General features: G+C 38.4%; 6 protein-coding genes across 11 annotated transcripts in view; 3 read left to right on the top strand and 3 right to left on the bottom strand.

Annotated features, from left to right (window-relative positions):
- LOC116265520 (ABC transporter B family member 1) overlaps nucleotides 1–1,175 on the top strand; it is a 6,871-nt gene extending 5,696 nt beyond the window's left edge. Inside the window, exon 10 of the mRNA XM_031646183.2 lies at nucleotides 1–1,175. This exon is cut by the window's left edge and continues 576 nt beyond it. Within this exon, the coding sequence (XP_031502043.1) occupies nucleotides 1–702 (702 nt within the window). The 3' untranslated portion in view covers nucleotides 703–1,175.
- A 4,471-nt stretch (nucleotides 1,176–5,646) lies between these two features.
- Nucleotides 5,647–14,636, bottom strand: LOC116266240 (putative ribosomal large subunit pseudouridine synthase SVR1, chloroplastic). 3 transcript variants are annotated; one of them, XM_031647373.2, is made up of 11 exons: nucleotides 13,963–14,635; nucleotides 13,764–13,843; nucleotides 13,234–13,334; nucleotides 13,043–13,115; nucleotides 12,737–12,830; nucleotides 12,561–12,609; nucleotides 11,903–12,053; nucleotides 8,429–8,485; nucleotides 6,618–6,673; nucleotides 6,080–6,268; nucleotides 5,647–5,979 (listed from the first exon to the last, which is right to left on the bottom strand). In XM_031647373.2, the coding sequence occupies exons 1-10, from the start codon at nucleotides 14,495–14,497 to the stop codon at nucleotides 6,196–6,198; spliced, it is 1,269 nt and encodes a 422-aa protein (XP_031503233.1). In that variant the 5' UTR covers nucleotides 14,498–14,635; the 3' UTR covers nucleotides 5,647–5,979; nucleotides 6,080–6,195. The 3 variants fall into 3 exon arrangements, with proteins under 3 accessions (XP_031503233.1, XP_031503234.1, XP_031503236.1); XM_031647374.2 differs by having other exon boundaries at nucleotides 5,647–5,923; XM_031647376.2 differs by lacking the exons at nucleotides 5,647–5,979; nucleotides 6,080–6,268 and having other exon boundaries at nucleotides 6,614–6,673; nucleotides 13,963–14,636.
- A 1,102-nt stretch (nucleotides 14,637–15,738) lies between these two features.
- On the top strand, nucleotides 15,739–18,486 carry LOC116265185 (dual specificity phosphatase Cdc25). Its single transcript, XM_031645732.2, has 3 exons — nucleotides 15,739–15,882; nucleotides 16,067–16,205; nucleotides 17,970–18,486. Exons 1-3 carry the CDS (start codon nucleotides 15,800–15,802, stop codon nucleotides 18,138–18,140), a joined length of 393 nt encoding a protein of 130 aa, XP_031501592.1. The 5' UTR covers nucleotides 15,739–15,799; the 3' UTR covers nucleotides 18,141–18,486.
- Nucleotides 18,487–20,360: 1,874 nt separating this feature from the next.
- LOC116265750 (phosphoglucan phosphatase DSP4, amyloplastic) lies at nucleotides 20,361–33,932 on the top strand. 2 transcript variants are annotated; one of them, XM_031646609.2, is made up of 15 exons: nucleotides 20,361–20,640; nucleotides 20,761–20,824; nucleotides 20,929–20,970; nucleotides 22,899–22,949; nucleotides 24,356–24,449; nucleotides 24,523–24,599; nucleotides 24,682–24,758; nucleotides 24,864–24,944; nucleotides 26,135–26,267; nucleotides 29,298–29,357; nucleotides 29,985–30,041; nucleotides 30,869–30,964; nucleotides 31,987–32,046; nucleotides 33,387–33,494; nucleotides 33,585–33,932. In XM_031646609.2, the coding sequence occupies exons 1-15, from the start codon at nucleotides 20,612–20,614 to the stop codon at nucleotides 33,801–33,803; spliced, it is 1,248 nt and encodes a 415-aa protein (XP_031502469.1). In that variant the 5' UTR covers nucleotides 20,361–20,611; the 3' UTR covers nucleotides 33,804–33,932. The 2 variants fall into 2 exon arrangements, with proteins under 2 accessions (XP_031502469.1, XP_049936789.1); XM_050080832.1 differs by having other exon boundaries at nucleotides 20,758–20,824.
- An 8,475-nt stretch (nucleotides 33,933–42,407) lies between these two features.
- On the bottom strand, nucleotides 42,408–49,140 carry LOC116265502 (uncharacterized). 3 transcript variants are annotated; one of them, XM_031646151.2, is made up of 4 exons: nucleotides 48,936–49,137; nucleotides 48,208–48,461; nucleotides 43,299–43,391; nucleotides 42,408–43,181 (listed from the first exon to the last, which is right to left on the bottom strand). In XM_031646151.2, the coding sequence occupies exons 2-4, from the start codon at nucleotides 48,351–48,353 to the stop codon at nucleotides 42,617–42,619; spliced, it is 804 nt and encodes a 267-aa protein (XP_031502011.1). In that variant the 5' UTR covers nucleotides 48,354–48,461; nucleotides 48,936–49,137; the 3' UTR covers nucleotides 42,408–42,616. The 3 variants fall into 3 exon arrangements, with proteins under 3 accessions (XP_031502011.1, XP_031502012.1, XP_031502013.1); XM_031646152.1 differs by having other exon boundaries at nucleotides 48,208–48,458; XM_031646153.2 differs by lacking the exon at nucleotides 48,208–48,461 and having other exon boundaries at nucleotides 48,936–49,140.
- A 2,219-nt stretch (nucleotides 49,141–51,359) lies between these two features.
- On the bottom strand, nucleotides 51,360–63,430 carry LOC116265503 (uncharacterized). The gene is made up of 8 exons (XM_031646154.2): nucleotides 63,054–63,430; nucleotides 61,660–61,733; nucleotides 60,976–61,017; nucleotides 59,797–59,838; nucleotides 56,867–56,950; nucleotides 54,112–54,199; nucleotides 51,840–51,937; nucleotides 51,360–51,759 (listed from the first exon to the last, which is right to left on the bottom strand). The coding sequence occupies exons 1-8, from the start codon at nucleotides 63,277–63,279 to the stop codon at nucleotides 51,733–51,735; spliced, it is 681 nt and encodes a 226-aa protein (XP_031502014.1). The 5' UTR covers nucleotides 63,280–63,430; the 3' UTR covers nucleotides 51,360–51,732.
- Between the last annotated feature and the right edge of the window lie 1,028 nt (nucleotides 63,431–64,458).

The following is a 64,458-nucleotide window of genomic DNA, read 5'->3' as shown; positions in this document are numbered from 1 at the left end:
CTCGTCGGGCCCAGCGGCTGCGGCAAGAGCTCCGTCCTCGCCCTCGTGGTGCGCTTCTACGACCCTAGCTCCGGTCGCGTTCTCATCGACGGCAAGGACCTGCGCAAGTACAACCTCAATGCCCTCCGCCAGCACATAGCGGTGGTGCAGCAGGAGCCCAGCCTCTTCGCCACCACCATCTACGACAACATCGCCTACGGCCGCGACGGCGCCACGGAGGCGGAGATTGTGGCGGCCGCCGCGGCGGCCAACGCCGACAAGTTCATCTCCGGGCTGCCGGACGGCTACAAGACGCAGGTTGGGGAGCGAGGGGTGCAGCTGTCGGGCGGGCAGAGGCAGCGGATCGCGATCGCGAGGGCGTTAGTGAGGAACCCGGCGCTGCTGCTGCTGGACGAGGCGACCAGCGCGCTGGACGCCGAATCCGAGAGGTGCGTGCAGGAGGCCATTGAGCGGACGTCAGCGGCGCGGACCACCATCGTGGTGGCCCACCGGCTGTCGACGGTGCGGAACGCCCAGACCATCGCGGTGATCGAGGAAGGAAAAGTAACGGAGCAGGGGTCCCACTCCCACCTGCTGCACCACCACCCGGACGGCTGCTACGCGAGGATGATACAGCTGCAGCGATTCAACCACCAGGGTCAGCTGCACCTCCCTGCCTCCACCGCGGGCGCCGCCTCCTCCGCCTCCGGTCCCTCCGCATAATGCAGCGGCAAATGGGCGTGGTCCAACGATTCGTCCGAGACAAGGGGGAGAGTGGAAAAGAGGTTTACTTTCTTGGTGTTGGTGGAGAGATCGAGCTCACACGTGAAACGAAAGTAGACGCAGGGCTCTGGGATTCATCAACATGATGTCAACCCATGTGAAGAGAAAGGGCCGGCAAGAAAGGGTTTTAGTTCAACATGAACAGGTCGACTGCTACTGATACTCTGCCTACTACTGCTAGTCTGCTACTGCCGCCATGATTCCTCAAGCCTGAAACCTGGTTCCTTCTTTTTTTCTTTTTTGGGTTTTGTCCCCATTTGCCTTCTTGTTCAGGAATTTGTGTCTATAGAGATTTGTGTTGTTCCAGTTATCTGTACAAGTGGTAAACAGGCAAGGCTGTAAGTATGTAGTGTTTCACTGTTTGAGGTTCATATCCTATAAATGAGAAGAATTCCTTGATTTGGGGCTTCAAATTTGGTGAGAATCTTACTCTTTCTTCGTTTCATTAATGACAAAGTAACCCATTTTCTCTGCATTGTCCAGTCAAATTTCACCGGCTAAAAATTTCAAGCCAGAATGGCACTCTGCTTTCTCTTTTAACTGGTCACCTATCGACTCCTTTCTCGACCATTGCGCCAATCTTCTCATGATGAAAAACATCATACTGTTTCATACAATATAATGTGATTTTGTTAAGTCATAAGTGCTTAAATGTAGGTTTATAAATAGCATCCGTAATAACACAAGATTCTTCTTATCAAAAGCTCTCTTAGGGTTAACTCTACCCGGGATCGAACTCGGCGCAGCCTTTTGCATATAACACCGAGCTGGACTGATACGAGCCTCACCCAGCTCGAACCTGGTGAGATTGATGTGAAATTCATGGTGTGATACTGTTTGTCCTTAGAACACCGTCACTCTCAGTGCTCTCATGCTTATGTCAGCTGATCATGTTTGTATTAATACATTGCCAACAGAGTTGCTTTCATTATCAGAACCTTTCTTCTTCCCCTCTCTTTGGCGGTCTCGAAGCAAGGATTGTGTAGAAAATGATAGCAGAGCTTTCATGGAATTGAGCACCACCAGTCTGGTGGATCACCTTATCTCCAAGGCCTGAGGTTATTTAAGATCTTAGGATCTCAAAGATCTACAATCGCAAATTTTAGGTTCATGATTTCTAACAACGATATGAAATCATATGTTTGACAGAAGTAAGGATTAATGCATCAAAGACTTGTGAAATACATGGATCTCAGCTCAAGTCAGACTCCCTTCCCTCTGACTTGATATCCTTTGAATATAATGCATACTATTGACCTCAAATATATAGTCCCAGATCCACAGTTTGTGAGAACCATGGATTTAAGATAGGCTTGCTTTCTTATTAGATTACTGTATGTAAGATCCGGGATTATTAAATACCTCTTAAGATATTTGGTTGATGTGACATACATGTGCATGTGGTCAAATATTCATAGTAAAATTCATAATTCATCATACTGAGGATCTTAGGTCAGACTTAAAATCCACAACTGGAATCCTTGTTTTACCATTTTCCATTGAGCAAAAATGCTTGGAAGGGGATGGTCTGATCTTAAATCCACAATTCTTATATTGAGAATTTTAAATCGGAGCAATCAAATGCCGCAAAAAGTGAGAGTGGAGGAGAGTGACCCTGCAGACGGATCCTGGCCCAGCCCTTGGGTCAACCCATGCACTTAAATGGAGCTGTCAATTTTCCAAATTAACCACATATATGCAAACACGCACGAACACAGTGCATGCAATAAATTTGGGAAAAAGAAGTCAACTTTTGCTGCTGAGACACAATCTTGAGGATATATTGCGCTGTCCCCACTAACATCAAACATGCATTGGACCGGATATATTTGATTGCCAATTGGATTCTAACTTTTTATATACACACAAGTGAATTAATGATGACTAGTCATCCAACCATCTAACCAATGTTGTCATCTAAAGCAGATATCTCGTTGAGAGAAAAACAAAAAGAAAATACCAAAATTAATATTAGATGATAAAAATACCAATCATTTTTTTTACTTTATTTTTCTCTTAATTGTCCATCATATTAGATCAAATGGTGCAGATTAGATAGTTGGGTAATCTAAAAAACTAAAGTCACCATTCAATTTTATACATACATAATACACATATATATTGAATGTTTACGTAGAGTGACCCAACCATCTAATCAAGTTAATTGATATTTGATACAGATGGATGGTTGAAAGAAAAATAAAAAGAAAAAGGTGCAAACAAATATTATATGATGAAAATGTCCATCACATTTTTTTTTCTTGTTTTAATGGCTATGTATCTCTAAACGCAAGAGTCACCATTCAATTTTTCTATACCCATCCCAATCTTCTAAAACGTAGAAAAAAGAAAGTGATTTTCCTTTCAACCAAGCAAATCTCTAACCCGTAGTGGATGACGACACCTATGGTTTATAAAATCATCTCTTATCATGTCCAAGTATATCTCGAAATAAATGAAGAACCTTACATCCTCCTACATTTTATTGTCTTAGGGATAAGACTTGTTGATGATGGCAAAAATGACCGCAGGAGCGGCCATGACGACGGCGACAGTGGCGGAGACCACGGCGGCAGCGGTGGGTAACAAAGGCGAATAAGCTCATGTCAGCATGTTCTCTACATCTAGAGATGGCTTTGGGCCATGGCGCACATGGTTGGGAACGTGAACGGATGGTGAAAGAAAGTGATCAGCAGTGGACTCCATGTTGGGATTCAGCCGCCATTGTCAAAGGCCAGTGGCAGCCAACATGCTCCCCCACCGTGGCATTGATCGGCATAATGATAATTGGATAGTGGGGGCTCTCCAACACGAGGGAGTTAATACCATTATCAGATTTGAGTCGGATCCAGCATTTTTTGCAGGAGCACGGAGACCCACCGCTCGCCGCCGAAGCCCTCTCGCAACTCCCTTGTTATCCTTAGAGTATAAGGTATGCTTTCAATGCTTCGATCTGCTGCCTCCTCCATGTTTCAGAATCTAACCCTTTACCAAACTCAACTTAGTTATCACATTTTATATGAAGGATTTCGGATTGGATTACAAAACTGCATATGAAATTTGAATCCAATTGGTAACCAAATCCAGATTTTGTTAATAAATTGGATCTGAAAGGAATTAAAATCGGTGGTACCATTCATTGAAGTAAACGATATTCCGTGTCTATGTACTATGGAAAAGGTGGGTAGTGAGCCATTCATTCATAAGTACCAACGTTGAACAACTCCACCGCGCCTTCTCGTTGGATCAACATCAAAGCGTTGCTTCGTGCTCCTCCTGTCGGATATGCATGTGCACCGAGGGGCCCTTCCCTCGTGCACACTTCATTTCCCTTTCCATGATTCATCATGAGTGCAATGAATATATATATATATTGAAATTAGTTGGATACATTTGTGGTCTTACCTGCTCATGATTTGTAGTGATGGAATGTAGCTTTTAACATGGTTTTTAGGGCACATAATAAAAAACAAATATTGGATGATTGTTTTTTATTATGTGCCCTAAAAACCATGTTAAAAGCTACATTCCATCACTACAAATCATGAGCAGGTAAGACCACAAATGTATCCAACTAATTTCAATATATATATATATATATATATATATAAAAGCATCATAAACCCTTGTTAGACCTTAAACCTTTTTTAGTGCACAGTGCATCTATTATATGGTGATTTTAGTAATGTTAATCAATGTTTTGTCATCTGATAACATCCAACAACCCGTTGATTTTAATTTTATATATATATATATATATATATATATATATATATATATATATATATATATATATATATATATATATATATATATATATATATTATGAACATTGTGGCAGCCACTCATCACTTAGGACACCCGTGCTATCGCACATAAAATGCACAAGAAAGTGGTCCAAAACTGAATGCGCATTTTAGTAAATCTATCCACCGACAAACAAGTCAACTTTCGCTTTTTCTAAGCAAATAAATCAACTTTCATGTTATACTGTATGGTGGAAGAACTGGACGTACATTAAAAACCCGTACGCAAAGAAGTCACACTCAAGTTCGAACCTTGAAATCTCTCTCTTTTTATCCAATAGGATACGTTGTAAATTCTAACGGCTGCCCAATGACCAAAAAGACGCTACCACGATTTTTTTTTTCTGCAATATTTTTCTGTAAAAGCACTTCACCGGCTTTCGCTTGTTCTCGTTTTCTTTTTTTCCTTGAAACATTAGCAAACTTCAAGATGGCTGCGAGAAGGGAGCTGAAAGATGAGGATACGCCGACTCCTTGAGGATACGACCAATGCCAATTATTTACATGGTTCCCTTTGATGATTGATTGTTATTCTATATAAAAAGTTACAACTTAGTCATTCTATTGCCTGAGTTTTAAGAAGGTTTGGTGGTAAAAGATTCTTCCTTCAATAAAATAATAATAATAATAATAATGAAAACAATTACATGTATACACACACTCTCTCTTCGACAAGGGCGTTTTCTACACCTCATTGGGACATGACTTTGGCTTGTCCAAAGAAAACCTATGCAGACAACAATGAAAGCAGAAAAACAGGTAGGCAGAAAAGGAAGAAGCGAGAGAGACCGGGTGAGCAGGAGAATTAATCACACTGCCCGGGGGAGATCCGAAGCCTCAACACTAGGTGACGAAATGGCCACGTGCTTCAACTTGCACATAAACCGTTTAGGACCATGTTAATCCAACTGGTCGTATAAAAATCAACATATATTTTGCATATTATGATAGCCTACATATAATGCAAAGCAACCATGTAATAATTTCATACCTAGAGGCAACATTTCATGAGAACTGTCATGTCCATAAGAAGAAAAGAAAAATCAAAATTTTGAATATGTTAGTGTTTCACAACCAATGAAAATAAGAATTGTTTTTCCCTTCCTTTTCATTGCAAGATTCTAGTTAATCGATGGGTATCTTCTAAACGAGATCCATAAACATTGACAACAATACAAGATATAGAGCATATACAATTTTCTTGATTTCTCTTCAAAAATTTAGCAATTTATGCACAAACCTTGTATATCTTGATCAAGGAAGAAACGGTATATGGCAATAAGCTCCAACTCAACAGGCCATGGACAAAGCACCCCCAGCAGATGAAAGTTCTTTTTCAAGGAGGTTGGAAATTCCTTCAGATCAAGTCAGCAACACAGATCTTGAGTAAGTATCGTGACCTTCCAGTAGCCTGAGGAAATTGGAGAAATTTCACACAGAAACCCTCCCATCTCAGGGAAAAAGGAAAAAAGAATGCCGGACTAATTGAATATGAAAAAATGATGTATTACCTTGCAAAAAAAGCCAATCATTTACATGCCAAATTGCTAGATGAGCTAAAACAGAAAAGGTGCAATTTTGCTGCATTCAAGAACACCGTCAACCACCAAACCTCATGTGGTCATGCCTAAGCGTTTTTTGATGGTTTCCCAGCCAACAACTTCAGATCAGCTTCTTTTAGCTCCACATGCTTCCCAAGACTGATAGAAGCAGCAAGCCCAGTTATTAGTATTGGAAAATAATCAAGAGAATGAACAAATGTAAGATTAAACAGCTAAATTCATAGAGGATATTCTCAGTGGCACATATGGAGCTATTCAACCAAATGAACCGTCAGCCACCAAGTATTTTTGTCATTAGAGCTACATATCGATGTCATGACCTTGAAGTGCCAAAGTGAATTTCAATACAGATACAATATAAATTTCAAATTAAGTGGAGTTTTGATCAGCACAATCCATTAACAACAGGGCAGGTCAAAGACATAGTACTAAGAGATCGGGCAGTGAATAAGAATGCAGAACCAAATGAACAAGAATGGTGCATTACCCAAGATCTGGAGGGAGTCGAAATCCACCAATACGGACACGCTTCAGAGAGTAAAGCTGCCGTAAAAAGAGGTAAACAACACTGAAAGTTGGATAATGTAATAGCAGAAAAAAGTTGTACCCTCACAAAAAAAGAGAAACAGTAAGACCTGAAAGTAAGCATTAATAGTAAGCACTGCCCAGCTCAATGGGCAGACAGTTAAAGTTCTGAAATTTCTTTTACAACTAAGAAGCCACCAAGATATGCTAACAAATCATCAACCACATTTTTTCACTCTACAGTCTACACTAAACAGAAAATTGAATGACAGGTTTTCAGTATTGTTCCAACAGAAATATAAGGAAACAATTCAAAGATTGCATATATACATATATATAACACACACATAGGCATTTTTCAAAATATTCGACCTCATAGATAAGGCCTAAATGCCCAAATTTACATGCTTGAAAAAAAAATCGTCATGTGTAATAGCCCCTAGTTCCACAAGTAAAAAAGCATTCATTTTGATTCCTTATACAATTCCATGTCATTCCTTTTCAAGTTTTTTTTTTATGCAAATAGATGCATCCATTTGTATGGTTGAATTCCCAAAACAAGACTGATACATGGCCGACCCAGCAGATTGTGTAAGTTGGTGGATAAATATATGTAATATTGTAATTATATATACAATTTTCTCCCATAAATTAGAAAAGAAGCAGAATGACATCATGACAACATAAATAGTTTCAATTTTCAAATGACAATGGAATTAGATATTTAAAAAAAATATATTGAGATTACGCCTAAAACTGATATGTGCCCCTTTGGAGAGCTAAAAATCATGAGTTTCTACATCTTTACCCTTACTGATGTTGAACAGGTCTGGAAAAGTTGGGGCAGAATAAATTATTCATCTGCCGTAGATAAGTTGGGAATGCATAGAACGAGCCCCTATTTGAGGCAGTTGGACCATTCCCTAAAAATCACATTTCCAAGAACTTTTTGCAAAAATTGAACATATAGCTGTGTTCTTCACATTTAAAAGACCTTTGAATCGCATCTAACATATCATTAGAATTTCAAGGCAACGATTTGAGCTTTTCTGGCTTATATGTCCTATCCAAAAATAAGAAGAGCAAGACTTTTGTGTTGATTTATAGGCTTACAAATATAAAGATTGTGTCTGTATGATTACTTCTGTTGAAAAAGCACAGATATGTAAAAATCGATCCTAGAAACCCAGAATTGGTGATGGCCTATGTGTGTATATTTGTATTTCAAACACTCCCATACAGATGCATAAAGAATACTAACAATAGAAATGTACAAGACTGAAAATGAATCAAAATTATGGTGAGAAGAAAATGGACCCTGAAGTAATATGACAGAACCATTACATTCAAGATCCCTTATTTATTGCAATACTATGAACACGTGTATTTCTGCATGCATGAACAATTCCAGCAATCTAAGGTGCAAGACCAAACAGCAACCAAAACTATACTCAGCTGAAAATTGTGCCCATAAATTATGGTGAGAAGAAAATAGTGCAGAAAAATTATGTGTCATGTTGAAACTTTACATTCAAGAACCATTATTTATCCATAATGTCATCAACTAGAGCCATCAATACTGCAAAAACTTATACCAAGAAAACCCAACAACGGAGAAACGATGTCAACTTGGGACAACACCATCTACCTGAAGTCAAATCCGTTTTAGTTCAGGACTGGTCCCAGCAGTACAAGAGACAAGTGATTATATTAGCACAAACACATCCACAAACATAATACAGAGAAAACCACATTTTCAATTTTAAGACTTACTTTCAATCCAGCACTTTTCACAAGTTCACGAACTTCATGATTCCGACCCTCATGCACCTGGACCAAATATATTTAGCCATTAGCCCTAAAAAAATTATAATGTTTGTTGGGATCGTAAAATCAATATAAAGGACGCATAACAGATAAAATGTAATGTAAGAGCAATTATTCAGGTCTCCGTTTAGAATAAGTTTCAGCATTTGAGGAAGGAAAGTTCAACAATCCTTTCAAACCATTGTATAGAGATTTAGCACACCATTGGTTGAAAGCAGAAAAATTTACTAATTGTTTTATTAGGAAACACATAATGGAGGCAAATGGGATGCTGGAGAAAGTATTGTTATAGAAACCCTCTCATCTAGCAACCTAGTGAGTGGTGACTTACCAAGATGAATGGAACCTAGCCGTGTAAATTTGGAGGCAACAGATACATGAAATGCAGCACCTATAACTAAATTAACAAATATTAAATGCAAAGAAATCCCAAAAAGCCTGAATTACAGAAAACTTTGAGTAGGCCTTCGGACCAGCTTGATAATCCTCTTCCTGGACCTCAAGACCCTTATAATTGTGCATTGACATAAAAACTTGTTTTTCATGTATCTCCCCTACGCACCAAGAACAATGGCTTAACATCTGCAAGCCTTATTGAAGTGGAGAGGCATTAGTTCTTATAGCGACAGGCAGTTTATTGAATATGTGGCTTTGCTGGGAAAAACTCCCAGAAACTAAGACCAAATTTCCTGCCCAGCCTGCTTGACATTGAGTTAGATGAAGGTAGGCCCAGCAAAAAGGGCTTGTCATGGCCCATTCTTTAAAAGGTCTGAACTCCATGAGCTCAAACATCTCGCAACGGTTATTTATACACATGGAACTTGTGACTGACATGCCCCAAAAGTTTTCATTACATGCAGTTTCAACATAGCTTGCCCCTTCTTCCTCTTTTTCTTCTTTTCTTCTCTTTCACATCTCTTTTCGGTTGAATAGAACTGGGTAGACAGCACCTAGGCCCCTGCCAGGCCCCTCTGACCAGGCTTCTTATGCGATCCACTACCAAGGTCTGCCTATTGCTTTTAACTACATAAGCACAACATCAACCACCCAATAGTGAAATGTTCATGATGGAGAGAGTAGTCATATGGGCGCCAAAAGATCAGACTTAGGTGACATGGGTATGTGAAAATGGTCACCATATCCTTACGGGTAAACCCATTTTCACACTGAGTACACTGGACTGGACCACCTGGATACAGCTTGGATCAGATTTGGTTAAGTGAATTTTGTTCCTCTTGTCCTTAACCCTAAGCCCTAAGGTGTCTGTCTTCCCCCTCCTTCCACCTTTCCCACTGCTTGCAACTCCACCTCCAATGACCAGCAGCAGACCCAGTGACAGACAGCAGCCGATGATAGACGACAACCAGTGGCAACCATCCTACGACCTACAGCATGGCAGGTGATGTTCCTTTTTCTGTTTTTTTCCTATTTTATCCAATTTGTAGTTTTTCATTGAGTTTTTGTTGTCCAAGAAACAAAAGGCCTTCTTCTCAATGGAGGAAAAACCCTTTTTTTCCCTCTTGTGATGAATTTTTTTGTTAACCTTTAGAAATAGAGGTAGTATTGATTTTTCTCCTAAATGTGTTGTTTGTTTATGTTAAGAACGGTTTCAAAACTATTTGAAATTTCTCCACTTCCAAGCATGCTGCTCGTTCCAAACATGATTTTAATAGCAGGCATCTTTTGAATACCTTTATATTGCAAATTTGCAACTTATACCCAAATAGGTCATCCAAATCCTTTACTTTTTATGTTCGTTTTGTTTTTTGTGGGTATCACATGATAGTTAAAAGTTGTGAAAGTGAAACAACCAGTCAGTTGTAACACATATAAAAGGAACAACTGTTCATAGTTCATTTGCAACTGCTCAGGTTAAGTACAGTTAACCCTTATGTGCTCAGTCGATATATTATTAATTCTCAACTGCTCAGTTTGTCTTATATTCTGCTCATTTTGTTTCTCAACTGATTTTGTTCGGTTACATCTGGATATCATATTTGCTTGAAACACAAATTCGAAATTTTAATTCTTTTGAATATTTTTTTGTTTATGTCCTGGCATTTTTATATTCTTATGATTCTTATATAGTACTTTCTGTTTGAAATTAGAGAAGCATGTTATATTTGTGTGTGTATGTGTGTTTGTGTTCTGTGTGTGTCTCACGGTACCCCCATATCCATGGGTTTTTTTTTTTCCCAAAAATTGCTGTGTCACTCATCCCATTCATACCAACACCTATGTGACTTAGGATCAAATGTCCTCAAATTATTGAACCAACACCACCAGAGCTAGCATCCCTGGCTCTGATGTTATTAGCTACCAGATCTTTCTTGTGCATAATCAGCTCATACCCTCATGGATTCAAATTTATTTTGGTGTAGAGGATGCAGTTGTATACGAAACCCGACTCCATTACTAAATGGACTCTACCTGCTTCACGACACATGCCTAGTTGAACTCAGGTCCCATCAAAAAGCCAACTTAAACCTGACACTCGACATCCCAATAAAATGAAAATGGCCTGAACTATGAAAAAGAAGAAAACGAATTAAATTACTAAACCCACAATATTTGGCATGAACCAAATAGATTCTCATTCATAAAATTGCAATAAATCTGATGATTTTTAGAAGAGGTATAAAGAACTTATCTATGATTGCACTTTATTGTGTTGTTACATGTGCACATATTTTCTCCTTTATGCACATTTTCTTTTCCTCACTCCTCTTGATGTTAAATGTAAGTTTTGCATTAAAAGCATACATACAAATATATACGTATATACATCAACGTACATACATAGTTACATACACACATGCATACACACGAAGGAGCTGAAATCACTGTCCGGATGCTCCAACCTCACACACATGCAGTGTGATACATACACACATGTATATACACAAAGGAGCTGAAATCATTGTCTAGATGCTCCAGCCTCTTACACATGCAGCCTGATGCAAATCGTCAGGACCGCCAGAGAAATCCACGTGCCCGATGTTTCTACCATTCTTTGTACTATGTAATTTTTTGTGTGATGTAAATACATATTTAACATTTGTATATTTGACGGATATAGTTCATAGAATCTTTAAACTTTATGTCTTCAACTTTATTAAGTTGACATTTTAAACTTCTAATCGTTTGTGTCATCATGTCATGACATGTTTAATGTGTAAGGTGTGTTTTAGTTCTTTCATTGTTATAGCTCTAACATGTTCTTTCTATTGAAGATTATAAATTTAATATTTAACCATGCACCCTTTTGGATTCCCTTTTTCTTTGGACCACCTAATGCCAGCTAGTCCCCTCTATGCTGTAGGTGTCACTCACTGCCTTGGCAGAACCTAACACTTTATAGTTTATAGTTTATACACACACACACACATATATAATGAGATCACAGGCTGAATAGAGTACCACTATCCGAACACGAGGTCTTGAATTGTGTGGTTGTGCTGGAAGAAGCTCTACAGAATCAGGTCTGCAATGAATTCCATCAATAACTGTTCCCTCACTGATTGCCTGCAAGTGGCGTTTATTGACATTGCCTTCAATAGCTGCAATATATCTACAAGGACAAACCATTTTTAGTAAAGGAACAAAAAGGCTGCACTAAGACTAATAGCATCATTCAGACTTCCTGTTTCAAAGTGTATTGCATGGAGAGATGCAGAAAAATGAGATTCAAATTTAAAATATACAATTATTGCAAGAATGTAATTGGACAAAGCAAACAAAATCAGGTACAAGTAGAAAGGAGGAAAAAAACAACCTGCAGGTTGTTGCACATACCGCTGCATGTGTTAAACAGTCTGCTTCTATCATAAATTAAATGTTAAATAAAAAACGTGTACATGCATTTATTAATTTATGTTCATAGAGGAAAACAAAAATCTACAAGCAATTACCTTACAAATTTGAAAGCATAAACTGAAAACATATTACAAATGCAAAGCCACCTTGTTAAGGTGCAACCATATAAACTCTGCAAGCAAAATAAGATAACAACCAAGATTCTATGATGACAAACTTTACACTCCAAAAGAAGTCAGCCAAGAAAGTAATCAGATCTTACTCCTTTGTTAATTGTGATGAAGGATGGGTAAGTGTTTGAGCAAAATCACCTAAAAAGCAGGCATTCACAGCATCAGCAATTGCCCAAGGAGAAATTGACTTTTTCCTTGAAATATTTTTATTAAACAGTTTCAAGAATGTGCTTGCATTCCCTCCATGAAAAGAAAGTCTGCCTACCATCATTTGTCACAATCAGTAATCCTGTTGTAGCTACATCAAGACGACCAACAGTAAATAAACGTGGCTTTGGTGTTCCAGGATTTGTTTTAGCCTGAAAAATAACATATTGATTAGTATATCATCATAAAACTATTTGAGGCAATATGGAGACAATGGGAACTGAAAACAATAATAGTGATGATGATGATGATAACTGCATAGATGAAGCTTAATGGAGAACATAGTAAGTGAAGTGAAGTTCAGAAAGATAGACTTCTTAAGGAGAACGGCTACGTTGTATAAAAATTAAATTGCTTCTCATACCCAGCTCTTCCAATACTCATCAAAAAGTGAAAGAACCAACTTTGACTCTTTCTCCCCACTTGAACATATGTACCTGTTTCATTATGATAGCGTTAGCACAAGTAGTTAGAAAATTTCTGCAGCTTAGAGGGAAGAAAAAAGGGCAAAGCAAAAGCATTAGAAGCACGTTGACAAACGAAAGAAAGACTAACCCCTTAGGCTTGTTCACAGCAAAATAAAGCTTTGGCGGCAACTTCTTTGCAAGGCGATTTCCGTTAACATAAATCACGTCTCTGAAATGGTCAACGCGAGTCTACAAGTGAAGGTGCATCAATTTTACGTGATATAGTGAACTAATTTGCACTTGCTAATCACAAGGAAAGCTAATTTCAGTTGTTTAAACACCAAAAAATGAATTCCACTTAGCAAAAAACATTATAAAGGTAAAAGATAATTTGGATGCTGGAAATTAACAACTTAACAAAAGCTTGCGTTATTTACATGATAATTCAGTAGTTAAGCAATCAAAGATAAAGAAAAGCTTTCCAACTATATAACCTTTTGGAGAACAATTGAAGCGAACATTACATCCAGTAACTACGGCATTACACCTTAATCAAAGACAATTAATTCCAACGAAATCCAGACTCCCCATTAACAAAGAAATCAAGTAATTTAGAACCCAGGACGCTTATGGTATCAAGATATGCTATGAAGGAATCGAAGGAAGGCTTAAGAATACCTGAGGCGATTTGCAAACTGACCCATTTACAGTAACTCGACCATCGAAGATCAACTCTTCGCTGCCGCGCCTAGATGCGACTGATCCAACGCAACAAATTAGAAATTCGAACTCAAACGCCTCAAAAGGGACTGAGGAGGAACTAACAGAGAAAATTTTCTAACAAGTGAAAAGCTTTAACCTATAAAGAAGAAGCTACCTCCAGCAGCAGCAAGCACCTTGCTGAGGCGCTGCGGCTCTCTGAAATTTTCATTGTAAAACCTCCGAGCAGCCTTCGAATGCTTCGGTTCCGAAGAAGAAGCAGCAGCTTTCGAAGCCGGCTTCTCCTTTCGGGGAGTCTTCTTTTTCGTGGTAGTCTCAGCGGCCGCCATGGCGTTGAGGATATGAGCTGGTGGAGTCGTCTGGAGCTTAAGGTTGCCATTCTCGTCTCTGATGATCCACGGAATGAGGAAAGGGTTGGCTTGCATTGGGGCGGTGGGTGCATCATTTTGAGGGGCTTTAGAGGACCCATGTCCGAATGTGATGTTGAATTGAGTCGACGAGGATGAAGAAGAAGAAGCCGAGGAGGAAGAAGCCCTGATGATAAGTGGGGAGATGGGTTTAGTCAGACCAACGCAGACAGAGTGAGAGATGGGAAGGAAGGAGGAGAGAAGCCTGGAAGATTCGCCTGCGGCAATTGACAGGGAAGATGATAAACAGGAAGGTGAAAGGAGCACCGCTGCTACTGCCGCCATTAGTTCCCGGATAGACAAAGAGAACGGTGAATCACATAGGCGCTGGGAGAAGAGGAGACAATCAGCAGCTTGGCGCCATCTTGACCGAGAGTCCTCCCTTCTCCGGCACGGTGAAGCTGGTTCGGCTGCCGAGAGAAGAGATAAGGGTCGGTAATTGCAAAATAGTAATAATAATAATAATAATAATAGTAATTCATCTGCTAAATTTAAAAAAGATGGTCTGCCAAAAAATTTTTTCAATATCTTAATCCTACAAAGAAGAGTAAGCTTATAAATAAAAACTCCAAAATCTTCGACATGACTCTATAAACCTTCGAATTTTAAAAAATAATAATAATAAACCATTTTATATTTCAATCTTTTTTACAGCTTTTTTTCACAAATACAGCTTAAAAGAAAACATCATCCCAAAATTCATGCAACTGAATAACAAAGTCAAGTGGGTATTTGATTCTTCATCTTCGACTTGTTAACTCTCTCATACTTTTCTCTTACCTACTACTTTCTCAACACTTGAAATGGTATTCACATAAACTTATTTGATTTTTAAAATGTTAATAAGACATGTTTTTTATATATAGCTTCATTGCATGAGATCCGTTTTTAAAGTTAAGGGAACAAAATGTCACTTGATCATGTATTTTCTTTGAGCGTCTTCGTGAATGACTTTAGAGTGCATTTGATAGTACTTATTTGAATAAACACTTTAAAAATACTTGCTCTAAAAGGACACATTCTTGTTTTAAGAATACAGTATGATTATGGATGTTTTACTTACATCCAGCAATTAAATGCTAGCTATAATCATATATATATTTTTTAAAAAAAGCATAGCATTTCTGAAACATACATTTTAGAAGCATGTACTCCAAAAATTGAATCAAGTCCATCAAGTTGTCGATGAATCAGCTGATCCAACGATTTAGTTGAACTGATAATGAATCAACTGAAAACAGTTACTATGTATTCATAAAAATTAAAAGTAAACATGTAAAAATAATAATTAAAATCAGAAACATTAGCAAGTATTTAAAAATAATAAAAATGAATAGTACAGGAGACACAGCACTATTGTATGAGTATCGGCCCATAAATTGAATTTGATTGACTCCGATTTGATTTGATGATCAGACAATTTTTACAAGACAGCTTTTTATGTAACCTCGCGTTTTTTTTTGTAATTTTCCATTAAAACGAAACTTCTACGAAAATGTGTTGCTGTAATTCGGTCAAGAGTTGACCGCAATTTTCGCCTATATAACTTGGGCGAGGGGGGAGAGAGAGAGGTGGTGGAGATTGAAGATGGCGAGGGCTCTCTCCTACATTAGCCCCGCCCAACTGTTGGCGATCCAACACCTCCCCAAGGTTGCAGTAATCGACGTCAGGTGCCCCTCCTCCCCCTTCTCCTCTTCCGCTCTTTTCTTGGCTCGATGTCTCCGTTTTTAGAGAGATCTCTGAAAAAGGAAAAGACAGAGAATCTGATATTTTTCTTTCGGTCACTTTGTATCATCTTCTTCACTGGCGTTCTTTTCTGAGCCATTCCTTCTTCTTTTTTCTATTTGGTTGCAGGGATGAGGAGCGCAAGTACGATGGGCACATAGCGGGTTCTCTTCACGTCGCCAGCGGCAGCTTCTCAGAGAACCTACCCAACCTTCTTGCCCAAGTCAAGGCCAAGGACACCGTCGTCTTCCATTGTGCCCTCAGCCAGGTCTCTGTCTCTCTCTACAACGAAAATGCGTTTCTCTCTGCTCTTATGCCATCTTGTTAGTTGGTTGTTGTTCTGAGTGGAAGAATTGCGTTGTTTCTTTTTTGCTGTTGTCTAGTTAATGTCTTGTTGTATTGAGCGATAGAAATGCATTTTTTTTTCTGTTGTGCTTGTCTGGTTAATTGGTTGTTGTTAACTTGTTATGGCTGTGACATGTATATAATCCATTCCTTTTTTTTTAACCCCTTCTCCTTTTGAGGTGTTGGTTTCAATTCAAAAGAAATCCTGCATGTGGTTAGGTGGGTCAATGGACCAAGCAACTGATCCTTTATCCTTGGGCCTCTAGGGCGTAGATATATTCCCCTGATGCGCAACTTACGTTCCAAACCCATTGTAGTGCAACGATTTTACAGTTATTGAAGTTCTAATTTACCCAAATAGGACGGGAAACATCTTGATCTGAGAAAATACAATGGCTCTTAGGCTCTGTTTGGAAGCCTTTCCTAGTTTCATTCATATTAAACTATGATTTCCAATTGTAGGCAAAGCATAATTTCAAATTTATGGTGCTGCATTCATATGGAAGTATGATTTACATCTTATTGTTTATTTTTTAGATCTATATTTTACTTGTATCGATATATTAGTATCCTACGTGACCCTGCGTATCAATTTTTAAATAGTTCTCCATTTGTTTCCCACTTGTTTCTTCCGGAGTCATTCAAGAATTTGAAATGACTATTTCCTGAACCAGATTTCTCTATATCTCCCGTTACCAATAACTGCTCTGGCAACCATTCTTAGGACTGGAACCCTAAATTTCTGTCTATATCTGACATGTTTTGTTCATTTACAATTAGTTGAAACTTTACCTTTTTCTTATTTTAGTTCACCACTCCTTGTTAGATGACTGTCTGCTTCTCTATATTGGTGTTTTTTTGGCTTCTGGCTGATTAGTTGTTCTCAGTTAACTCACATCTGGATATCTCCCCTTAGGCTCGTGTTTGCCTATGTCTCTCTGGGTGATTCATCGCCTATTCTGTATAACCATCCAAGGATGCAAAATTGGAACCGGATGGAAAATTTTAATTTGCCCCCGCTAGTACTTGCCGCATGCTGCTTCATAGTTGCGGCATCGAAGGCTAAGCATGTGGCCGGAACTGCAAAATGGGGAAGAGAATCAAAGAATGCTGGGGTCTTGGTCATGGTAGTTGACAGTCAATGGTAGCTCGTGGTGCCTCATGGCTCTTTATGCTTGCCAGCCACGCAAGGAGAGAAGGGTGGACGGAGTTATTTTATTGATGTTGCTCTTATGATTCTTAGAGGTAGTCTAAAATAAAGTATTGCAACCATGACCCTTGGAGCTAAAGCATTCTGCAGAAGATGCTAAAAGGCTTCGCTTTGAGAAGACCTTGTCCACCATATGTTACCTTTCATCTGCACGAGATAAGTCAACTGTAGGAATTTGGCCAAAGACCTTGTCCACCATATGTTACCTTTCATCTGCACGAGATAAGTCAACTCTAGGAATTTGGCATTCTTTCACGGTCATTTTCCACATCCTTTTACTGGCTCTGCAAATATTTTGTTGGGTAGTCTTCTGGGCACTTATGCCAACATGAATCATGTGAAAAATTCTTGAAAAAAGTGTCATTAATCCCCCATTGACTTAGATCCATTTGCAAGAGAGTGACACGTCCTTCGGTGTATTGCATTTGAAGAGCTTTGAACTGTCAATTCTAATGATAAAAGGTCTGTGATCTGCAGGTTCGAGGTCCATCATGTGCAAGGAAGTTTGCTCGTTATCTGGAGAATGTCAATGATGACATAAATATAAAAGAAATCATGATTTTGGAAGGTGGGTTCAACCGGTGGTCCGATCGACGCAGACCAGTTTGTCGATGCAGGGAGGTCCTATGCAAGGGCGGGAGCTCATAGTTACTTGGCTCCTCTTTTAATGTCTGTCCAAGTCCTTGAGACTTATTGTTGTTAACATGCTGTCTGGACGTGCAGCAAAATTTGATAAACAATTCACCTGCTATTTGCTAGTCTGCGCACTGTCGGAAGGAGGTAAAAGAAAAAAGGTTAGGCCTGCAGTCTTTAATAAGCCATTTAGGAGCGTAGATGATTTCAACGTTCGTTGGTCATCACCTGGCAAATCTCGTGACAGTAGGCTCTTGTAGAATGAGTGTGACAACCACATTTATGTTGATCATATTGGATGAATTACCTTATTGTTAAGAACATTGTTTACAATACAAGCACTGAACTGTATTTACTGGTAGCACTGAAGGATATGGATATTCATGTACTGTCTGTTCTTATGTGTGTAGCTCATTGTAGGAAGGATAACCCGGTGGGTGCCAATAAACCATGTTGGTAAGCACGTGCATTTAGGCGCTGACTCAGTTTACAATGAAAAAAATATAATCTGAAATCAACCAAGAGTTCTGAGTATTGTTAAAATTATTAAATCAATCTGAAACGGCCGAGTCGAATCAAATCAGCGAAAATTTCAATTTGGTACAGTGGCCGGTTCAGGATGTTGCCAAAATTGACCAATCTTTATCGGGGAATCGTCTGAATCAGACTGGAATCAGTTATCAAACTGCATGACGATAAAAAGGAGTTCTAAACTTAAATTTTCATCAGAGAAAACTTTCTCTGAAATTCAAACCCTCGACGGTTTCAAAGAAACTCATCTTCTCTTCTGGGTTTCATAGAAACCCTCGACGAAGATCTCTCTGAAGAGAGAAACCCTCATCAATGACGAGGGTCTCTCTGAAGCTCATGAATGAGGGTTCTGGACAAACAGAGAGAGAGAGAGAGAGAGAGAGAGACTATGATATCAAACGAGGTCTCAAAAAGCCTGGATTTTTAAGATTCGAGGATCTGAGATCCTCGGATCCTACATCAGCCCTGGATCTTAGATCCAGGGCTATCAAACGTCAGATCCATGTAAATCCATAGATCTCAAATCTGGAGTAATCAACCACTTCATTACTATCCTATGTATCTGCCTCATTCATATAATAATGTAAAATCTGCCCTAATTTTTGGGATAAATTTATAGGACAATAACAATAACATGTCAAACGGCCCTATAATTCCACTCTCCACCTACAAATTGCAAACAAAGTTATCCGAACGTAGTCAATGATGGATTCACTTATCAAAATCTAATCTCTCCTGAAAACCATATTTCAACCTTATCTTGTCCGTATTTACCTACCTTCAACTCAAGGCCATATGTTAAAGGTGTTTGATTACGTTCAAACGCTAATGCCCTCTTCCTCAATGACATATGTTGGCCCTTAGAAACTAGTTAGGTCCAGTATAGTGAAATTCATAAGAAGTCAGGTCGAAACAAAATTCGGCACGCTTAACATCGATGAGATGAGAGTTGCAACCAAACTTCTCCTTCTCAACGACCCTCAATCAGCAACATTTTGAGGAAATTTCTGGCGTTTGAAAGTCGCACTACTGAACCATTTAGCAGTCGATTCCTATTACATTGTCCACTCAAGGGCAGGCGAGTGACCCCGAATTGTCAAGCAATTTTTCATTTTATATTAGGCGGTCAGTCTAAGATCATCAACCTCCTATATTATAAAAAGGGAATTACATATATGCAAGTTGGTAACAGGACATCGGTCCTGAAGTATCAAAAGCAAATCTATCCTGAAAGCAAATCTATCTTAACAAAACAAAAGGTTGAATAGAAACTTAGGCTCTATGCCAGGTAATGGGTCTCCCACACTCACACTCAGGTTAGTTACTAGAGCAATAAGCCGTTAACTCCCAAATGACCAACTTAGGATACAATACATTAATTCTCACTTGATGCTCAAGCAGCCAACTTTTTAAGAAACTAGTGGTTGAGAGAATCCTTCGCCAACGTTTCTTCTCAGCCCGCCCATCAATTACTCCCTGACCAGCACTTTGACATCCATCCGCAGTAGTTTTTGAGAGAAATCTCTTACGAACGGTTTGTCGGTTTTTCTTCATCCCACCTCAGACCACCCCAGGATATTTTCTATAGATGCTAAAAACTTTCCCTGATTCTTTTATTGGAAAAAAAACATAACTCTTTTCCATAATATCTCATGGGTTTTTCCTGACAACATTTTGTCGACAGCGACCGACCAAGGTGGCTGGAGATGCCTCAGATACTTGCACGCGAAAACAATATCAGGAACATGAAAAGTAACGGAGACCCACCAAAGAAGATGCCTCCTACTTCTAAGATATTCTCACCTCCCTTCTCTCCCTCCCCATACTAGATTGCTTTTTGTGAATGATTCGTTTATGTTCCCAATGAAAAAAGTACACTGCTTTCTGCCGTGAAAACGGTTCTCTACTTTTCGGGTTGCTCCTCCTTCGTCATCATCATAATCTGATCTACGAAAATGAATTGCCTGCAATCCGTTGGCCACAGGTTCTCTCTCCTTTTACTTGTTTCTGCCGATTGCCTGGGAACTTTAGGGAGTGTTAGTGGTGTTATTGTTAGTTTCAGTTGCTTTTTCCCACTAATTATTCTGAATGGTTTCCATAGCAGATTCTCTGCGTTGCCTTGGCCGAAAAGAGTGGACGCCCACCACAGAAGGACCGCGGTCTTTAATGTATTTATTATTATTGCCAACCACCTCCTGTTTCCTGTTTTTCTTCCTTCTTCCTTCGAAATTGAGGCCTTCTGTCTAAATTTACTCTGTCTTTTTTACATTAGGGGTTCGTGGGAACTGGTTCCCTCAGGGTGGCAGCCATGAAAGTAAAAAAACAAACCTACCTTCCTCTTCTTTCCTTTTCCTTCTCTTTTCTGGTTTCTTTTTCTCGCTTGCTTTTCTTCTGCTTTTTCCAATTTTGGTTGTATAAATGCATGCAAAGATGAACTTCGTCTCCTCTTCTGTTTCCCTTTCCTTGGAAGCGCCAGAAGTTAGCTCCTTGGAAGGCTAAGAAGTAAGAAACCGGAACATATGAATTCTTTTGCTGTGTTTCGATAAGAAAGAACAGAAACTCATAAAAAGGCAAACGTCAAAAACAATCGTTAAGATGATTATTTCCGTCTCTCGTTGCAAGGGTATCCTGCTCCAGTGGACCATGACTGATCTATGAACGTGTGGACTTTGACAAGGCTCTTAGGTGCGACTTGTCATATTGGTAGCAAATTAAATCTTCTTGTGGTGGTGGGAAAGTTTGGCTTATTGCAGTTTCTACCTTTTTCGTCTGTCCTGCGAGGGTGTGACATGAAATAATTGCTTTATTTCTTCTCTAATTGCTGAGTGCTTGAACGAGAAAACTGTATACATTTGAACTAGTAAGGATCATATTCTAGCCTTCTAGGTTGCATATTAAATATTTTTTTGGCGGAAGAAAAATTAAATCCATGCTCACCAAAATATGGAACACAGACACACACGCTCTCTCTCAGAAAAAGGAAAACCTATTCAATGGCTGCAAGTGAAATGTTGAAGATGGGAAAGGCATATGGAGAACAATCCAGAAGGAAATATAGAAAAGATAGAAGGAAGAAGTAAAAAGGAGGGAATTAAGATGAAACTAAAGATATAAACTGACAGAAAATAAGGACAGGTTTGAAGAATAAGGTGTCAATTATCCTGTTTTGACCAGGTGAAAGTTTAGCCAATTAGCCTTCCCTGGAAATGTGCCATCCGATGGATAATATAATAAGATAAACCTAAATGCAGATCATTAAGAAATTGTCATGCTTACTGAATCTGATCCTGTCGATGTGTTCAACATAATCATGGTAGCCATTGTCTACTAAATTGAGTGTGTGTGTGTGCGCTTGTATTTTTTTTTTCAGTTTTGTTTTTTTAATTTTGTTGTAAAGAATGGGTTTTTTGGGGTTGAGATTTTGCATATTGTAGGCAATGGGCATTGACCTTTGACCCCCCAAAAACCTAAGTACATGCTGGGAAAACCTATTCAAGGACTGTCCCCTACTAAATTAATTAAACCAAGCACGCTGATCACATTTGAATGTCGAGTCTCTCCCAGCATTGAAAGAAAAGAAAAGAAAAGAAAAGAAGAGGGTGTGTGTCACCCATAAATCTGCATGGAAGACACAAACACACAGATACACAGACGCACATAAAAAACTCCTAACTTGGCACTAGTATTTTTCATGTGCAGTTACGTAAATTTTCATGCCAATAACTGAGGCCGTTAAATGCATATTGTGGGAGCACTTGATAGTTGATAGTAAGAATTACTCTTTTCTGACCCATTGGTGCTTTATACTTGGCATACAAACTTAATCTAACTTGTGGAGACCTGCTAAGCAAATTTTCCAGTATGGTTAACTTGTGGCAGGTTGCCTATATGTTTCACTATGGCCAAAATGTCCAAACTGCAATATTAGGTCGTAAAGAAACAAAGGGAAGGATAAAGAAGAAGTACTAAAAGACCATCATAAATGTGTGCTGCTTAATGCAATGAGTTTTTATCATATCTTACCTCATTTGTTTTGCAAAGTAACTATTCACATTTTATCTCCCTTGATTTGTAGTCTTAGTGATATGCAGAATTGGGGTTTTCTTTTCTCAATTTGTTGATGACAATCTTTCATGTTTTGACTGTTTTATCTTTGTTGTTGATAGATGTGTGTCTATTTCCTCTGTTTCTCCTGTGTGCAACCTAAGCTGAAAATTGTCAATTGCCTCTCTACTTCTACAGACATCTTCCAACTCAAGGAGCTCTTTGTATGAGGATGAGACAGAGGAACAGGTACATGGATATATATGTATCATGAGTCATGACTGAAAGCTGCTAGACATTTACCGATAACATTATCAGTTTCCATACTTGTATGTTGTAGGACTCCATCGACCTCCTAGGACCCTTTGATAGTGCCGATTTTTCTTGTTCTCCACAAAGAACTGAAAGTATCTCTGTGGAAAATAGTGAAGCACATTTGTGGCATGTATTCTTCATTTTCATCCTTATTGCTATTTCTTGCAGGTTCTTCATTTTATGTTCCCTTCTCTTTTTTTTTTTACTTTTTAACTCTTTATTACTCACCGTAGGTCTTGGATGTTGTGTCATATCAGAAGTATGTGGTTCATGTATCCCAAGTTCATTTCCATGTTATAATTCAATCCTGGAGTAAAAAAGCCTTGGATATAATTCCTTGTTGCAAAGGGTCAAAAACCACCAGTTTGTTGCTGCTTCCATTGCAGATCCTGATTAACCACATCCTTCATTGACAACATCCTTGTTGCAATCTCCTTCAGGCATCATAATGCTTACTTTAGATGCAGTTGCCCTATTCGCATTAGCCAAAATCTTCATTTTAGCAGATAACTAGTGCCCCATTTAGGTACTTGTTTTTTGTAGTCAACCATTATCTTGGGTTCTCTTGCCAGTTGAAAAGGCGTATCATGTATCTCCATTCTTGTTGAGGGACAAACTTATATCAGTATTACAGCTTAAATCGCAATATCCAATTTTATCTTTGGAATCATTAGATGAGATCAGCATCATTTAACAACCCAGAAGATACTCTGCAATCCAGCTGCAGATAAATCAGTGTGGAAAATCATAGCTTCAAACACATGCTTCAAATTACATGGTTTTGTTCTGTTAAATAATCTAAAATCAGATTCTCATGGAAGCATTAGGACCAAACATGACTATGAACAAACATAAGGTATATCATCCAGCCAGCTGCCTATATCTTCCTTCCTGTGTCTGAAAGACGACTTTGATGTTGTTTTCAAACATGATATATATATATATATATATATATATATATATATATATATATATATTTCAGAAGACGTATAGGAAGAAAACTTTAGGATTAGCTCCTAGGGTTAGTTTAAGAGAAAGAAGATGAAGAAAAAGAGAACGTAAAAATGACAGAATAAATGGGGGACTAACCTCTTTGTGCATCAAAAAATTCAGTTCTCTAAAGGTACATGTAGCATGAATGGGACAAGGGTCCTGAAGAAACCAAAAAAGAGAATGACAACTGTCCACTGTTGTGTAACAAGAAAGAAAGAGAAATATGTGGCTGTTTACACTTTACAGTGCATGCTCTACGACTGTTGCTTTGCTCTAGGTGGCAGACAAGCCCTTCTATGCTGATCATTTTTTTTTATGTTGCCGAATCAATGATCTGATTGTTCAAGGCAAGTTCCCTAGACGCAAAGATGACTGATCTAAGTGATCGAGAAGAGAAATCTGAGATATACAGTAGCAACATGACACAAGCTATGGGAGCAGGTATGCCCATCTTAAAATATAACTATGATGCCCCATATAGACAGTTCTCTAACCATTTTTTCTATGAAAAAAGTATTAACTTATAGGCACGAGCTTGGAATGAACTACAACTTTATTCGTCCAGACTTGATTGTGGGATCATGTTTGCAGGTGAGATTTTTCCCCTATTGGTGGCATAACAGGATACGATAATTCCACCTGATTTCTCATATTTATACTTTTTTATATGTAGACTCCTGCAGATGTTGACAAACTACGAAGTGTTGGAGTGAAGACAATCTTTTGTCTCCAACAAAATCCTGACCTTGAGTATCCACTTGGCTCTAAATAACAATATGTCTTTGTTGAAGTTGTTGATTATATTTAGATGATGTTCTTCTGTCATACCGTAGGTTCCTTTACAAGTGACATTAGATATTTTCGAGTTGATATCAATGCCATACAGCAATACTCAAAGGAACTCAATGGTATTCACCATTATCGTGCAGAAATACGGTGAGTTTTGGCATGCTAAACTTGCAGTCTTTGTCTCTTGCTCCATAGCATGAACAAGAAGATAGTTTCATGTAGAACTATCGCATAGGTCTATGGAATATATATACAAAACATTTTGAGTTACCATTAGGTTTTTTTTTTATCTTTGAAATTTGGGACTGGATCTACTAGCAATGTTGGATTTTACAGTTTATAAGTTGTTCTTGTTAGATACAAGAGTTTACAACCCAAAGTTGAAATGCGACTATTAAAGTACTAGCTGAGCCAAGCTGCCCAGCTGAAGTTTAACTTTATCTCTTTTATAGGTAAGTGTTTAAACAGTTCAACCTCAAACCTTTCAAACAACATCAGCCAAGATCGATACCAAGTATGACCTGAGCTGAGAATGAGCAACTTGTTGAAGCTCAAGTAAAGCTTGAGCCTATTGGACTCAAGCTTGAGCTGGACTTGTCTATTCATGCATTCCCCTCCTTGTATCCTCTATTTACATTCAATATGTAAAAGGAACATTATTAAAGTCCTGTTTACTTTGTTTGCGAAATTTCTCCCAATATGCTATGATAAACATGTACACAGCCAAATATAAAGAGGATTTTTTTGTGGAATGATGGTTTGTCATTTTTTTTGCTTGTTCTGTTTGGTAAAGGTAAACAATGAAAAACAGGCCCACTTAATGTTTCTACGAATGGGATGTGGACATCTTAAGGAATTTCAGACCTTGCAATTTTTGGGACACCTGTTAGCACCAAATGTATAATAATTGTATCAAATGTTAAAAATCCTATTTTTGTTTGCATTGGAGAAATTAATTTATCTATGCCGCTATTTCAAAGTTTAAACCTTTCTACTTATTGTCCAAATATTTGTACTAAAGCTTGCGAGATTTGTTTTGGCTGAATATTCTAGCTTGCTGCATCTAATGCACCTTAATATTTGCTTGCCAATATCATTTTAATATTTTTTGTTTCTTTCTCTTTATTTTCACATCTAGAGATCAACCTATGTTTGCATACTTGTATATGTGAAGTTGGTAGTTGTTGAGAAGGCTTTATAGTTATTTTTCAAAGCAGTGTAAATTTAATAGTACATAGTACGTTTGTTTCATCATAAACTAATGATGAGGATTTTATCTGCACAGTATTTCCATGTACATCTAAATGCAAGTGTCATTTTAATGTTTTATGCAATAGTGATTTCGATGCATTTGATCTACGCATGCGGCTTCCAGCTGTGGTCAGTAAATTGTCCAAAATCGTAGATATTAATGGTGGAGTGACTTATATTCATTGCACAGCTGGTCTTGGAAGAGCCCCTGCAGTTGCGGTACGTACATGACTTCATATGATTGTGTAGCTTAAACAAAGAAACGTTCTTCATGATTTCCTGAAATTTTACTTTTCACTAGAAAAATATAAACTTCTCTTACATTTAGAGCTGCTGATCAATATTCATGAACAGATGTTCTTTTATTTCCTGGCCCTAATTTTGATACAATTGTTTATACAATTTCACCCCTTTTCCTTTCTAGCCTCAAAAGCATTGTTCGGGATTGGAAAAATATATACTTATGTGCTCTAACTTAATTGAATGTGCTCTAATTTAATTAATAGACTGACTAGAAATGTTTGTCACATTATGTGATTTTCAATACCTTTAACTAGGACATTTAACTTTTTGCTTTTTCTTTATGAATGTCCCTCTTGCATGTGAGATGCCTTTGTTGAAGGTTTTCTTAAGACTAAGGCATAAAATTTATTGAAACTAGTTGTCTGGTCTGTAGGGGAAAATGCCTTCCTTCCTATGTAACACGGCCGTCCGGTACCGGTAGGACACCAGTACCGGTACGGGCCTGGGTAGGACCGTATCCGTCCAAAATTGGACACGGTCAACATTGACCGGGTCCAATTTTGTCCATTTCTTTTAAACGTTTAACTGATTTTAACATTAAAAAATATTTTGACCTTAAAAGAAAAAGGTAAAACGAAACCGAAACCTTTGACTCCTTACCTCTCGTCTCTCTCCGGCAACATTTACCTCTCCGGCAACGAAGCAGCGGCGATGGTAGCGGCGAAGACAGGAGGTGACTGAAGTTTTTTACATTTTTTGTTTTCATTTAAATCGGCCCCTGCCTTCGCCGCCGGCAACGACCGGCGATGGGTTTTGTGTGCTGTTCGCCTGAAAGTGAAAACCCATCACCCCTCCCTCTGGCTCGCCCTTTCTCTACAGTTTCAAATCTCTCTCTCTGTGTTTCAAATCTGTGAATACGAACTAAGATGTTGAATCGTAGGCCTCGACGTCCCTAAATCTTTGATGACCAACCACCAATCCGAGAGGGTTTCAAATCCCTTTCAAATATAATAGATGCCTCCTTTTCATTCTTCGATCTTGACTGTCTTAGAATATGAGGCCTTTTCATTCTTCACTGTCGTACAATATTGTTGAATGTGGATTGCATTTGCCAGCAGGGTATTGTTGAATGTCGATTCTGGATTGCATTTGCTGGCAGGGCATCGAATGAGTGCTGCACTCATGCCGATGTTTGTTTTCGACCATGATTTATGTGTTTTGGACCATGATTTATGTGTTTTCGACCATGATTTATGTGTTTTGGACCATGATTTATGTTTGTGTGTTATTCTGTTTGCATTTTTTTTGATATATATGTGTGAAATGTGAATATGTTATTATGTTTGAAATTTTTTGATATATATATATATATATATATGTCCGTGTGTGTACGGCCGTACCCTCATACCCAAGTTTTTTGAAAATGGTCCGTACCCGTACCCGCATCTGTACCCGTACCCATGTGACATAGCTTCCTTCTCTAAGAATTATATGTAAATGTGCCTTTGGTTCAAAAGCTTGATCTAAAATTCTTAAATATTGCTTCATATTTACTTCAAGGCAATGTTGTAAAAAGCGTATCGTAAAATATCGTAACGTATCGTACCCGTATCATTTTTTTTAAATAAATAAAAAAATAGGAAACAAATTCGAAAAATTCATAAAAAATCAGTAAAAATCAAGAGTAATATGTTCTTCATAAAAAACATGTTTTACAGAATGATAGATTTATTATTGCTATAAAGTTACGGTTCATCATTCGTAAACATCAAAATTCATAACAATATCAATCTAGAATGCACAACAAGTCAACAATTACATAACGTATATCATAATTTCATAACCATAGATTCATAAGTCATAAGGTCCATAAGTTTATAAGATACCACATCAAAAAGCAAGTTTGAAATGTTAATATTACATCACAAGATGATAATGAAATTGTGAAAATGTTCAATGCCAATACATATAAAATGAAAGCACTCTCTATAACAACCCGACCCACTCCTGGGCTCGGGCCCCTGGTTCGGCGGATCCCAACCCGCCCCCTAGCAGTTTCGGTTCCAACCCCAAAAAGGCTAGGAACTAGGACGATCATCTCATTAATGACCCCCCCTATAAGCCTTTGAAGATCTCTCACAATCTTCAATACGAGACTAAACTTTTGGGGCGTTACACTCTCGACTCTCATTCATAATCTTCATCTTCATGATTTAAAAAAAAACCCTTTCCTCCCAACGGGAATAAACTACCCACACACAAATTCATGGTTTAATCGATGATTTCATGGTGGAAATCAATGATTTTCCTCCAAGGCGGCACAATTTCTAGGTTAGAAATGAAGAAGAGGCGGGTTTTTGTGAATAAAACTTGAAAAATGGGGGTTCAGGCCCCCCTTTTTTGAAATCAGCCCGTATCGTATGCCCGTATCGTATGTATCATACGATACAAGTACGATACACTCCTATTTACCATACAGAGGGTGTATCGTATCGTATTTTCTAAACGATACGATACGTATCGTACAATACATACAACACTGCTTCAAGGTGCAAGATTATTTTGCACGGTGTTGTTAGAGATTACATGCCATGAGTGTTGTAAGTGTCAGCAGTTGTGGTTTCTTTCTTTGTGGATTCAAGTGCATTTGCCGGGATTAGGGAGAAAAAGCAGAAAACGCCCTTGATCATCTAGACTTATCTAGTAATAATGTGCAAAAATGCTTGCCAAGAAAGCCAAAGTGTGCTAGATGCAATCTTGTTTTCCTATAAACTACACTTTTAGTTTAGCAGCTATATGTGGATACCTCATGTTTGACTTTTGCCACACTACATTTATATTAGGGGAAAACAATCATTTAGTAAAATAAAGCATTTGTGCTTATGACTGGTTGGTAGTTCTTTCTCTTGTTAAGGATTAGAATCCATTGAGGGATATGCAAAATAATGCTTTTCAGGTACTTTTCCTTTTTATTGCATATTCATTCAGCACTATTGTCTTTGTCAGCTCACGTACATGTACTGGGTTCTAGGCTACCAACTGGATGATGCTCACAAATTACTTCAGGTAACTAGAAGCAGTTTGTTGCTGTCTTTCAAATGTTCAGGTTCCCCTGCCAGTTTTCAAATAGCCTCTTATTCATTTTCATTATTTGTTTGTGCTTTCCTTTTCTTTTTTTGGGTCTTTTGGGAAAGAAGGTTTGGGGGGGGGGGGGGTTGGGGAAGCGGATTGCTTCATTGGCTTCCTTGCTAAATGTAAGAAAATTGTACATTAGGTGTAGGTGGTGGTACTTTGTTTTAGGTTGTGAAAAGACAAATGTTTTCTGAAGGGTTTGAGATCTATGTGTACAAGGTAATTGTGATACCTTTAGAACGGTAAGTTTTTCAAGGAAATAAGAGAAGCATGTCATACTGCTAGATCTGCAGAATATGCCTCTCTGAATCAAGGTTTGAATGTAATCTGTGGCAAAATTCTGAGATTTTCAATGTTTAAAGTCTTCTCAGAGAAATACTAATTTTTCACTTCTGCCCAGGTTTCATTAGTATTGAACTTATGAAAGTACTTCCTTCATTAAGAGCCACTTCTTTCATTAAGAGAATGCTTCCAGAAATTTGCTTCTCATCATTTGTTGTTTATTTTATGTGTTATGAAGTTTCCTCTTCTAACTTGTGTGTCTGTTCTATTTTCCAACAGAGTAAACGGCCATGCTTCCCCAAACTTGATGCCATAAGGAGTGCAACTGCTGATATTGTAAGTTCTCCTTGATGCACATTGAGCACTTTAATTTATTACATTTGAGTGCACATTCATGCTCAGCTTCATCTTTGCATATCATTATATCCACCTTTTGGATTGGCTGCTGATTTTTTTTTTCCTCAGTCCTACATTTAGGTATTTGGCACAATAAAAAGCTCAACCGGCAACCAGAAATATAATTAACAATAGAGAAGTTTCAGGCTTACAGTTTATATAAAAAAAAAACTGGCTGCTTGGGCATACTCTTGTCACCAGTTGGTTTGCTGTTAATGAGTTCGTTTTTCTTTGTGATTATTGGTTGACAGATTCAAGTCTTCCATTATTCCTGTGGAGTGTTGGGGACATAGTAGGCATGCTTTATTTTTTTTTTTTTTTTCTCCGGAGAGTGTGTGTGTGTTTTCTTTTTTGTTTTGTTTGTTCTGTTTTTTTTTTCTCCTTTTGGGGGGCTGGGTGGGTTATTTGTTTGGTTCATTCCATTCGAAACAAATGTAGTTCTCTTTTGTTTTTTGGTAACGTTTTCTCTTCCTTATAAGGCTCTTAGTAAGGAGCCCGGGAGCTACTCAGACCAACTACTTGGCAATTTGCAGAAAATATTGCTTAGAAGTGCACCTGAATTAGTGAATGGTCAATATTCCACCATATTCATAAAACTACTCTCCTATCTTCATCTCTGGATTTTAGCAATATATTGTGATTTGCAATCAAGACACAAGACATTTGATTGTTCTATTAGGGTGGATCCTGCTTCCTTGTTTGCCATGACATGGATAAGAGTCTCTAATATGCATATTAAAGATACTTTCATTTTGTTTCTTTCACAGCTCGTTGGTCAATGGAAGGCCAGAGTTACTTTCAAATGGGATGGTGATGATTGTTCTTCAGTCGACATTTCTGGACTAGATATTGGCTGGGGTCAGGTGAATGATTTGCCAGCAAATGCTTTGCATGGATAGCATACTGAGATTTCTCTGCAGAATGTCATTTAATTATTAGGCATTTCTTTGTTTGGATCTGAATTGCTTATTCATGTGAAGCATGCAGGTAATCTAAAAGTGCAGTTTTGTGACATGAAAAAAATTACTGAAAAATAGCTCAATTCCTGATTTGTTTACTTGATACACGATCTTGACTAAATAGTTAGTTCATCAATATGGTAGTGAATGACCACATATATTATGCATTTTGTGCATGATGGTGAAGTTGCATTCTATTATTCTGTCTATCTTTTGGTTTTTCAGAATCTAAGACTATTCCAAATTGTTTAATTTGATTATAGTTCACCCAGTCTGGCTAAAATCCCTGTGTGGGACCTAGGTAGTAGACCCTCAAAATAGGCCTTGGCATGGCCGATCCTGTTTTTAGACGGGGTCTGAGACTCTGAACCAATATTATTTATTTGAACAGAGTCGGTCAGTAGAAACATTCGATCAATTGGATGACTCAAATTGCATTGGGTTATTTTATTTCGAATTGAATTGACAAAAAAATGAAAAATATATTTGTTTAATGAAAGTGAAAAATGAAAAGAACAAAAAATGATTTGAAGAAAGAAATAATAGATGACCTGCTTTCAGTGGAGTGATAAGATGACATGGCTGCATTCCTAATTGTTGGTCTTCACTCTTTGGGGAGGACGTGAATAAATGCAAGAATGGTTGAAAATGAGCATGCTTACAACCAAAATTGTGTGTGTGCATGTGTATGAAGCCGTGAACATGCTTCAAGTTATTATGAGGCTTAACTTATTATTGGACGTTGATAGTTGCAAAGTTTAGTATCAGAAAGCTATATGATAACTTGATGTCTATACAATTTTGTATTATTTCTTTTTTCTTCTCAACTTTAATTTTTGGATGGAGGATTCCTTCAAAATTCAATGTCTGTATACATTTTTTTTGTATCTCCCTTTTTCTCCTTCTCAACTTTAGTTTTTGCACAGAGTATTCCTTTAAAATTTGATGAGGAGCAAGGGGCTTGGTTGCTTGAGAGAGAACTTCCAGTGAGTCCTCAGTGCTTTAATTTGTTCTTTGGCCATTCTCATTTCTGCTTTTAACACAATTATTTAGACTATTCTCTTGGTCCCATTTCTCTGCAGATTGCTTCTTTTGTCCTTAATTTTTATATTATGTGCATATTTTTCTTTCAGCGTGGTTGGTATTTTACTATTCAACCTTTAGCTATTGGATTAATGAAATATGATCTTGTTGAGATGGGCTAACCTTTTCAATGCCCAGAGGCAAGTGTGCTTATAGCTGTGGTACAAATATTTTGCGGGTATGTTATCATCTTCTGTAACAGAAAAGGAAAGGCATATACAAATGGTTTTGCATGTGTTTTGTGTAGATGAACATATTTGTAATTTACGGTAGAAACTAGTTAAATGGTCCTCGAAGGCCCTAGGACCTTACAACTAGTACTCCAGATACCCAGTGCCTAACAAACACACTTAGAGAAAATTTCAATTTGGTCAGTGTACAACATTGATACTACTGCATCTAGATTCTAGACACTGCCAGAACTAATTGCTGTATCACCTACAGGTAAAATTGACATTTCTAAGTGGCCTTTTACATATAACGTTTAGCTCTCATATGCATGAAAATTATTCTAACATCGTCATAGCATAAAATGTCTCAATATTCATCGTCATAGCATAAAAATGTCTCAATATTCATAAAAATTGAGCATGCTTTCATTGGAGCTCAATTTTAGCAAGAATATGAACATGTTGCATCGGATAGGACAACCTGATTTCGAATGATAATGTTGCGTTGTGTTACCCAATTCCATTTCCATAGTCTTAGAAAACGATCATGAGTTCCATTGTTTTTAGAGCTATCACTGGACTTGGATCCGAAGGTTATCTTTTTCCTCTTATAAAGGACATTTTCTCATTGCCAATATGCTATTAACAACATAAATGTCCCTCTGCTTGTTTTAGAAGATGATAACTGTATACTATTTGGTAATTTGATCTGTGATTCTGCGTCGATCCCAGAATGGTTGCCTGAACAATGAAGCACATTAATTCATTGAAAAATTACAAACTGGGAAGGTGGAAGGGACAATAGAAAGACTTAAAGTAAGCAGCGTGATCACAGGCGCTTACTGGATTTTGTTGATTATCTCCTATGCAGAACTATATAACTGGGGAAAGTGGTGTGAAATTTCAAGACCCACTGATTTGTCAACAACCCTAGTTTTTTCGTTATATACTTGATACTAATTCCTGTAGTTGGCATCATTGGCACCTTAAAAATTCCTGTGTTCCAAGTGAAAAAAAGGTCTGGTGTATAAGATTAAAAGATACAAATGGTTTGCGACAATGGTTTTCTACAGGAAGGGCGGTACGAATACAAATATATTGTGGATGGAGAATGGGTGTATAACAGTAATGAGCTGGTCACAAGTCCAAACATGGACGGACATGTCAACAATTACATTGAGGTAGTGTTATCGTCTTAAATGTCTGGATATTTCTTTGTCAATATAAGTGAATGACTCTCTCTCTCTCTGTCCCATCTACACACATGGCAGGTTTTCAACGAGGATGTAAACATCGAAGCCAGGCAAAGAAGGAAGAAATTCATGGACGGTGATGCTGAACTCACAACTGACGAGAGGAAGATGATAAGGCAATTCTTAGATTCCTATAAGGATGATGCGGACTTGGATGAGGAAGAAGCTGAAGTACGGGCATCAGCGACCTCCGATGCAATCGCCTCAGGGACAATAGGCGTCCCAGATAAGGCCTAGTACTTAGGTAAGTAATTGCTTATTAATGTGATGGATATTAATCATAATGATGATGGTAATAATAATAATAAGAAGAAGAATGATAGTATGAAAATATCCTGTTAGAATATGAGGACTCAATTTTTTGTAGCTTTGTTTCCAGCATATTCATAAAAATAATTCTGGGTTTTTTTTCGGCAAGGTCTTTTTAGGTACTTCAGGAAAATATTAAGGAAACCTGGTAACTCAGGAAGCTTCTAAAATATGTAAAAGTAATAGATAAAAATATGAAAATAAGAGTTATTTACTATTTTTCTTTATAAATATATTGGTAAAAGATTCAAAAGATTTTTTAAATTTTAATATAAAAAAATAATGGAACCATACATTTATGAAAAAATCCTCACTAAAGAGGGGAAAATGTAACAATATTATCACCAGAAATACTTTCTTGGCAATTTTTTGTAAATATTGCAAGTTATTTCCTTTCAAAATATATTATAGTTTTCCGGCGATAAAAACGCAACGTTTCAAATATCGTAACTATGGTGATGTATTGCATCTTAGTTTAAAACAAACAGTCCAGTCCACTGTGGTGGAGCCAGAAATTTTTGGTTAAGAGGAATTAATATTTTAAATTCTAAACTTTCGTGCCTCGTGGGCATCCATATTAAATAAATAAAAGGTAATGAGGTACTAATATGTAAATCAAGCAATTTGTGTGGGTAATTAATTCCTTATTAATATTCACCAGCCACGGCTTTTAGGACAGGCCTCCTACCTGTTATTAAAAAGAAATGAATACGGTACATCAAAATACACTGGGACGAACCAAAAATGGTAAGGTGAATTCCAAAATCCCTACACAATGCTTTAAGGCAACATCCCAAGCAGGAACATGAGAGGACAGAACAATTCTGTCTTCAAAATATTTGATCCAGTTCAAGTCATCTCTCAGACGCCTTCTGCCCTCCAAGCTTGGCTGGAAGGTCTTTTGCCACCGTCGTTGGGCCCTCTCTCCTCCCAGCTTGGTTGGAAGGTTTTTTGCCACTGACGTTGGTTGGCAACAGTTAGTATATTGCCTTTGGCTTTGAGTTCAGACACAAACGGCATAGAGAGAGAGAGAGATTACCTATAGGCTTGGTTTAAAAAAGCAGCTTATCGCCACCCTCTTTCAGCATGGGCGTGTCGATTTGCAGTCGGCTAAGAAAGTTTTGAGGGAAGGCTTAAGGGTGTAATCTGAAATAATGAACGCAGCTATCCATAAATTAAAACTACCATGAAGGTTGCTCAATATAACACTGTCAACCTTGCTATAGAGATGAGAGCCGCTCCAATTATCATTCCAAAATTTAATATGCCCCTTTCCCAACCGTCCATTTGATGCTAAAAAGAATATCTTTAATCGCCCAAAGCATGCCACTCAAAAACCATGACGCCTCGCCATAATGCTTAATTGACCAAATGTTCTGCGTCTTGAAACATTTTTGGTGGAACAACGCAAAATCCTCCTGCTGTTGACTGTAAACCTGCAAACCCATTTTGGCAATCATAGCCTTGCACCTGTCAAGAAAACTAAAAAGGCAACGCCACCTTCGCTAATAGGCTGGCACAAGACATTCCAAGCAGCGAGGTGGCTCTTTGGCTTACCGTTTGTTTCACCCCAGAGGAAGTTGGCCGTGGCTGTATTAAGTTTATTAAACAGAACTAACGAATAGCGAAAACAAGAAGCTCAAAAGCCAGTAACTTGTGATAGAACATGCTTCAACAGACAAAGTCTAGCAGCGTGGGAAAGTAGAGGAACTTTCTAAGCTGCTAGTCTTTTGTCAACTTTTGGAAAAAGATCACCGCAATGGTCAAGTGTCATGCTGCCTGCAAATAAAGGAAGACCCATATCGCCCATGGGCAGATGTGAAATATTCCATCTTAGGGCGGACGCCAAACAACTAGCCAGCTCACTACCAGTATTAAATGGGACCATAGTAGATTTGGAGCTATTAATGGATAGGCCTACACACTCCTTGATCATGGATAGGTAGGCTTTGATGTTATCTGCGGTTCTCCTTTCCGCCCTACTGAAAAGGAAAACGTCATCTGCAAAGGCAAGGAAGAAAGGAGATCTGCCAATCCATGGGATCCACAGAACTTTGATGTGCCCACTGAGTATTCTGCTGTAATAACCACAAAATATGACTTTTAAGACAACATCAAGAGGTAAGGAGAGAGAGGATCTCCTTAATGTAAACCTCAACAGATTTGAAAATCCTTACCTTGCCTACCGTCGAGGCTGATGGCCATGGACGCGGCAGAGACACGTCATGATTCTGTCAGTTCGAAGTTTGTCAAAGCCAACATGAATAAGCCCCTTACATAGGAAGTCCCAATTGACTTTGTCATATGCTTTAGAAATGTCCAGACTTGAGCACAGGGACCCCTTTCTGAACTTTGAAAGAGAATATACTGTCTTATGGCTGATAATAACATTTCTAGCAAGGCTCTTGTTAGGGAGGAAAGCCACTTGATTTCGATCAATGATCCTGTTCAAAATGGGTCTCATGCGAACCACAAGAAGCTTGGAGATAATTTTGTACAAAGAATTGCAAAGAGCTATCGGTCTCATGTCAGTTACCATGTGAGAATTGTCTTTCTTAGGAATGAAAACTACTAGGGATTGGCTAGTGCTTCGCACCAGCTTGCCAGACTGCAAAAAGTTTTGAAGAACCACCAACACGTCGTGTCCAATGGGATCCTGATGAACTTGGAAAAAGCCCGTTGAGAACCCATCATGCCCCGGGGCACCATTAGGACGAGCTTTGAAAACAATGCTCTTAATTTCATTGAGTGAAACCTGCCTAAAGAGAGAGAAGTTCTCTTCCCCTGTAACAAGTGGCCCACGAGCGGCTCTGGGATCTCGCCCGATCCCTCCGTAATGCCCAGAAGTTGCTGAAAGTGTTCTACGCAAACAGAGATCATGGAGTTTGGATCGGTGCCTTGTCTATTCCTGCCACTGATGCGAGTGATGCTATTCTTGATTTTCTTGCTTTTAACCACAGCTTGGAAATAGGAGGCATTTCTGTAAACGTCCATTAGCCATCTAACTTTAGCACGTTGTCTCGACATTAGCTCCTCCTTAGTCAAGGCCTGCTCAAGCTCGCGCCTAAGAAGCTCTTCATAGCATGCATCTATGTGACTCCCATTGTCCATGCTAGATTGAACAAGAGTCGGTTCCTTGCGAAGACCAAAAATTCGCTTAGCAACATCTTCAACTTCAGTTTTGCTCTATCTAGATAGAGCCCGTCGAACCTTATCAAGTTTCTTCAATTCTTGAAGGATTTGGACAACCTTTTCTTCTTAAAGCTAGATTTCGCTAACTATTTCCTTACATCTGATTTTCTGTTCCTAAAGTTACAGTACCTAAAGTTGTACCATGTCAGGTAGAAATGGGGAGGAGCTCAAAGTTCACGTCAACCATTAGCGCACTATGATCAAATACATCCCTGTTAAGGACTGAAAGACTGCTTCCAAGGCCCTACAGCGACTTCCATCTGTCATTAATGCAGCTCCAATCCAATCAACATAACACTCTACCCTGACCTTGCTGGTTGTTCGACCAAGCGAAACGGCGGGTTGGGTCATGGAGGGTGGCAAACCTGCAATTCGCTAGAAACATGTTAAAGTCTCTACACGCATCGTGGTTCAGAGCCTTACCAGTTTTGTCACATGGCTGCTTCATAGAGTTGAATTCGCCCATGAGGAGGCAAGGATTATTGTAGGCACTAAGCAATTAAGGACGTTAACCTCCAAACCCCTAGCTTTCCAGTCGGTTGACAGGTACAGACCTCCCAGCAGAAATTGGTTGTTATTACTCTGCACAGTACATTGGAGGAAAATCAAGCCTGCATCCATTGGAACTATACTACCACGGATTATGGAGGGGTCCCATCCCACGAGTTATCTTTACAATGAAGCTGGTTGCTGCATCAAGCATATTGTTGCCATTGCAGCTTCAAACCATAAAAATCTTTCTCTGTCAACATAGGATCAAATAGGGAAAACATAGCCGGTCACACAAAAGGAAAGCAGCAAGTCAAACTAGGCCCCTAATGTTCCAATCTAAGTCACACGAACTCTGTAAAATGACTGATGTACCCGTGTCAACACGAATGGAGTGCGGGTGTTGCACCCAACACAAGTCAACAAGAGTCGTGTGCGGCTGACTGTACCAGATCATTTTTGTTCATTTTAGACATGCACCCAACTCGCATTTGACTAGAGTTGTGTTTTTGTTTACTTGTTTAATGTTCATACTTGTATATAATATATAATATTGAATAATTCATGTATAGTAGAGTATATTCTTAATATTATATATATATTTATTTATTTATTTATAATAATAATTTAATAATAACAGATAAATATTCTCGCTACACGGCGACACACCGCACACTTACATTTTTGGAGATGTGCCGACACCTACCCGTGTGACATAAGTTCCAAGCAACAAATTTCATTACTCAATTATGGGAAACCCCCCTTATTCCCTTGGGTTTCAAAGTTAAACGTTTGAGCTTACCCCGAACACCATCTACTGCCAAACGGGCTATCAATGAATTGTTGATGTCTTGAATAACATCCCTCCCCCTAGCACCTTTATGACCTCTTTCCCTACTGATTGGGCTACGAAGAGGTCGAGTTTTCCATGCCCTTGATTGAGAGGATATGTTGGGGGAGTCCAAGATGACATTTATTTCCTTAGTCTCCTTTGTTTTAGCCTGAAATTCAAATCCTGGAGGAACCTCTACCTGAAAGGGCAAGTTGATATTGTCAGGAAGTACACCAAACGAATTGGACATCGGTCTGTCAGAAGGATTTCTATGCTCAGCCCTTGCTCGAAATCAGCTATCTGATTCTTTTGTCCTCACTTATTCTTGGTGTACCTCGTGAAGTCAGACAGCTGCTGGATCCATTGAACCGCTGGAGGCATGCTGCCCTGACCATTGTTTGGAACTACTGGTCGCTCTTGATCAGCGGCTTGCTTTTCAGACAAAAATTGAAATACATTTCCAACATTGAGCGTTGGGCTCTGATTCAAAGGCAACTGAGCCCTTTGATTGTAGTGAGAGTTCCACTGGGTATGCTGATCATCTCTGCCCTTTTGATTTCTCTGCTCATGAGCAATACAGAAGGGACAGGTGGATATGCCATGAGCATTGATTCCACACAATCGGGGTGCGGCCTTCGCAGATGACAGGCTGCTTGAAGCATTCTTTTTAAACACAGAGATCCACATCCAGCTTTAGTTCAGCCTGAAGTGGGAGGTCGACTAGCAGCCTGGCAAAACCATTGCGAGAAATGTTTCTAGTTTGCAGATCAACCCCCAGGAGATCGCCCAGAAGACAATCAGCAAGGACCGCAACCACAGGAAAAATACAAGGTTCCAAAGCAAAGGACTGAGCCCTGGCAAACAAATCCATATCGAAGTCTTAATCTCCCTAGCCATTTTCATCTCGATTTCGACTTTCCATCTATAGGCCACCATCATTTTCCCTGCCACCGACCATGTTTTTCCTCTGAAGGACAACCTCAAGCTCCGCTTTGCTGGCGACCCCAACAAGAAAGTCCCCACGCCCAAGAGACGTGAATTTGGGGGTGACTTTGCTGCCCCACAAGCGCGCAAGCTCTTTGAAAGCAAAGCTATAGTCAATACTAACCTTTGCCGACGCTCCATAAAAACACCCCACCACCGACCACTGAAGGGTTTGGCCATCTGCTCGAAATCTTCATTCATGATCCCGAGGACAGCCTTCTACCTCCTCCACTCGCAGCGGCTGCTCATCCGAAGAACTCACCAAGCCAGTACCAGCAACAATCTTGGCTCACGAAGCAGGCGATCCTCCTGGCAGCGTCGGTTCAGCCATCGCTTCCCTTTTATCCTTGCATATCCCGACCCCCAGCAAGGGAAACTCAGGCTGAAGATCGACCGACATATCCCCGAACCCTTGATTCGCTCCTCTTTCCTTGTACATTCTCAGACGCTCTCTCTCCTGAGTGACTTCTCTTTCCTCTCTATCACACTTCATCCGCCCGCCACGGCCTTCGCCACGACAAACAAGAAATGACGAAGGGTATATAGTGATTTTGGATATTCGGGCTGCTCGAACTATCGTGGACATTTGAAAAAAAAAACGAAAGAAAATTGTAAACTAATATTAACTTTCAAAATATTTATTCCTTTTCTTTATTATATTCTTGCCATTTAGGCCCCGTTTGATCTTAAAAAAAAAAAAACTACTAATTATCGAGAGAGAAAATCCTCACTTGTACGGCTTTACCACGGAAATTTTCTCTTGAATTTGAAAAAAATTCACCCGAAAAAAAGTCTGACCCTGTAGGATCCAACCAGCTGGAGCTTGTTCATACACTTTCTCTCTCTTGAGTTTCTTCTCTTCATCTTCTTGCAATGCCTGCCATAGTGCCATGGAGATGAGGGAGAGGGAAAGAGGAGGATCCATTTGAGAGAGGGAAAGGGATGGTGTGCTGAGGGAGAATGAAGTTGGTATATAGAGGGAAGGCAAAGGCTTAGATAGAATCGGATTTATCAATTTTGGTCAGCCATTAGATTAGATGCTTTATATATATATATAAACTATTCCGTTCACTACATCTCTAGTCAATTTCAATGCCACAAGGACAGATCATATTTGAATTAAAATAGTTTTAACTGTATCCGTTGTTTCATATAGTCGCATGTTCTTATTCAGATTAAATGAAGAAGAGTCGTCCAAATCAAAATCTGATTTCACAATTTGAATTGGAATTTTGAATTCAACCTGCTTGATTTAAAAAATGTAAGACATTAGATATATGATATTGATTTTAAACGAAATATAAATGCAAATCCGATCCCATTTTTTAATCAGATATTAAAAATTTTTCTGTATCTAATTTTTTTTAAACAGTTTGGCCAGATATGCAATCCAAATTGGACATATTGATATCTCCATCCATAAGAGAGCATACACCAGAATTGAATAGGAAACATGCACCATCTCACACCTCCTGCACAAACAGCTGTACACCCATTGGGGCAGGGAGAGCTTGCTGGCAATGCCTTATTCTACTTTTTGAGTAATAACTTAGTCTACTTTTTGGGTGGAGATGAAGCCCCCATTCTTTCCACCATGCTTTAGGGTTTAGGAATGCTTTGAGACCTAAGTAGACTAAGATACATCAGTCAACTAAGGTATTAAACTTGCCATCATTTGTAATTTATGAGAATCAGTTAAGAATCAAACTATATGAGAATCAGTTAAGAATCAAATTGTCGATACACTATTAATATACCCACTTCGGCCCATTTCCAGGTACTCCAAAAAGGAAAAATGAATGACATTAAGTATATTATTCTCAAAAAGCCAATCATATCAGCTTCAAAGGTTAGCTTTTTGTTATTTTTTCGTTGGTTCGGCTGTGTCGCTAATGACCAATGTTGTTAAACAATTAAAAAAACTATATATTAAAGAAAAAAGGCGACTTACAAATACCGGGAAAGATTGGTCATCTGGATAATTATTTTAGTGTTTTGAGTAAAAACCGGTTGTTTGAGAAATAAAGGGAGAAGTAGAGTTCCTGTTCGACGTTTTTCAAAAGATGGACAGCTACCCATTCACTCCGTTTGTTGAGCACTGATTTGTAATTGTTCCCATAATATATCACCAAAACATATTTACATGCTCATTGCCAAGGTTATCTATCACAAACAAGCTACAAGACTATTATTCATTTACACTTACATGGATCAAAAAAGAAACTTGAGCCATATCAAGTTGCAGGAAAGCCAACCATGCTAAATTGAGATGAGATCAGCGTCTTTTGTATTAAGACGAATTATTGTGGTCGTAGAGTGGATGGCACCTCGAGGAAGGGTCGATCTGGCTTATGAATTGTCAGACTCACCTAGCTTTTATACAGATAGATGGGCAATGGATGGACCGTCCTCTAGACTGTGATCCTGACATGACAAGAAGAAACGCACACAAATAGCACTGCAAATTCAGGGGTGGGGGTCAGCCAACCCCCAGCATGCATGTCTGAAAGGGAAGACGGCGTTCTTCCTAAAATAGAATTTGTAATAGCTGAGGTGAAAATTAGGATCAACAAACGTTGACATGACCAGAAATGATCGATGAAGTTTAAGAAGAAGACAAAGCCGCAACTTCATCATGGAAAATGAAACTGCGGCAGAGACCTAAGATCATCCAAGTCATTTGATGCTACACACGAGTAGACATGAAAGTTGAAACATGACTAATAGATCAAACTAAACAATTGAAATTAAGTGTGTAGAGTTAACCAGTTTTATTAATCTTAAGAAACAAGACAAAGAGGCAACTTAATCATATGCAAAGAGGAACTGAAGCAGAGACCTAAGACCATCCAAGTCATTAGATGCACATGTAGAAGTATAGCACCACCAGATCAAACTGATAACACATGAAATAAGTGCAGAGTACCGTGTATGCTCTACTGGTATTGCATAAGGTACCATCTTCCGCAAAGGGTGTTCTTAGTCATGCAAACGGTTTGGAGAAAAAAGGATTAAAAACAGATAACACTGGAACATGGAAGAAAAAATTAAAGATCCTGGTCACAAATTTAACACAAACTTCCCAAATATATGGAAGAAGTTTCATCCACTATTTGCAATTGCAATGCAGGTCAACAACAGACAGAAATTCACCAAGCTCGGATACTAATAAAAACAAAAAAATCTGGACCGACAATCCATAAAGCACAGGTTTGCCTCCAACAAAAGGGCCAGATATACCAGTTTAGTACCTTCGAGGAGGTCCACGATCAATAAGCCTACCAGATGGACATTCAAATGCCATATGCCCACGGCCTCCACAGTTGTGACATATCATCATGGGTCCCATGCAATCCCTACTCATATGACCCACTTGATTACAGCTTCTGCATATTACATCCCGGAATGCACTGCCTCTCCCCATGCCGCCAGCGCCAGTGCCAGCGCCAGCACCAACTCTATCTCCCATCATCTGAAACTTGGGGCAACGCCTCGCAAAATGGCCAGCAACGTTACACAAATTGCAAACTGGCTCATTAGGGCAATCACGTGCCAAATGGCCTGTCTTCCGGCAATTGTTGCAGGCCTTTTCATTTGTACAGTCAGCAGCAATGTGCCCCTGCTTGTAACAGTTATTACATAACCTCATATCACCAGGCGGCAATGGTGGTGCAGGACATGCTCTAGCAAGGTGGCCGGATTTTCCACAAGTATGACATATGGCTTCGTTCGAGCACTGACTTGCGACATGGCCTGGCTCCCTACAATTCCAGCAGAGAGACTTTGTACTGCATTCAGCAGCAATGTGCCTGGAGAATATACAACTAATATGAATCTGGCATGCCAGGAACTTGCTAAGGAAAAGAGTCTATGAGAAAAAAGATCAAAACCCAGAGATTATCTAAGTTTAGCATTTCTTGTTTTACCCAGGAAGACCACAGTTGTTGCAGACAGCAACATTTGGGCACTCCCTTGCATAATGCCCAGGACGCTTACAGTTCTTGCACAAATCATTCATTCTGCAAAATGTAGTGCAAACATGGTAATACTCCATAAGACATCATTAAATGAAAACAACACATGAAAAAACCTACATGATGAATATGATTCATAAGCCAAACGTCATACTTTTGCATAAGATACTTCATGGAGAACTAAATATATTTGTTGACAGAAAAGGTTAGGCAGACTTCCAGGAGCAATCTTACCATGTCCTGCTTCTAATTATCTTAAATTATCCATCTTAAGATGGGCTTCACCTTAATTATATACAATTCAAAGTCCTGGAACACAGAGACTCAAGGACGAAGAAGTTCTACTAAAATCATGTCAAAACAACTCATTTCAAGTATGAAAGAAGTTAACAGTAGCATTAAGCATGCTTAGTTGTCGAATTTGGAAGTTGAAGACAGGAAGACCAAGAACCTAGAAATGATGAATTGGGATTAGATCATTTGAGTGAGTCCAGGTTTGTTGACCAAAAATTAAATTCAATGAAGTATAAAAAGTACACAAATGCACATGTGCACACACATACACACAAACTTGTAAATCCTATATATACTGCAATGTTTGTATATTGTGATATAGATTCTAAAGATTCTCACACACACACACACATATACACACTATTAGGGAAAAATAAAAACATATATCAAGCACATAAACCATGTACACATATGGTTAAACAAGTCAAAAAAGAAAAGCACAACATATACAATTCAAAAATGCAAAAAATCCAACAAACTTATTTTAGGTACAAAATCTCTGATTCTCTAGTCAATCAACAACCAGGCATTGGTTAGTACTCAACTAATGAAAATAGTCCCTGGCAACTTATATGACAGGGACTAGTCGCCAAACCAGCAATTGCAATTTGGTCCAACTAGTTGTTGGTTTGACATATAGATGTTGTATGAACTGAAGTTCTTGATACTGCAAATTAGGCCTGGGCGTCGGGCCGGGCCTCCGCCGGACCGGGCCCGATAGGGCGGCCCGGCCCGGCCCGACTCCCGCCCTCGGGCGGTTGGGCGGCCTGCGGCGCTCGCTCCCCTCCCTCTCTCTTCCCGTCTCCCTCTCTGATCCCTCTCCCTTCCCGTCTCCCTCTCCCTCTCCCTTTTCCCTCTCCCTCTCCCTCTTCCTCTTCCTCTCTGCTCCCTCTCCGCCTCCGTCCCCCGCTCGCTCCCCTCCCTCTCCGCTCCCCCTCTTCCTCTCCCTCTTTGCTCCCTCTCCCTCTCCCTTTTCCCTCTCCCTCTCCGCCTCCATCCCCGTCCCCCGCTCACTCCCCTCCTTCTCCACTCCCCCTCTCTGCTCCCCCTCTCCCTTCCTGTCTCCCTATCCCTCTCCCTCTCTGCTCCCTCTCCCTCCTCCTCTCCCTGTCCGCTCCTCCTCTCCCTGTCCGCTCCCCCTCTCCCTCTCCACTCTCCCTCCTCCTCTCCCTCTCCGCTCCCCCTCTCCGGCTCTCCCTTCCCGTCTCGTCTCCCTCTACGCGGCGGGCCGGGCGGGGCCTGACTTTTGGTGGCCGGGCCCGGTACCCGGCCCGACAATATTATCGGGCCGGGTCTTAGCGGGCCGGCCCGGCCCGATGCCCACACCCCTACTGCAAATTATAGCTGGAAAAAATTCATCATTTCGACACCCTCTCTCTCCCTTTCTCGACCATTGATTGGTGCAAGCAACCTGCTAATCAGACCAGTAGTTCTGTCTCTCTCCCTCTCTCTCTCTCTCTCAAAACCACACACACATACACATATAATGTTTTATGAAATACATAAACTGATTCATCTGACTCTGATCAACTTGATTTATACAGTTCACAAGGTATCATATCTGTGCAAAGTTACTTTTTCAAAAAATTAAATGGCATCTTATACTTTTAACCTGTGTGACACAGGTACGCCTATTTTGCCCAGGTACCCATGTCGGGTACGTGAGTACGGCGACACGGGAACGGGTACGGCTGCATTTTAAAACTTTAAATTATATTTTCCAACTTAATTTTTTCTCTAATTTTTTATTTTTCCCTTCTTTTATATTTCCCTTCCAATAAGATTCTATATTTTCCTCTCATTTTTTTTTTAAATTTTGAGATCTTTTTGTAGATTATAAGACTATTAATGCTTTTTTTTTTTCATTTGATTATTTTTGAGAATTTAAAATTTTGCTGTACCCGCGTACCCGTAATTTTCAAAATCACAGTACCTGAACCCATATCTCCGTACCCATACCTGTACCATATCCGCACCCATGTGACATAGCTTTTAACTTTAAAAACCTAAATTTATATGTGACACTTCGTAAACCACGAATCAATTTGGTTGGACAGATTATAAATTAGTCTACATAACTCTCATATTTACTCAGCCCACATATTTCAAAAGCCCATATGTGTATGCATGTGTGTGCCTGATTATGTATTGCAATTTCCCATCAATAATGTTAATATCTATCAACAATATTAAGTGAGATTGGTGAAAAGGACTTTTTAGTATATCTTAAAAATGCAAACACTATTCCTCTCTCTTACTTCTTAAAAGTTCTTCCAATTTTTCTTCACTTCTTCTTATATTGCAAAAAAAAAAAAAAGTCAAGGATATATTACATCATAACTTTTTGTATTACTTCAAAAATTTTCCATTTCTTAAAACTTCAAGGTTTTCTCAATGAGAAGCAAAATGAAGAAAGAAACACCTTACAAAGAATCTGCTGAGGTAGGCAATTGTGCATTGCAAAAGGCAATACCAGAATAGGGCCTTTCTTCAGCATAGGGAAAATATTTGAGGAGCCCATGCATAGATTATACCTGTCCCTGAAGTTTGGTTCCTAGTTGCTACACTTGCTTTGAATGAATCATTTCTTCCTAGAAGATGTGCAACAAGCAGATGTTGACAGAAATGCTACGATATTATTACTTTTAAACGATTTACAGTTGTTTTAGTTATTTGGCTAAAAAATGATCAAATGGATCTAGTCCATTCATTTACAACAGTTGAGTATCCATACCGCACAATCTAGCAAATAGAATAGCCTGAATGATGAACTCCTATTGATTGATGGTGAAAGATGGAAAAAAAAAACTAATGCTGCCGTAAAATCTAAACATGGCTAGACAAACAGACAACAAACTGAAAAATAGAAATTTCTGAAAGGTACTTTTTGGATCACAACAAACTGTAACAACTCATACATGGGAATAGCATGGGAGCAACCCAGTATCCAAAAATTTTGTAGGGAACAGCAACAAAATGTCCTTCAACCTAATTATTAATAATTACTATCTTGTCTCCCATTTTGTAAACCTTCTAGGCACCAAAATGGAAGCAAGATATGAGACAGAATGTCATTTGGCCTAGTACAAAATGCTCAATATGCATGTCCAACAGGTGATGATGTATGGAAATAAGGGGGTAGTTTATAACATCTAAATATCTAATACATAGGAGTGACTTAGAACTTGGAACTAGATTTGTGCCAAAGAAATTTCAAACATAACTGAGCATATTTGCTACCTTATATATTGCTTAATAATCCTTCCAGAGTGTGTGTGTGTGTGTGTAAATATATATATATATATATATATATATATATATATATATATATATATATATATATATATATATATATATATATATATATATATATTATTTGTCCATTATATATGTTCGTGATTCATATTCCCTGCACACAACAAATCTCAACCTGCCCATAGCCAGTTTTGGCTTTATTCATATTCATAAATATAAAAAATGACCATCAATTTGCCTTGTCCCGTATCCACACCCATGTCCAACTCTGTTGACATGGATGCAGTGCCCTTCCAGGTAACGTAGCAGCACCCATCACAGCAAGTCTAAGACAGCAAGAATGAATTTTTAGCAGCTACTAATTATGGCTAAGAGATGAAACCTAAAAAAGTATAAAATTTTTGAAATATGTTACGAAAGCAAACTGACTAGTGAAAGCATATACCCACCACCTTCCTAATTGTAGCAAAACCAGCGGGAAGGATGCTATGTTGTTATATACCATTGAAACAAACAAATTTTCAATGAATTCAATAGAACGTACTAGAATGAACCATCCCCAAGTACTCCCATCAGAATCCCAAATGAAGTTGACATATAGTCTTTCTTTCACAAAAAACCAAAGTTCAGTAATAAAGAAAATTAACAATCTCAAGTAGTCTAATCATCAATCTGACCAATAAAGGCTGGTCCTTGAAGATAGAGTTTCTTGATAGAAAACAGTCCACTTAGAATTGCAAGTTGGTTAATCTGTTTTTACAGGGACGATCAATCTTGTATAAACCTCCAAACACTTGCTTCGAAGGGTTTCCTCCCATGTTAAGAAAAACATAATCATCATTTTGTCAAACTCTGAAATGGACATGCTACAGAGCCACCAATGAAAAGGAACGAATCATATTCTAACTCTTTAATTGTCCATTTGCCAAGGCTGAAAGTTCTGGTCATAAAAAAAACCACAAATAAATCCATAAATATATCTAGTACTACCAAGTACAACACACCAATGCTCCAGGTATTCATGATGACTTCCTCAGGTACGAAAACAGATGTTAGAAGACATTAGAAAATATATGAAGGAAAAGAATATAACAGAGTCAAAGAAATATTAATATCCAGAAAAACTGCATGGCCGTCGGAAAAGAAGCAATTTATGTCGACAAAACCTGAACAGTGAAATTGGTCATGAGCCAGGGATGAATACCAAACCACGGGTGCTATTTTACGCTATCAAGCATAAGCTACTTAAATCAGTAAACCATAAAAAATAAGTAGCTATCGATACTAAAAGCATGAAAAGGAAGACGAGAACCTTGAAATTCTACGCGGTTCTCTTCTATAAGGAGCATCACGGTAGGAGTAGCGATCGCCGCTGTTACGCCTTCGGTGAACCCTGGGAGATGGGCTCCTACTGCTCCTAGGGCTCTGACTCTGACTCTGGCTCTGGCTCTGGCTCATTTTTTAGGGTTTACTGTAGCCTCTTATCAACACGTCCGACGATGAGATCACCACCACCGCCACCACTACCGCAGACCACCGCCAATGCCAACACCAACACAGCCACTACTGCATTCAGAGCCAACCACCCAAAACCACCTTCCATCAGTCTACTCCATCACTCATCCCCGCCAAAAGTCAGCCGCACGCACACACTCCAGAAAAATCAAATAATCTTTAAAATTCCAACACAGCCACCGCCTACAAACGGAGAGGAGGAAAGACGACAAAGAAAATGCAACCCTACACATGCTTCTCGTTAGACAACTCTCCCGAACTTCCAAATAAACAGGAAACCAAACCTCAAAATGTATCCCTGTGACCACTACCACCACCATCACCACCAGATTCCAACACCTCCCACCACTCCACAAATATCAATAGCAAGAAAAGCAGAGAGAGAGAGAGAGAGAGAGAGAGAGAGATCTAACTTATTCAGAACAAACTGCAATGGAAGCAAGAATCTTATTCAGAACAAACTGCAATAGAAGTGAGAATCGAAAGATCTAGGTAGACACCCAGTAAGCCGACCCAAACATTTACCTAGAACCCTATGCAGATGGGCAGAGCCGCGGAGGACGTTCTATCAGAGAGAGAGAGAGAGAGGCCTGGCCAACTATGGTTCGACCTAGTGCTGCCCAGTTAGATAGGAAAGCCACGGGAGAACGAGAGAGAGACGCGGCGGCAACTACTCCTTCCACCGCTGATATTATGCCCACGACTCGGAATTTTTTTTCTATTCGAGAAACCCCGGCCTCTGTTCGCACTTTTTTCTAATTTATGTTTTTATTTACATAAACTTAAAATTCTTTATGTTTCGGTTTGGCATCACAATTTTTAACTTCGTAGTAGCCAAGCTGCAATAACACGACCCTTTGAAGCATTCATGAATTATTAACACTTACAAATTGTAAACCATCTAGCTGTTTCAACCTTTTGAGTCTCGACATGTTCAGACCATTTTAGAACTTCTGCAGATCATTGAAAAAAAGAGAACAGATGGGCAGATGATAGGTGGGATGATGACTGTAAGCAATTCTGTGACAGATTTATGTCAGATTGCATGTTCCTAAAGATCCAAATAGCATTACCACATTAATGTAGCAATGATTTTTTAGCAAAAATGGAACCTGTGATTATCTGTAATAGCAGCTTGAAGGAAAAAACAAATAAAACGAGGACAAGATGCACCAAAGTAACATCTGTTATGGAGAAGAGACAAGTTGTCCAAAGAGCAGGTGTCTGATTTCTTAATGTCTGGATTATCTGTTCAAGTTTGTTATAGAAAGCAATTTCGTAATTAACCCTTACTGCTTCATAGGCAACCTGTGATTTCCCATGTAAAGAGTTCTCAGTTTTGAGGAAGTGCAGAAAGAACGGAAAAAGAAGCGGCGGCAGTTTCCGTCATCAAAGGCCAAATTCATTAATACTTTTCCAGACATCCTTTTTAATAAAAAACAATGTTTCGAAGACATGCCCGAAGACTTAATCAGTGGAAACCCAGTTTCCGTTAATTTCATTTGAAAAATTTACAAACGTACGCTTAAAGTTTTAAGCTAATTGTAAAAAACTCACCATGTTTCTAACGTCTCCAAATCATGGTTGAATGACATGAGCCGCCGTAGTGAAGGAAGAAGAAGACGATGAACCCCCTTCCTCTTCCTTTCACCAATGCTTTTTCTTACTCTCTTTCCTTTTAACGTTTCCTCCTTTGGCCGTGCCGGAAGGAGTGAAGTTAAAACACTTTTGAGAATCGTTTTGAAAAACTCAGCCGGTCGTCCACAATTTCTCAAATTATTAGGCGGTTCTTAGTAATTAGCTTAACGATGAGGCACGTTCCTGCAATCTTTTCCTTGTCAAAAATTCCATATTTTTCCTTTTTCTTATGTTAAGTTAGCCGTATAATTAGTTAAAGAATTAATATTGTTTCCCTGAGAATGATTTAAGCAGCACACTTCCTTTTTTTTTTTTTTTTAATATTTCCCAGAAACAGACCTAAGTTTTCAGAGCACAGTCAAAAAGTAAGTCTGAAGTTTTCCTACGAATTGAAAACAATGCCGATCTTTTCATACCTAAAAAGCATTGACATGCCAACAATTGCAAACCGGGAGCGCCGTAAGTTTGCGTATCCAGGCAACCTTCCTACCATTCTCCCACCATTAAAGTATGCCATGGGAGAATACTGAAGTGCTAGAAGATAATGCTCATCCATAAAGACATCCAACTTGTTAGTTGTTACCCGTACTCAAGTTTCATTATCTAACAAGAGCCCTTGAGATTTTGTTATTAGAAGTTTGAGGAAGGCAGCAAAACAGCTCAAAAAGAAGGGTGACAACAAAACTTATAAACTAATTTCTCTTTTAAACTTGATAAATAGAATTTATCACATTCTGTTGGTGCTGCTTTTGTGTGTTTTAATTTATGAGCTGTGGTTAGATTGGTGAATTGGAACCACCTTTAAGATGGTCCAACTAAGGGTGGGTATCGGGCCGGGCCGGCCAGCCCGGCCCGGCCCATTTAAATTAAAAAAATATTTTTTAATTATAAAATAATATTTTTTTAATATAAAATGTATTTATTAAGAATAAAAAATATTATTTAAAAATACATATATATATATATATATATATATATATATATATATATATATATTTTTTTTTTTTTTTTTTAAATTTATCGGGCCTAAACAGGCCGGGTTGACCCAAGCCTGGCTGTCGGGCCCGGCCCGGCCCGACGCCCAGCCCTAGGTTCAACTCTGCATCAAGGGGTGTGACATAGCTGGTCGGGCATGCAGGTGTGTAGAAGGCTTGTCGTCGATTCGCTTGCATAAGTCTCTTGGACCGCAAAAGGTGAGAGCACAACATTTTAATTGATGGGTGTACCATACCCCATCCAGGTCTTCGGGTCTTCTTTGGGCAGTAGGTTGCTAACCGCTTACTCATCTGAAGATGGTTCAACTCTATAAGCTACCATGTTAAATATCACCTCTCATAAATGCAATTAGCAAAGCACATAAACAAGGCTTGAATACAGATTGTCTCATCGGGCGACCCACCGAACCTGTTTTATGTTTCACTACACCACATAACATGCCATGCATTCTCGTAACATGTGCTATCTTTCCTTGTGCTTCATACAACTTTATGGCTAAAACATAAATCTTATTCAAAGTATGTCATGAGAATTTTCTTCCTCTCCTCCCCTCCCGCCCCCCAACCTCAATGCTTATGGTGGTAAACATACATCCATTTGCAATATAAGAAATGTGAACGGCAGTCCATGTCAATCAGCTTCATGACAAACTTCACTCGATTTCCAGCCACTTCTTGATTGGGAAACCTCAAGGTGGAGTTGACTGGTTAGCAGTCTGCAAATCCAAGTTAACATAGTGAAGTCCAGAAACAGAAAAAATTGCAGTATAACGATATAGCAGAGATGAGAACTAACCAGCATTTCATGGTCCCCTACGATGTCCTCAATCAACTCCTCCAGTGGTTTGTTAGCACTTTTTGGCACAAGCGCTGCAAACAATGTAGGTTCCAATCCTGTGAAACCACAACAGGGACGGTAAGGGTTCAGTTGTAGATAGAATGTCCTAGTTGTAAGTTTTTTTTTGCGGATATCATCTATTAGGCCAAGCTGTCATGTCAAGCTACTAAGAATTTAACAGCCAAATTGTAATTTGTATATCATATTTTATATATATATATATATATATATATGTGTGTGTGTGTGTGTGTGTGTGTGTGCGTGTGTGTGTGTGTAAATGGCTTTGGAAGGGCTTTGATCATGTTGATAGCATATTGAAGATTTTACAGGAAGGTGGAAAACTTTAGGAGATATGTTCAACTTTCAAGGTTGGTCTGCCTTTTTCTCTCCCTAAATTGTTGGATTTCCCTTGAGGTTGATCTTCTCACCCCTTTTTTGTAGTTAGAATGAATCTTATCCTGGACGTGCCTGTTTTTTATCTTCTCTAGGTCTAGTAGCTTCATTTTTTTCAATCTGAATTTTCTTGATTCAAATTTGTAGAGTTAGATCAGTGCTGAGTTTTATTTCCCATCATATTTAGATTAAAATAGCAAATGGACCATCTAGGAGCCACGTTAGATACATTAGGATCATTTGTTTCTTTGCCTTTTGTTCTCATATTTTGCTGCTTCAGTTGTTTTTATTGCAGTTTAACAACAGATTGATGGCAAGTTCGTAAGCAATTATATCTGGCTTTTAGCTGCTAGAAATAGGCGTCTTTTCATTAGATTCTGTCATGTTTAAAGAGATCATATGTTATGTAGCAGTCAAGTTGATACTGATTTGGTTCCTGTTTTTCCAGAAAGCAACTTAGATTAGAGCTGCAATGATTTATTGCTGATTTAGCTGCTAGATGACCATGCGTTAATTCTGTTCTCAGTATGCTGCACATGCTAAAATTAGGATGCTCTAGTATGTTAGGGATAGATTTTGATTGAGTTCTCCTTTAGTTCTGCTTTTTTATACATTAGGCTACATTAGGATGTTTAGGACAAGTCCTGGTCATTTTTGGATTTACAGTTGAATAGTAGTTTCTTAATCCATCAGATCTTAATTCTGCTAAATAGGCAGTCAGAAAATATGTTAGTACAGGTAATCTGAAGTAGTTACTACATTTTTAGGAACTAGTTACATGCTGGCGGTTTTCTGTTTTGATCATAACAGTCTAAGGGTACTTTGGTACTTTCATATGGCAATATTTCATGATTCATGTATTGTCTTTGAATTCTATAACTTGGATATGCTTTCTGAGTGTCTTGAGAATATCCATACAGAATTTCCCGCCAAATGGACCTAGTTACCTTTTTCTATGTAGAATCTCAAAACTGCCCCTAGAAAGGTTATTTCTGCTTTCGTTTAGTCTTAGGCATCTCTCTTTTGTTGCTTTATTTTTCCTAGTTATAGTTAGAGTTTTGGTTTTTCTATTAGTATTTTCTAATCATTTGCTTTATAAGACAGGTTTTTTAGGTTTCTTGCAGATTTCTTTCCAAGAAAATCAGGAAGGTGGCACAGGCGAATCCATACAAACTTATATTAGCATCTTGTTAGAGCTTTATCGGCCCTTGGAAGACCTCAAGTTTTAGTTAGAAGTTTCCTGTTATTGTTTCATTTTTATTTGAAATGCAGTTTTGGATTTTCATTTTTTGAAGTTTTAATAAAATGGCAATTGTTCAAATTGTACGTTGGCCTTGAATCACATTCCTAAGTTCGACCTTGGTCTTGCCACTAGTTTGATCTGGTTTTTCTTATTTGGTGTTCTATTTAAACAATTTTTTATCATAAAAATCTATTCAAAATTATCTTTTGAAAAAGAAACACCAGCAAACACCATTCCTCTTCTCAAGCTAAAATTCTCCAACTATGCAATTTAGACCTTGACTATCAAGCACCACATTGAAGATCAAGGTCTTCATGACTTCACCAATAGTTTCCACGAATGTCAACTAATCCATGCAACGGCAATTAAAGGCAAAGCATAGGGGATTGAGGGCGATCTGCAAGAAGGATGTTGAATATGATAAAAAGAAGAAGGAATTTAAGACTGGACTGTAAAAGGTAATGCCATGGCTTCTTAATAATGTTGATTTGACCTGAAGGAACAAAACCAGCATGATTTGAGGATCCTTTGGAAAATTCTTACTAGTAACTCATCGTACATACTTAAAGGATTAAGTATAACATTTTTTCTCACCCGTTTCTGGGAATGCATCAATGAACATCATCATCTCTTCTCCGGTTAATCCTGACAGAAAGCATATTCTCGGGAGAGACTTTGCCACCTTATACATCAAAAGCAACGAGGTTGGTGGAAGGCCATGTAAAACGAAAAATTAGAAGAATAAATAAAGCCACTATATTTTATACTAAATTACTAAAAAATAACTACTGAACGAACGCTCTATATTCTCATGATATTATAGCAAGCCATGACATCCTCGGTTTTATTGGTTTAATCACATGAGGCCCAGAAGTTGGCCTCATCTTTACATACCACAATATTTTATTGATAATTATCAGATTTTATGAGTCAAATACACAAGGACGAAATGGTGTTCTAAAAAGATGAGTTCACTGCTAGTATGAAGAAGTGCATATAAGCAGCTCATTTTATGCTTATCAGGACCGCTGTTGCTCTTAAGCCATTCTCTTTCTCTCCTCCACTGACATAGGACCATAGTTACAAATGCTGTTATTGGGTTTATACTGACAAGGTTTTTCTCAGGCATCTTTTTTCAGCAAATTGTTTCTCTTGGAAATTAAAAACATCATAAAAACTTATAAAAATGGGGAAAAAATATGAGATCATGAGTTTTTTTTTTCAATTTTCTTATAAACATATTTATAAAAAACCAAAATAATTATAAAAAAATTTAAAAACAAAAAGGAAAACACAGAATAAAAATGCATTAAAAAGGTTCTTCTTATAAAAGGGGAGAAAATTGCAATATTATTCAGGAAAATAAATTTTCCAATATTTTCTATATCATGAGAATTTCCTGTTAAAAACATCTGATACTTTTGGCAATAAAAACACAATATTTCAAAATTATCATTGATATCTATGACTATGCAGAGGGCCAACATTTTGCCGCAAAAACTGTCCACAAAAGTCTTCGTACTGCACTAATGTTTTGTTTATTTATTTATTATGTAACTGTTCTATTTTTTTGAAATAATAGATCCTCGCCAAGGGTCTGGGAGTAAGCTTTCATATGGAACTAAAAATTATCAATGACAATTGACATGGACACAAAAAAGGTCCTTGACATAATTCTTTAAGTGGTTTCATATCTTTTTGCCTATCTACAGAATGAAGCTTTGGTTATATGGCCAAGTGATCCAGATTCTGAAAGATGATAGTATGATATTCAACACATTTAACTGTTCAGGCACAATAAAAAGCCAACACACTTTGGAGGTACGATCAAGTAGAAATAATGAATTAAAAATCAATGCTTATATCCCCAAGATGAGGAACAAATAAATTATTTCCACAGAGAGGATTTTTTTGATATCCAATCAAGTAAGCAATGGATATCATTGCTCAACAACTTGTTAAAAGTAAGCAGTATATACAAGCGCCCCTTTCTCTTTCCCCTTAACATCCATTTTGAGAAAAGCACATATGAATATCTCACTTGGGAATGATGTACTGGAGAAAGTATCAAGAAAAAGGTGATTCTCATTTATATCCCTATGTAACATACAGGAAAATTGCAAAGTCATAAACACCTTTAAACAATAGAATGCAGCATGCTCCTAAGAGGCCCTATGTTTTGCTGCTTTAGATTATTTCTTTTAATCTGAGTATCTTTTTCAGGTCTGTAGCTTTGCATAATTGAGAAATACCTTTTACAAGAATTAGGAAATGACTATCTGAGAGAATTGCTCGGGAAGCATTATGGAGACTACCACAAGCATAAGATTCATTTCTTTAATATTCCTCAGCGAATCATAGTTTCTGAATGGACATTTCAAATTACTCGCGCAATAATGATTTTTCAAGTAGGGGAACCTAGCTCACACTTCAAGTTTAGGATTGGGAATTGGACGTATAACAACCCGACCCACTCCCGGGCTCGGGCCCCTAGTTAGACGGATCCCAACCCGCCCCCTAGCAGTTTCGGCCCTAACCTGAAAAAGGCTAGGAACCAGGACAATCATCTCATTAATAGCCTCCCTTTATAAGTCCTTGAAAATCCCTCACAATCTTCGATAGAAGACTAAACTTCTGAGGTGTTACAATCCACCCCTCTTAAGGCACACGCGTCCGCGCGTGTGGGACCCCAGGTCCGAGTGTTGAAACCGGCTCTGATACCACTATAACAACCCGACCCACTCCCGAGCTTGGGCCCCTGGTTCGACGGATCCCAACCCACCCCCTAGCAGTTTCGGCCCTAACCTGAAAAAGACTATGAACCAGGACAATCATCTCATTAATAGCCTCCCCTTATAAGTCCTTGAAGATCCCTCACAATCTTCGATACAAGACTAAACTTCTGAGGTGTTACAGGACGTCCCCTACAAGGAAATTTGGCTCCAGCACTGGAAATCTGAATTTCCTTATAGGAACTGGGATCTTCTGTTATAATGATTTCCACGGAATTGCAATTCTCATGTAGTACTAAGTTACTAACAAACTCTAATAACAATGCATTATGAGATGCCAAAATAAAACAGTAACTTTTCGGCATTAATGCATGAAAATTCTTTACCACGGAAGTTGCTTCAAGCCTATCAATTGAACAAGACCAATAGGATACAATAAAAAATAACCAAATATATTTGCTTAATATAACAAAGCAGATGAAATATAGTATAGCATACCACCTAGAGTACCCAACAATTACTAAGATGGTAAAACTAAAACTTGTAATCATGGAAAAAGATAGAAAAAAGTACTGTATGCTAAGAACCAGAGATACACTAACCACAAAAAATTTTACCTTGATATTCTCTAGTATGGGTTGTTCTCTATTTATTGCTTCCCACAAGGAGCAACCTATCATCTCAGTTGTACAATGAATAATCTACAAGAGAAAGCAATATTTAGATTATAAAAAATGAAGAGTCAAGCTGTTGTTTGAAGAATGAGCTGCATAATTATGCTAGAAACAACTAATGGAAAATGAAAAAAATTACAAATGAAAGAGCCCAAAGTTACCATGTTCAGGTGCCTGACTAGAAAAGAACTTAAATAAAATTTCCAAGAAAAGAACCAAATCTACCTTTCTGGTCAACAACTTGGAAATTGAACACAACATTTATGACATTCACAAAAATAAAGAGATGACAAGGGAGATAGTTCAGGTATCTGTCCAATTTCCCAAAGAGGAAAAGATGTGGAAGGTGTGCAGGACATTATTCTTCTTACTGTTAGTAGATATCTTGTAAACATGGTATATATATTATATGTTTATCTATATTCATATGTGATTATAGGTTCGCATATGTATGTATATGCATATGCTTAAAATGTATATTTGTATATAGGATTTTATAGATTTTTTCAGATTAAATTTTAACTTTTCTGTATTTTTTTGGTTTTATTTCCAGCCTTGTTGGAGCTAGCCGTTCAATTCTCTCTCTGTTTGTTTATTCTTTATTCTTTGTGTGTATAGTATATATAGGCCACTATTCATTCTCTTATTTAAGCTGTTTAAACAGTCTTTTAGTGATTCGATAATACAACTATCCCTTCTCTTCCTCAGTTGTGTTCAGGCCTTAGTGCCCATTGCTGTTCTTTTTCTGTGGGTTTATCATTGTGACTGTTATCAGGCACATTTTCACTTACTTATCCTAGCCACAGTTAACTTTGTCATCTTCCATTGTTATATATATAATCCTGCATAAAGCCACCCCGTGTACCCCTCTATGACAGGGAGAAGAGGGTGTGAATTCCCTCACATGGCAGGGTGTCATGAAGGGCTATATGGGATCTGCCTGCTGTAGTATGTAGGACGGAATACTCCAGTTCATTGCCTTTTTCATATTTATTTGAACTTATATTTATTTTTCTCATTAGACAGGGCTAGCTCCAGTACACCTCTCCTCCAAGATACAAGTTTCTCTTACATTTTCGAGTTCCTTCCCTTGTGATAGTATCTTTCCTTTTTAAAGTGGTTGCATCATAATACCTTCCCCTTTACAGTGGATGCTTGATAAATTTCAAAGAAAAACTGACATATCAAGGCCCCTGAGATCTATTGAGAGAAATAATCTTTATAAATATCCTGATTCGTAAGATTTTTTACACTGAGGAAACCCCGAAGACAAGAGGTGTGAACATACTTCTATCCCATATTTTCATGCATCTTAATTTTGTATTGTTGATGGCATTTTGTCCTAAGAGGATGCTGTATCTTGTAACATGAAATATGTAAATGGGAAGGGAGGGTACCACATAGACTTCTTATCTCTCTCTTCCACAACACTTGTTTTTTTCCTAGGCTGGCTGCTCCTATGTTACTTGCCATTTGGAAATGCCAAACCATGGTCTCGGCACCTATGCTTGCTTAAGCATTCAATAGTCTAGGCCTTTTTTCCTTGAACTGTCTTTTTATTCCTTCTTCTGCCATCGGAGCCAGATTTCTTCTTTTTCTCCTTTTTGCTTTCATGCATATTTCATTCTCTCATTTTTGATATGTTGCATGTCTTTGCATTAAACGTATATGTATAAGAAAGAGAGAGAGCTCACAGACTATTATACTTTGAACACTCATTTGTACTTTTAGGTTTTAATTACATTGCATGTATGTGTAATGACATTCTAATACTTCTTGTTCATTAGAATTATAATAGAAGAGGCTAGACAGTTTTATGCAAACAATGGTCACATGGAAGATATGGTCATGTCCAGTTCTCTCTCTTTTATGTTTTTTAATATTAGATTAGTAATTCTAGGCTACAGTTTAGACTTTCACATCTGAGAAATTTGAATTAAGATAGGACAGTTGGTATTGAGGAACTTACAAGATTTTGCATGCTGTAGCATCCAGAACTAGTATTTAAAATGTAAATTTGCTTCTTTTATGCTATTTAACTTTAAAACATTAATCATTCAACTTTGTTAATTTTTTTCTTCCCAGCTTTCAGTTATTATTTAATCATGCTAAGGAATGTTTGCATGTTCGTGTCATTGTTCATTTTAATTGTTTTACTATGTATGAGTTGATTATCATTGGTTTCTCTGGGATCAATGTTTCAGCTTTTGTTGTTTAATTTCAAAAATTAATATTGCATCTTATCAGTATGGGGGCTGCTTAATGTGTCTCAGGACACTAGCTACACTGCCTAGCAATTTTGACAGCATAGCTCCCATGCATACAAACATATAATAAGAGACCCTATGAACACTATGCCATTTTCCTCTTCAAGTAAGAAATATTTGTTTTCAGCTTTTAAGGTACCAAATCAAAGGAAACCATCTACAGTTTGTTCATTTATATCTCTAAGTAAGAATCTTTCATTTCACCTCAACATATCAAATCTTTGGAACAGCCATAGTTTGAATTCTGAAATAATCATTTCTGCACAATCATCTGAAATAATCATTTCTGCACAATCACTGATAAAAATAACAGTATCCTTCTTATACCATGAGTTGGCATGTCCTTTTAGATACTAGGTGCGCTGGATATATATTACTTTCACATAGTGGACAAATATAGCCCTAACACAAAGATATGAATGCCATCTATAATTGATGGCACTGGCAATTAGAATATCGATATTGAGTTGCTTGTATTTTGTTTTCTGCTCTCCAAAATTGCTGATATGAATTTGCCATCTGAAATGAATTGATATTCAAAAGTCTGAGGCGACAATGCAGAAAATGATTGTCATTAATATGCATGTCAAAATTCTATCAAGATACCTTCAGAAATCCACCATCTAATTCATCTAGAAGCTTTTTTATCTGCAAGGCAGCAATGAAATAGATAAACTCACATGGTTAGCTCTATAAAAAACATAAATCTGAAAGACAGATAATAAGATGGCAAACATAGGCCAGTTTATGCGAATTTTTTCAAGGAATAATCATGAGAATCTCAGACCCTCGAAGCTAGTGGAGCTTCCTTTATTTTCAGGGACAAAATCAGAATATATGGAGATGTCTTTAATTTGTTGGCTGTAAACACATACGAACACATGTAGACATACATCTAAATGTGCATATAAACATGCATATGCCCACGTGTCTATGCATGTTCTATGCAGTCACCAAAATTGCTGATAAGTTTAACAGTACCATAACATTGCTACAGATTTGCAGTGGATCAATAATATCAGCAAAATATCACCAGAAATTAAGAAAAAAAAAAGCAATCATGTTCTCATGTCATCCAGATAAATTTTCCATAATACCTGATATTTTAAGGAAGCTTTGTAAATATTTTATGTTTGTTTCCTTTTGTTTACATTGACACTCCTTTATTTGTACCTTTACATTTTTGTCAGAAATGCTGCAGAACCCGTTGCTTCCTTGCTTCTATTTTTCTCATTCTTGAAATTGTTAATGCTTCATAATTTTCTGAGAAAGATACCGGTTACTGTGGTTCTACCTATGAAGCAAGACATCTCCATGTGAATCCTTTTATATATTGTCATTAGTCAGCATCATATGGGTGTTCTGGCTCCCATATCATCTCCTTTATATATTGAAAAGCTAACTTCATGACAGATGCTGTTTTGGTAGCCTTATAAGCTTATCCATGTGATCTGTACTGATGGCCTGTTAAATATTCACACGAAAAGGCTTTCCTAAACGATGCATGTGCATGTTGCATGTTGTCTATATGCATATATGTGACATGGGTATTCCAAATTTTGTCCCTGTTCCATTACATGTTGGTCACATCAAGAACTTTACAGGAGAGGTTAAATCTTTGTATCTGCAGACCTGCTTGTATGACATAGGTACAGATGTTTTTGTGCAATGTCCTCAACCAAAAACTTGCCTATCTATACAGGTTGTGGATTCACATTTGCGCGCATGTCCAATTATTTAGATGTCTTTTCTGTGCATCAGCAACAATGATGGAGAAAGCATCACCTTCTCTGTTTCTTCAAGTTTAAAGCCAAGCAGCAACAGAGCCTGTAAAACAGCAAAATGATATTCTCGATGCTTTCAGCAACTGTAAATAGAAACTGATTTTAACAGTGATTCTCAAACAACTATAGAGAAACTGAATTAACATGTTAGAATAAAACACAGAAAAAGGAATAAGCTTCAAATTCTGACCTCACTGAAATAATGCAACGTTCAGATTCCATATTCTTTTAAACAAAAATGCCGATTCTAGACAGGAGTGAGAAGTGATCCAAGGACATGAGAGTGCATCCTAATGAGGCTTTCTTAAAAAATCGCTAAAAGATTTAGGTTGGCTTGCTTTTCAAACATTGCAGGTGAATTTTCTGTTAATCCACAGCATCACTGGGCTACTTGAGTGCTTAAATCAAATTTTAATTCTCTTTGTCTTTTCTAAACAGTACATAAATCCACTAAGCTAATAGGAATGTCTATTAAACAAACAAATATAACATAGATAAGAGCAAATAGTACATAAAACCTTATGTTCCCACTGAGATGGTTTTCCTATGTCACCTCCTCTGTAGCTTAACAATCCTAGATAATCAAGACTAGATTTCAAATGGTTTACATTAAATATACTAAAAAATATGTCGATTAAAATCCACTAGAAAGTTATTGACTATCAAATGGTTACATTCTGCTTACTGGTGGACCATATCTTGGATCATCAGCGTTCAATGGAACAAAAGTTGGCCCATCAACCAGTTCGTCTGAAAGCCCTGAAACATTGATCACAAGGCATTATGACTAATATCTGGAAACTAGAGCAGAAAAACGCAATATGACAACTACATAGTTGATAAGTGCACATAATTCTCCACTCCCAGTTGGTGCATAGCAATCCTAAAACATTGCCACATGTAACTGGAAACTATAATTACCACAATTACTTAGGATAGGTATGAACCTCGACCTTGGGTTTGGGAAACAGCATCTACCAAGAACCAGGATCGCCAAGCATCAGCTCTTTTCCAGTCCAGGGAATCTCGATTCCTATGTAATTTTTGTTTTAAATGGGCATGGGATATTTATTGTCTTGGATTTTCTCATCATTTTTTGTCAATGTTAGTTACTTCACATAAATTTATTAGTATTTTACATGATCGAGTATTTCACTTTTACTTCTCCCTGTCCCTTCTGATTCATTTTCTGCTTCTTGATGATCTTGTAATGAGTGCTTCCCGTTCTTATTCTCCCTCTGGCAAGTGGCAACTATACTGGAAACTGTGAGTGTTTGAAAGGGAATAAAGACACTATCCCCATACCTAGCTACCAACTACGAGTTCAGTTCTTTTTGTTGTCCTATAGTCTTAAAATTTGTCTAGACTTATTTCATTTTTTTTGCCGTCAGCTTGTCAGGTCCATTTCAAGTTTTCTACAAGCATGATGAACACGCTTGAATTCAAAGAAAAACACTGGCCTGAATTAAAAGAAGAGGCACACGACACTTTATTGATATTTGTTCAAGTTTAATGATACAATTACTTAATCAAGACATCCGCTTTCGTTCCTGAAAACACGTTTTCTCTCCGCAATATAAAGTGGTGCCACGATCATTTTCTTGAGAAAGCCATGGTGGCATCCTCTGGTGTTTTCTTTTCCCTAAGGTACGAGGAAGATGTCACTTAAACTGATGCCGCTTGTATTTTAGTGGGTGCAAGAACTAGCTCAGAAAAGGCAAACTGTCTAGTAGTGGCATCTTCGAGTTTCTCCGATTTGTTTGTAGCTCGTAAAACGACAAACATATGGCTTCATCCAATGAGTAAAAGATGCTTCAAAATCCAGCAACTGTTTTCAGAAGACCGCCAACCTGCCCACAAGATTTTTCTTGCTTAACAAGCAAACTATTTGATGCCCAAGGCATTGCTGGTTGAATTTTGTTAAGAAAGAGAACCCAACTCAAGTTGCAGAAATTTGCACAAGGAACTACGCTGCTTCGCTTTCCACAAATAAGCTGAGTTCTTCAACCATCAAGATTATTGGCGTATGTAGACAATGACCCGGTGGCCATTCAAAGACAGACGAGGAAAATGACAGACCTTGAGACGACGATCTAAGGCGATGGGGAGGCACCACCAATCTGCTGACGCCTGTCAACGTGAAGAAGGAATGCAGCATCCGGTGATGCCCGACGACGCAGGATGGTGGTGACGTCGGAGGCCGGAGAGCAAGATGACGATGACGGCAACAGCCATTTGAGCGGTTGGCATGATGCACGAAAGTAAAGCTTGCGGAAGAACAAAAACAAGAAGAAGAAACCATCATTTGGATGGACTTGCCAAAGGAAGAAGCGGTCCAGGACTCCAGTAGGGGCTCTGTGGCGTCACTCTTATCACTCACTTGGGTTGCAGAATCTCAGGGGCGGGACGGATCAGGTGACATGGGCGAAGTCTCGCGCCGCTGGCAACGTCCATCGTCACCGTTCATCCCGGCGAACCGTGGGATCCACCATAGATTTGTTATCAACCTGCCAACCTTCCGGTAATTGAAGTTTATTGATAAGCAAGTTACCCCCTATAGAATCCGTTTCTGGTTTTGCACCTTCATCCGACGTGCTACAATCTTATTCCTTTCTACCTCCGTATCACCCTCTCAGGCTTTTCTCTTCAGAAGGCCATGAAGGAACTGAGAAAATCCATGCTGATGGGCAAATCTAGTCGATATACAGAGTTTACGATCCATGCCGATGGGCAAGTCTAACCGGTAAATACTCTCCATACGAAATGCCTATCATGTTGAGTTACCAAGCCACTATGTTCTACCTTGCTGTTGATTTTATTTCATGCATAAGGAGATAATTAGCATTACCTTGAAACTTGCTTTGGAAGATATTCCTTCATTTGATTCCATGTTGCAACAGAATAATGATTGAAGACGATATCTCCATCAAGTCGTAATCCCCACCACAACTTAGCATTACCATGGACCACTTCAATTTTTCCAAAATAAAAAATCTAAATGTAATTTTTAAAAATTTCATTTAGTCTATAATAAATTTTTGAAAACTATATTTCGGTCATATCAAAATGAAACTATAGTTTGACCTCCTCCCTAAATGAAAAATTCCCGCCTCTCCCCTACACACAAACTCCTATGGTTGTGTTGAACTCGGTCTTTATGACAAGGACGACACCCTCCATGGCATCTTCTGTTTGCTTAGCTCATGCCTCAAACCAACCTAAAAGTTCTTGAGTGGCTTCTTACTTCTTAAAATGGCCCACCATCCCCTTAATATGTTTTCTCAATGGCTGCTAGTGGCCCTTTCATAGAAAGCATACACACATAGTTCCTTCAGTCTCTGGGTAGCTAAACTCTCAAAATCTCCTAATTGGTTGGATAATTTTTTTTGTAAAGTTACTGTTTTCTACTCAACGCTAAGTAGAGGCGGAGCCAGAAATTTTTCATGAGGGGGCCAAATTAAAGTTTTTAAATTTTGATTAAAGT

This window comes from Nymphaea colorata, chromosome 12 (assembly GCF_008831285.2).
Source record: "Nymphaea colorata isolate Beijing-Zhang1983 chromosome 12, ASM883128v2, whole genome shotgun sequence".
Taxonomy (NCBI): Eukaryota; Viridiplantae; Streptophyta; class Magnoliopsida; order Nymphaeales; family Nymphaeaceae; genus Nymphaea; species Nymphaea colorata.
This window is presented reverse-complemented; position numbering and strand designations above follow the sequence as displayed.

Bases quoted from the DNA above. Each gene is read 5' to 3' on its own strand.
- LOC116266240 (XM_031647373.2), bottom strand. From the start codon at position 14,497: ATGGCGGCAGTAGCAGCGGTGCTCCTTTCACCTTCCTGTTTATCATCT. The intron at 13,335-13,763 runs GTATTCTTAAGC...CTTCACTTGTAG, and splicing joins CAGTTTGCAAATCGCCTCAG to ACTCGCGTTGACCATTTCAG. The intron at 12,054-12,560 runs GTAAGATCTGAT...TTGTCCTTGTAG, and splicing joins TCATCACAATTAACAAAGGA to ATATATTGCAGCTATTGAAG.
- LOC116265503 (XM_031646154.2), bottom strand. From the start codon at position 63,279: ATGATGGTTTCTTCTTCTTGTTTTTGTTCTTCCGCAAGCTTTACTTTC. The intron at 51,938-54,111 runs GTGAGAAAAAAT...GTGGTTTCACAG, and splicing joins TGATGCATTCCCAGAAACGG to GATTGGAACCTACATTGTTT. The intron at 51,760-51,839 runs GTTAGTTCTCAT...TTGGATTTGCAG, and splicing joins TAGGGGACCATGAAATGCTG to ACTGCTAACCAGTCAACTCC.
- LOC116265750 (XM_050080832.1), top strand. From the start codon at position 20,612: ATGAATTGCCTGCAATCCGTTGGCCACAG. The intron at 20,825-20,928 runs GTATTTATTATT...TTTTTACATTAG, and splicing joins GAAGGACCGCGGTCTTTAAT to GGGTTCGTGGGAACTGGTTC. The intron at 20,971-22,898 runs GTAAAAAAACAA...CTACTTCTACAG, and splicing joins TCAGGGTGGCAGCCATGAAA to ACATCTTCCAACTCAAGGAG.
- LOC116265502 (XM_031646151.2), bottom strand. From the start codon at position 48,353: ATGAGCCAGAGCCAGAGCCAGAGTCAGAGTCAGAGCCCTAGGAGCAGT. The intron at 43,392-48,207 runs GTTCTCGTCTTC...TACATTTTGCAG, and splicing joins GAACCGCGTAGAATTTCAAG to AATGAATGATTTGTGCAAGA. The intron at 43,182-43,298 runs GTAAAACAAGAA...TATATTCTCCAG, and splicing joins AACAACTGTGGTCTTCCTGG to GCACATTGCTGCTGAATGCA.
- LOC116265185 (XM_031645732.2), top strand. From the start codon at position 15,800: ATGGCGAGGGCTCTCTCCTACATTAGCCCCGCCCAACTGTTGGCGATC. The intron at 15,883-16,066 runs GTGCCCCTCCTC...ATTTGGTTGCAG, and splicing joins GTTGCAGTAATCGACGTCAG to GGATGAGGAGCGCAAGTACG. The intron at 16,206-17,969 runs GTCTCTGTCTCT...TGTGATCTGCAG, and splicing joins TCCATTGTGCCCTCAGCCAG to GTTCGAGGTCCATCATGTGC.